At 36.9% G+C, this 72,089-nt stretch overlaps 6 protein-coding genes and 1 long non-coding RNA gene across 9 annotated transcripts; 6 read left to right on the top strand and 1 right to left on the bottom strand.

Annotated features, from left to right (window-relative positions):
- The first annotated feature begins 12,222 nt into the window (after positions 1 to 12,222).
- Positions 12,223 to 13,081, top strand: LOC109149080. The gene is made up of 3 exons (XM_019296727.1): positions 12,223 to 12,288; positions 12,403 to 12,759; positions 12,977 to 13,081. The coding sequence occupies exons 2-3, from the start codon at positions 12,445 to 12,447 to the stop codon at positions 13,079 to 13,081; spliced, it is 420 nt and encodes a 139-aa protein (XP_019152272.1). The 5' UTR covers positions 12,223 to 12,288; positions 12,403 to 12,444.
- A 13,018-nt stretch (positions 13,082 to 26,099) lies between these two features.
- On the top strand, positions 26,100 to 27,231 carry LOC109149079. The gene is made up of 2 exons (XM_019296725.1): positions 26,100 to 26,429; positions 27,118 to 27,231. The coding sequence occupies exons 1-2, from the start codon at positions 26,100 to 26,102 to the stop codon at positions 27,157 to 27,159; spliced, it is 372 nt and encodes a 123-aa protein (XP_019152270.1). The 3' UTR covers positions 27,160 to 27,231.
- Positions 27,232 to 27,793: 562 nt separating this feature from the next.
- On the top strand, positions 27,794 to 29,740 carry LOC109149085 (small subunit processome component 20 homolog). Its single transcript, XM_019296733.1, has 3 exons — positions 27,794 to 28,001; positions 28,222 to 28,387; positions 29,366 to 29,740. Exons 1-3 carry the CDS (start codon positions 27,939 to 27,941, stop codon positions 29,620 to 29,622), a joined length of 486 nt encoding a protein of 161 aa, XP_019152278.1. The 5' UTR covers positions 27,794 to 27,938; the 3' UTR covers positions 29,623 to 29,740.
- A 4,030-nt stretch (positions 29,741 to 33,770) lies between these two features.
- LOC109149078 lies at positions 33,771 to 36,407 on the top strand. The gene is made up of 5 exons (XM_019296724.1): positions 33,771 to 34,010; positions 34,094 to 34,877; positions 34,979 to 35,719; positions 35,814 to 35,932; positions 36,039 to 36,407. The coding sequence occupies exons 1-5, from the start codon at positions 33,771 to 33,773 to the stop codon at positions 36,405 to 36,407; spliced, it is 2,253 nt and encodes a 750-aa protein (XP_019152269.1).
- A 15,402-nt stretch (positions 36,408 to 51,809) lies between these two features.
- On the bottom strand, positions 51,810 to 54,634 carry LOC109149082. 3 transcript variants are annotated; one of them, XR_002048915.1, is made up of 6 exons: positions 54,343 to 54,627; positions 54,100 to 54,260; positions 53,762 to 53,859; positions 52,804 to 52,904; positions 52,154 to 52,297; positions 51,810 to 52,046 (listed from the first exon to the last, which is right to left on the bottom strand). It is a non-coding gene; the product is annotated as an uncharacterized LOC109149082 (long non-coding RNA). The 3 variants fall into 3 exon arrangements; XR_002048914.1 differs by having other exon boundaries at positions 54,100 to 54,634; XR_002048916.1 differs by lacking the exon at positions 53,762 to 53,859 and having other exon boundaries at positions 54,100 to 54,634.
- Positions 54,635 to 58,923: 4,289 nt separating this feature from the next.
- LOC109149076 (cysteine-rich receptor-like protein kinase 25) lies at positions 58,924 to 59,736 on the top strand. The gene has a single exon (XM_019296723.1). It carries the CDS (start codon positions 58,924 to 58,926, stop codon positions 59,734 to 59,736), a length of 813 nt encoding a protein of 270 aa, XP_019152268.1.
- Positions 59,737 to 60,628: 892 nt separating this feature from the next.
- On the top strand, positions 60,629 to 64,254 carry LOC109149069 (peroxidase 5-like). Its single transcript, XM_019296712.1, has 4 exons — positions 60,629 to 60,909; positions 61,003 to 61,194; positions 62,642 to 62,807; positions 63,569 to 64,254. Exons 1-4 carry the CDS (start codon positions 60,688 to 60,690, stop codon positions 63,979 to 63,981), a joined length of 993 nt encoding a protein of 330 aa, XP_019152257.1. The 5' UTR covers positions 60,629 to 60,687; the 3' UTR covers positions 63,982 to 64,254.
- The last annotated feature ends 7,835 nt before the right edge of the window (positions 64,255 to 72,089 follow it).

Raw genomic sequence — 72,089 nt, 5'->3', positions numbered from 1 at the left:
TTGATGTTGGTTTTCAATAATGGATTTGGTGTGGTTTTGTTTATTGGATTTGTGTTTCTATTCTGTTTATTAATTTTATATTTCCCGTTTTTTAGATAGGATGGTCGTGGTACTCTTTTATTCCGTTTTCATTTATTCAGTAACCACTTCCATCTTACACAGTATAGTATCTTGTGGATGCACAAAGTAACTGGAATTTTGTGCATGTTTGCACAGATCTTTCCTTCGAGGTTGCACAACAATTTATTTGCCTTTGTAATTCGGTTTCGCGTCTTGTCTTGTACCCCCCTTTGATGTACCCTATTATTTCAACTCGGGGGTGTCATGCGGACATGCATGTTATTAACGCTACAATGTTAAGTTGACTTTTTACCAGCGCTAAGACGTCCCCCTACTGGGATGCATGTTGTGTTTCTGTGTGGGTGTACATCATATTAACGTGTCAAAATCTATTTAGTGGACTACGGGTTATTTGTTTTGGACATACGGTGGTATTATTTCATTCTTTTTCCTCACATTATGATGCCACATCCCACTTGCACAGTTCCGGTCATTGTGGTTGCACACGGTCACTGGAATTTTATGCACGGTTGCACGTATGCTCCCATCAATGTTGCATACTATTTCATCTGCACTATACCCGTTTGTGTTTTATTTTGATTCCCCGATTTGTTAACTTCACCCTATCGCATAGTCTAGGGTAGGGACTTTGGCATTAAATCTGGGTTTGTGCTCTGTCTTGCACGTTCGGTTCCTTCGCTTTAACCGATCATTGTGACTAAGGGTGGTCATGCCAACATGCATTTCAATACAACTTTAAACTTAAGTTGGTTTATTACAGTTGTGCCTATCACCCCTACCGTTGTTCATTTTCTTTTTCTATGTGGGTGCACACTACCTTCACGTGTCTTAATGTTTTTAGCGGTCTACGGGTTTTTTTTTTGTTGCCATTTTGCAGTGCATTACTTTAGTAACCGCCGATGCACACACCTGTTCATCCGGATATAACGTAATTGCACAAAGGTGTAATCCACTGAAGCACGAATTAATAAGTGTGCATTTACAGCGGAATAACTTTTTAAATAAAAACCATGCATCTACATTTCGCACAACTTTACCCAAAAAAAGTTGTCCCTTGCCGAAAAATTATTACAAGTGTTAAACCTTTCATTGGTGTCCTTAGTCATGGGTTTTAAAGTCGTCAAAAAAATGCACAATCACACATTTTACTTGCTTAGCGGAATTGCGTGAACACTCCCTTGCCGTACAGTGGTGAGCTTTGGAAGCTTTTGTTGTGTTGCTCATTGCATTCGCTGAGCAGGATTTTCTTCATGTACTTCGCTCGGTATTCTTCTATTGTGGCTTTGTCTCCCTTGGTCAGCCCACATTCCCAACTCTTCGCTTTCTGCCCAATGAAGGATTCCATGTGCCTCATTGTATATACTCCACTATCTGGGTTTTCTGTTGCATCCCTCCAAGGCATTTGCATTCTCTTTGGTTCCATTTCCAGTATTTCAGCCGCCCTTTTATGGTCCTTGTTATCGTCTAGGAAGCACCCGAGCATGTCCTTCTGGTTTCATACATAGACATGGTTAGTAACTTTTATCATATCACCGGTTAGCAACACATTTATATCTATATTGCACCTAAAGAGCAGTAACAGATGCACAGTTCCTATGAATAGAAGTTCTTGCCTCGTAACAGTTGCACAGTTCCTATGATTACAGCAGTAACAGATGCACATTTATATCTATATTCAACACGCATATGATTAGAAGTTCTTACCAAAATATCCGGGATTTTCCCATACACTTCCTCTTTTTTCCCAGCAGAAGAGTTGTCAATGATTTGCATTGTCCTTCCCTTTAGATCGGCGGCGATGACATAGTAGTGAGAATTGTTACATATTGGGAATATGAACTGCATTGCGCATTGAATTCGATTTGGTTAGCAAGAACATTTTTAAAACATGAACACATACATTTGTTACTTCTTAGACTCTTAAGTCGTATGTTAACTTACCATGTCAATCTCTGTCCACTTCTTGTATGGGCTGAAAGTCATCTCGCTTTTCATTTTCCTTTTAAATAGTTTGAGCTGTTGTGCTCGTGTCCCTGTCCATCCCACCACTGTTTCCATCTGTGCATGCATACATAGTCATATTTAGTCAAATACAGTCTTCATATTATTGGAGTATTTCAAGTATTCCTTTTTTTTTTTAATAAAATAGAATTTGCATACCGTTAGTTTGGTTGATGCAAAGAATCGTGCCGAATCAAGGATTTGTTTTGCCCGTTCTTTGTCATTTAGTACGCATGCCCAGCTGTCTATAACTGTCGTGTTTACTTCTTTGCCCGTGTCTAGTGTCAGCATGTCAGATCTTAATGCTCGTTGGTTGTTGAAGTGGAAGAGTTCCTCGTCCCTGCGTGGTTGCAAATCAGGTGATGTGTAATATTATTTTTCATTAGGTGTTGAATTATAATGTGATCTTTCTTACTTGTCAGCATTTGCATTCTCGATTATCCACTTCTTCATCTCACTTGGGGTGGGGGAGTACCATTTTGTGAGCTCTCTTCGTGCTATGCGATCATGCTCTGACGGTGTGCCTGGGTTTTGTGGTAAGTTGGTCGTCTTGCCTTCATTACGTTGCACTTTCATTGGTGCCCTTTCTATGGTCCCTCCTTGGTCTCCTTTGTCCTTTCCATTCGGGTTAATCAGTTGCTGCAAAATGTGTGTTTTAAAATTAATCTAGCTCCCATGTTTTTGGTCATTGTTTGCCCACTGTGTGATTAAACTTTTCGAGACTAGTTTATTTATTTTCACAAATGTAGCTAACTTTTAGACGTCTAATAGCCATACCATGTACATCCGTCTTATATGGTAACATTGCAATTCAGTTTACCACATTGCTGCACAATCAGTCCCCAAACACTTCACATTCTAACTACCCAAACATTTCACAGATGCACAATTATCAACTTTTTAGTTCAAACTCATTTTCAAATATTTCACACATCCACTTCCCAAACCTTTACCTATTTTTAAATCACGCAACATTGGCATTTTGTTTCCCAATATCATGCACATTATTTTAGTTTAAATTATTTTCCATAACGAAGCTTATATCGATTTAGCACGCGACATACCTCCGGAGGTGTGACGAATGAGTCTTCTGGTTGGTTTGGCGTGGGGTGCTTATCATTGCCGTGTATTGATGCGTTCCTGGTTTCTCTTCCTTCATCTTCCGTCTGCATCGCTTCCTCGCACTGCATTTTCGAACATTAAAATCACACTGCCAATCTGATATTGTTCAAAATAATATATTTGTGGTGCATTTTACATTTGTCCTATTTATGAATATTCCTTTTTTAACTTACAGCATCATCTTCAATCACGGGGTCCTGATTTGGTTCACTCACCACCAGTACAGTGTGCATCTCCTGGGTTAATCCTAGACTGAATGATGGCATTTCATATGCTGCCTCGGTGTCTCCCATATGCATGTTTATCTCATTTTGTACTTCTGTCTCCGTGTCGCCTAAATCAGCTTCGCCACCCTCCTCACCGTTACTTTTTGATGCACTGCTCACTGGCTCTTCGGCACCTTGTGTTTCGGGGTGTGCTTGTTTGTGCTTGCATTTTTCTCTCGCTGCCACATATCGTTGTCCTACTCTTAACAGCAACTTTCCCGCCTCCACTAACTTCTCGAACGTCGTATGACTCAGTGTGCACTTTCCAGCTTCATCCGCAAGTTTAGTGAGTTCTTGCACTTTAGTTATAACCTGGTTTGCATCATCTACAAACCGTACCTCCATGGCCTGCCATTTCGTGGTCCAGATTGTAAGTGCTAACACAATCAACTAGCTGGTTTTTAACCAATTATAGCTCCTTATTAAATTAACCTTATAAGTTTTTACCTTTACTGCATCTTCGGCTTCATTTTCTTGGTTTTCGACTCTGTTGTGATCGTTCAATTGCGCGTATTCTTCTCCGTTTGTCTCAAACACTCCTAAACCAAACCCCCCCTTCTTAATCTCCGCAAACTCACGCTCGTTTAACAGTTTTGCAGTCCACCCTATGAATGATGGTCTGTTTCGCTCTACATATCGGCATGGGCTCACAACTTTGTCCACGTACAACATCTGCATTTTCATTTCTCATGACAACATTTGTTATTATCATAATCATATACTCAATACACAGATTACCATTCAACCTCACGCCAAAACTAAAATTAATTACACACAGAATGCTAAGCTTACCGTTATGAATAGCAATGGTCCAGTAAATTTTTTGTGCTGCTTTGTCACCCATTTGTTGTGGCATTCAACTAGCTCGTCTATCAGATACTTGCACCAATTCAGTTCCCTTATCTTGCTCACATCTTTGAGCTCGTGCATTATTGATTGATTTGCATACCCATTTTGTTGGATGCAGATTAGGACGCTTGCTACTAGGACTGTGAAGTACCTCTCGAACCAAATTCCACCATCTTTTTTCTCTTTTAACAACAACCCTATCATGTAAGGGGTTATTGTGTGGTCCCCCTTTTCGTATTCTGCTCTCCATGCATCGAGCTCGGCATATTTCGCATTCCGGCCCCTCTTTTTAATCTCCCGGGGTCCTCGTGGAAATCCAAGAACTGCCTCCACATCCTCTTCTGTTATCTTTAGCAACCGGCCATTTCCTAAATTTAACGTCTTTGAACTCCCGTCAAAGTTCTTCATCAACCAATGCCCCATTCGCAGAGGCGTGTCTTCGACCTTCAGTTTCAACAAATCTCCAAAGCCTAGTGCCCTAACTGCAGTCCTTTGCAGCGATCCAAATTTTTTCATCGGTTCAACGAGGTGTTTTGCCATAGCCCGGGTCTCGAATTTTGGAAATCATGCCTCCTCTTCCGGTAGTAGTTCGTATTCTGAGCAATCATTGGTATTCGGTCTCCTTTTGGTGGGCTTACGAAGTCGTCATCTAGGTTGGGATCACTCACAATACTTGGCTGCACCTTTGATATTTTTGCCTTCTTCCCTGCACACATATTCACCAACAAGGAACAAACATAAATGGCATAGCTCAGTATGCAACAAAATGCCACATGCCACACTTCATACTTTATTTATATTAGGTTGCAGTTAAGGGGTCCCATTTTTTTTTTTTTTTCCTTTCTAAGTGAAGACACTTTGGTAAAGACAAACTTTAGTCAATCATTTATTGCCTTATACCCTATTTGTTTTTTTCCCCATCTGTTCCTGTTTGGTCCCCCGATTCACTTTTTCCTAATTTTGCAGCCAATCATGTATTCATGCAATGTGTTTTTAATTCCTTTTCCTGCACAACATTATCCATTCTTATTATTGTCTACACTGCACATATGCACACACTTACAGAATCAGACATCAAAACTGCAACATTATCCATTACTCACATTATTTAATTTATACAATGCTTAATTTTATACACCCTACCATCACAGTTTCAAAAACAGTCATAAAACTATGCTTAATAAACTACAAACATGGATTTTTCATTTGTGCATTACAGTATATCAGCCCAGTGCTTCTTCATCAATGGGTAACTAAACAGTCATGTTTTTTCCCACTGTTGCTTATCAGTGCTAAACATTAAATAAGAAAAATTAAAAAAAAAAAACAAAAAAACAAATACAAACAGTCAGAACATACATCGTCAGTTTTTTTCACCCCTTACATCACTGTGTCATAACAACTACATTTGTATGCACAACTAGCAAAAATTATTCCACTTTTTTTTGTGCTTTATACCATATGAACACCGTGGTTCTTCATTAACGGGCAACTAAACACAGCAAAATTTTTTCCAGTCTTGCTAATCTTTCTTAAAAAATTAAAAAAGAAATAAAAAAATATCACACATCCAGAACACCCATCGTAAAACTCACGGTTCAGATGGTTCTTCCCGAAATAAGCCCACTAATACCCCCATACCTATGTAGAATTCTCCTCAAACTCGCCGGTTTTCTCCGATTCCGGCAGAATCGCTGCCGTCATCAACTTCAAACACTCTGTTTTTTTTCCCAAATCCAACCCACCATTTTTCTGTTTTGTAACCCCTAATCAACTAACACATACATGCAATTCCATTTTGCACTCAATCGCGCATAAAAAATAAAGACTGATTATTAAAAAAAAAAAAAAACACTTACGCAGTCTGATCGAAGCTTCGATTGACGCACACCGGTTGCTCCGCCTGGGTGTTCCGTCAGCCATTGGTACGGTGTTGAAGTCGCCGGTAGGAGTTGGTCGTGGGTGCTGCCGTTTCGTCTGCTACAAGCTTCTCGAATGTGCATATCCGACAACTCTCCTTCCTATTTGCACTCTACAACCCTACGCGTTAAGACCCGTAAACTAAGGGGCTTTCCATCCAAGTATTGCACAATTAATAGTCGTTTTACTTCTTTACCCCCAACTTAATTAGACATTAACTTTTTACACCCAACTTCATTACCCATTAAGTTATTAAGCCGTGTTAGGGGCGTTTGATTTCCATCTGGTCAGCACGTTTGGGCCGTTAGATTCTCTAATCTAATGGTGGTATTTTAACCTTAGACCTCACCTTAGACATAAACCTCACTAGAACGCCACCCTATATTACTATGTAGTATATATGTATATATATAATACAATGTTGCAAAAATCACGCCTAGGCGCCATTGCGCCGCCGCGAAGAAGGCCGAAATCGGCCATCTCCGCGGCCGGCCGGCTAGGCGGCCGCCTAGACCGCCTAGCCGGCTGAACCGGCGCTTTTAATTTATTTATTTTTGAAAATGTCGGAAAACTTTCGGAAGGCATAACTTTTGACTCGGTTGTCCGATTTGGACAATTTTTTTTTTTCAAATCGCGTAGTTTTTCGAGATCTATACACCGCAAACAGCCAAAGGCGGTTTGGTCCACTAATTTCTCAAAAAAATGCTTCTTTAGCTCTTAATTTTAGTTTTTTTAATGTATTTAAATGGTTTAAACAATATTTTGAACACTTTTACAACCACTTTCGTAAATAGTTTCTAAGAAATAACTATGGAAAACTTATGTTTTATTACTAAATTTTAAAAATTTTTAATTTTTAATTTTATTTTTAATTAAAAAAATAAAAAAATAAAAAATTAAATAAAAATTAAAAAAAAAATCGGCGCCTAGGGGGCGCCTAGCGTGTTTTGCAACATTGATATAATATTAATATTTTTAATAATATAACTTTTTTTTTAATTTTTAAATACGAAAAAATTTAATATTATTTGTAGATTTTACTTATAATTTTGAACATTGAATTCCAAAAAAAAAAAAAAAAAAGGCACAAGTGTCAGGGCATGATTATGTGGCATTAAAATAATTAAAAATTGTGGCTAATTAAAATTTGCTCCCAGTCAGTAAATAATTAAAATTGTTATTAATAAATGTTCATCATCCATCTTCATTAAAATTGCCCAAAACTCCCCGGACCGGCTCGAGGGGCCCACCAACTCGCATGGCGCAAATTATGCTCTGCAACCGAATGCACCATGCGCATGGTGCATTCGATGCAAAACGACGTCGTTTTGGTTAAAAAAACGCGTGTCCCAATTAAAAACGAAATCAGGTTTGATTTCCGGCAATAGCATTTTTATGTATCTATAAATTCATAACTATATATCCATAAATTCATAACTATATATCCACAAATTCATAACTATATATCCACAGTGAATGAATGAAGTAAATATCTACAATGAATGAACTAAATATCCATAAATTCATAACTATATATCCAGAAATTCATAACTATATATCCACAATAATGTTATTGCCGAGAATCGAACCTGATTTTTTTTTTAAGTGTGACGCGTATTTTTAGTCAAAACGATGTCGTTTTGCATCGTATGCACCATGCGCATGGTGCATTCGGTTGCACAGCATAACTATTGGCGGGCTTTGGTTGCATGAATCCTAAGTTGCGGGATTGGTGGACCGACTCGCAAAAGCTCGCAAAAAATTAGGCTCAAAATATTTTGCATATGCATCCCCTGGAAAATGACTTCCCCCCAAAAAAGGGAAGTCATTTTCCCCCAAAACATACATATTTTCCTTTGACTAATGCATCATTCTCCATTGACCTCATTTTCCCCCCTTTTGCCAAACACTGAAAACTCGGAAAACATTTTCCGGGTTTCCAAACGCACCCTTAATTGCAAAATATGAAATTTTTCACAATTTAGTGAGAAAGATTTACATATCCAAGATATATAGGAAAAAATTTGGTTGTGACGATCAAATTATCCTCTCTAATAACTTTATCTTCCTTATAAATTGCAATTTAATGTGTATTGGAGGATTAAATTAATGTCCAACACAAAAATTAAAATAAGTAAATACTTAATATAATTTTTAAATATTAAGTAATTAATATAAAACAAAATTAATTATTTTCAATATAAACAAAATTAAAATAACAAAATCTTTACTACTATTTTCAATAGTAGTAAAGATTAATATTGTTCTTCCAAAAGGTTGAAGCCCAAACCGAAACAAGTTAGCCCGCAAGGCCAACCAATTTCCGGACGACATTCGTGCCCCTAGGTGCCGGCGCGCACGAGCTTGAATCAAGCCATTTTTCATCTCGTCTAGTTGGAATTTGATTTGCACCCCCCCCCCCCCCACCCCCCGCGCGAGAGAGCCTCTATGCTATACAATTCTACAAGCTTCAAAAGAGCTCTTGTATATAAGGGGGGAAAATCTTCATTCCAAAGCAATGTGGGACAAAAGCTCACTTTTTCCCTTCATTTTCCAACTCAAATGGGTCTACTTTGAGAATAGTATCTCATTCACCCATTATCACTACGAAGAACCCGAATCCACTTTGACCCGACCCAAATCGGAAGTGGACCCCACTGATAATTGTATCACAAAATAACCATGTGATTCGAGAAAAATCATCAACAAACGTAACAAAATATTTAAAACCGAGTTTAGAGGTCACAGAACACGGACCCCAAATATCAGAATGCACTAACTCAAAAGGAACAGACGCTCGTTTGTAAACCCTAGGACTCAAAGGCACACGATGGTTCTTGGACAACTGACACGACTCACAATGTAAAGAAGACAAACGTGAAAACTGCGGACGCAATTTCTTCAACAAGGGTAGGGAAGGATGCCCCAGACGACAATGAGCTTCTATTGGAGTGACAACACCCGAACAAGCAACGGGCTCCCGCCTCGTGGCGTCAAGAACGTAGAGGCCCCCAGACTCGCGCCCCTTACCAATAACCCTCTTCGTCAAAAGATCCTGAAACAGATAATAATCAGGGAAGAACGTAACAGAACAGTTTAAAGTACGGGTAAGTTGGCTGACCGAAATTAAGTTGAATGAAAAATTAGGTAGATGCAAGACAGAAGACAAGGGGAGCGAAGGGATGGGCGCAATGGTACCGGACCCAAGAACATGGGAGGCAGAACCATCTGCTAAGGTGACAGGGGAACTATGTGGGCGAGAAGAAAGCGTGGAAAACAAACTAGAGTTACCTGTCATATGATCCGTGGCACCCGAGTCTATAACCCACTTGGAGGAGGATGAGAGAAGGCACGTAGTTGCATTACCTGAGTCAACAATAGCAGTGACTGAAGAGGATGAACGCTTTAAAGATTCTTGATACTGAGAGAACTTGGCAAACTCGTCGGCAGATACAGTGATCAACTTGGAAGATGCCTCAGGTGTGGATGCAGCATTAGCAGTCGGATTTCCTCGCTCCCTCAACCACCTCCTACAGTCCCGTTTTATGTGGCCAGGCTTATGGCAATAGTGACACACAATACCACCAGAAGTGTATCCCTGGGAATTTTTTCCATTCCCACTGCGAGGATGACGGCCAACGAGAGCATTGTTGGATGGGATGGTAGCCTCAGGCACACTTGGTTGCGATTGCACCGACCGACTCAGACGTGGAAAAACATTAGCAAGAGAAGGGATGACAGAGCTACTAAGAATTGTATACCTCGCCGTGTCAAACTCAGAAGGGAGACCTGCCAAAAAACTCAGAACAGCCAATTGTTCACGTTGGTTTTGCTGCTCTTTAATGTCAGCAGTGAATGGCATAAGCTGATTAAGTGCCTCATAAGTCTTCTTAAATTCCATAAAGTATGTAGGGAGAGACAAATCATGTTTTTCAACACGGAAAAAGGACTTACAAACATCATAAACACGAGTAATATTCCCTTTCCCAGCGTATAAGTATTCCAAATACTCCATCAACTCTTTAACAGAGGCACAGTGACTAATGAACCCAACAATACCCTCATCAATGGAATTACGAATTTGTAGGAACAAACGGGCATCATCCCGTACCCAAGTAGAATCTTGGTCAGCCAAAGGTTTAGACAAGTGGTCACTTTTATCCAAACTAGTAAGATAAAGCTTAATGACATGAATCCATTCCAAGTAATTAGAGTCATTAAGCTTACAATCCGTGATTTTAGAATTAACAGGAACTATATCAGTGACAACCACAGACGTATTCCTAGCCATACCCACAAATTTAGGACCGCAAACAGAGCAGAAAACACACAAAATAAAAACGGAGCCGAAGGGTAACGAAACAACCTGACCGTAGAATCGAAAAGACCGACGCAAAACTGGTCCAAATTGAGCCCGGAACCGAGATCCCCGAACTCAGGCGACCCTGGGAAGACCGGCTGGAAAATTTTCTGGTCGCCGGAGAGCCCTCACGCGCCGGCGCATGGCGGCGGCGGCGGCGGCTGTCGGTGGCGCGTGAGGGTCACGCGCAGGTCGGCTCGGCCTGAAAATTTCCAGGCAAGGTCGCCGGACGACGGCGAGTGGCGGTGGACCGGCGGTGAGGACAGGAGACGCCGGAATTTTTTTTTTTTTTTATCGCCCTAGCTCTGTTACCATGTTAAAGCAGTGAGAAGTTACCTCTGTAGCTCTCTCTCATTCTGTGTGTCTATAGAGCTAGTCAACTACTCCTTAAATATAAGAAGAGTCTGAACTGATATGGTAAGCAAATATTCAGTTCTCTAAAATATGGGATACTCAATCACAGAGAATATTCTCCCAATATTCTATAACAATAGGGAAGTCTTAATTTACAGTGTTTGGTATTTCTATCACAAATATTCAAAGAGAATGACACTTCGTGTGACAGTATTATGTAGGTGAGGAGTGCGATTACGTGACATTAGCTGCTTTGCTGATTTGTTCACCTGCCTTTAGTTTTATCAATTGTTATTAATGAACTGCTTTCAGATTAATATCCCTATTTTATCTTTCACATCTAAAACTTTAGAATTTTAGATAGCCAAGTTCACCAATAACTGATTTAAAAGATACTGTTTGATTGCTTCTAGAATGCGCCTCATTGCACTTCAATATTTCAATGACAATGATGGTTATTGAGCTAGGAAATTTAAGGTGTTAAAGATGAACTAATTGATATCTTGGTTTCTGTGCAGACACAATCATCTATGAAGCAGTCGAAGGAGTTGAGATCTTTGTGCTTGAGGATCATTTCATTTATTCTTAATAAATATGAAAATCATGATTTTAGTTCCAAATTTTGGGATTCCTTTTTTAAGTCAGTGAAACCATTAATTTCTGGTTTCAAGCAGGAAGGTGCCAGTAGTGAGAAACCAAGCTCATTATTTTCTTGCTTTCTTGCAATGAGTAGAAGCTATAAACTTGTACCATTGTTGTATAGAGAGAAGAACCTTGTTCCTGATATTTTTTCTATGATCCAAAGCTATTGTTTGTTGTGTTCTTAAGTTCATTGAGAACCTTTTGACTCTATAAAGATGTTACTGCTTCCTCACCTTGATGTTCTTGTGTCCAGTTTGCATAATCTTTTTGTGAATGATGGGCCAATAAAAAGGTATGGATTATACATTATAGGAACTATTTTTAGATGACTGCCTCTCCTGATATATGATTTTCTTGGTGCTTTATGTTTACCTTGGTTGAGTGATTCTATGTGTGTGTGTTTTGGGTAGGCATAATTAGTTAATATTGGTGTATATATTTCCCCCAAACTTGTTTGTGTATGTAATGCACACATATACAGGTAACCATGATATAACACTGACAGGATATATCAATTTGGTATACCCTTTTTAGTATAAAAATTTGAATTTTCCTCATCCCACTCTTGGAAAAGGAGGAAAACGAACAATAGAATCATGATTACCTAGATGATGCAAGTACCTTGATGTCCGGGGTTCTGTTTGTGATGTTCTTGATGCTCTTGCCAGAAATGATTCATCATTACTTAATTTGGTACATTTCCGCCTTGGAATTTCCTATTGGTGTTATTTTGAGTACATGTTCTTTGACCCACCTGAGGATGTTAATTCTTTTGTGTACCTAACCCCCTTTAATCACCTCATGCAGGCAAAACTTCTTCGTGAACTGAATGCAACCTCTGCTTCAGAGATGGGTGATCTTGATTATGATACTATTATTTCTGCTTATGGAAAGTTGAATGTAGTTTTCTTCCATAATGTTGAAGAAGAACATGCATTAATTATTTTGTCAAATTCTATACGTGACATGTCATCTGAAGATTTGATTCTCAGGCAGAGTGCATTTAGATTGTTGTCATCATTTGTTGAATATTCTGGTCAAATTCTTGAACAAGAAATGAAACCTGAACAAGGGTGTTCTGGATCCTGGGTTATGTACATAATAAACAACTTTCTCTTAAAGCACATGGGAAATGCAATGAGAAAAGAAGGCGCAGCTCAAAAGGTATTTGTTTTGTAGTTTTAGCTATAACTTTTTAGTCTTCCATTTTTTTTTTTTTTTTTCTCCCAATTGTGCATCTTATTTCTTATTCATGAGTACTTGCAGTGGTTAGAACTTGATGCTTGCTTTTAAGGGAGTAATATTTAATACCTGCTAGTTAAGTGGGTGTCCCTATTATCAGGAGTAATGTTGTTTCTAATATTTTTGTGCTGGTTGTCAGCTATGGATTGGTCTACTGCGTGAAATGGTTTTGAAGCTTCACAAGATGGTGGAATTCAAAACATATCTCGTTTTGGCAATGTTGTCAGATGTTTCCGTGAGATGACTCTGAAACAAGACAAACAAAAAGTGTTAATGCGGCTTATCTGCACCATTCTAGACCAATTCCATTTTTCAGAAGCCAATTTTGTTCATGAAATTGAAGGTTCTATGGAGCATATGTCAGATCCAGACACTAGTAAAAAAATATCTGCAGTGTCAAGCACCTTTACTAGCAATGGTGACCTGTCTAAGATTCAGATTTGTCTCAAGAAAGACGTGCTTCCTAAGGTACAGAAATTTTTGATGTCTGATTCTCAAAATGTCAATGTAACTATCAGTTTAGTTTAGTTGCCCTCAAGGTGCTGAAGTTACTTCCTGGTGACATCATGGAATTGCAACTTCCAAGCATTATACATCGTATTTCTAACTTCCTTAAGAATCGTTTAGAAAGTGTCCGAGATGAAGCTAGATCTGCCTTGGCAGCTTGCTTAAAAGAGCTTGGATTGGAATACTTGCAATTTATCATCAAAGTCTTGCGAGGCACTTTGGAAAGAGGTTTTGAATTGCATGTTCTGGGATACACATTGAATTTTATATTGACAAAATTTCTTCAAAATCCCACTAGTCTAAATTTGGATTATTGTCTAGAAGATCTTCTTTCTGTTGCTGAAAGTGATATACTTGGCGATGTGTCAGAAGAGAAAGAGGTAGAGAAGATTGCTTCAAAAATGAAGGAGACTAAAAAGCAGAAGTCCTATGAGACCCTCAAGTTGATTGCCCAAAACATCACATTCAAAACCCATGCCTTAAAGCTTCTTTTGCCTGTTACTGTGCATCTACAGAAGCAGCTGACTCCAAAAGTGAAAACAAAATTGGAGAACATGTTGAATCATATATCTTCTGGTATACAATGCAATCCATCTGTGAATCAGAAAGAGCTCTTTGTGTTTGCATATGGTCTCATCAAGGATGGCTTAAAGGATTGTAACTTCATGTATTTCATATCTTTCAATAAAATGGAGACACCTATTTATACAAGACTACATGTACTAACTAAGGAAAATAAATCACTAAGAATATACTTAGAATCCCTAAGATTACTCAAATATAATCCTATCAGAATATACACAGAATCCTTAAGATTAGCTGAATATAATCCTATCAGAATAATGTCTAACACTCCCCCTCAAGTTGGAGCATAGATATTGATTATGCCCAACTTGTTACACAAATAATTTACTCGAGGCCCATTCATGGCTTTTGTAAAAAGATCTCCTAATTGTTATCCTGTTTTCACAAACCCTGTAGAGATTAAGCCTCGTTGTATCTTTTCACAAATGAAATGACAATCAACTTCAATATGCTTGGTTCGTTCATGGAAGACAGGATTGGCTGCAATATGGAGAGCTGCCTGATTGTCACACCATAGCTTCGCAGGGATAGGAGCCTTGAGTCCTATCTCATCCAGAATGTGATATATCCACAAGATTTCACAGGTTGCTTGTGCCATTGCTCTATACTCTGACTCTGCACTTGATCGTGAGACAACACTCTGCTTCTTGCTTCTCCACGAGATCAAGTTCCCACCGAAGAAGACACAAAATCCGGTTGTAGATCTCCGATTCTCCTTAGACCCTGCATAGTCTACATCTGCAAAACACTCAACCTTCATATGTCCATGGTTTTGATACACAATTCCACGCCCTGGAGCCCCTTTCAAGTAGTTCAAGATTTGTTCAACAGCTCTCCAATGATCAACAGTTGGTGATGCCATAAACTGAGTTACAACACTAACCGAGTAAGCGATATCAGGACGGGTTACAATAAGATAGTTTAGCTTACCAACCAATCTCCTATATCTTTCTGGATCATCAAATGGCTCCCCCTCTGGTGTCAACTGTGAATTTGGGATCATTGGAGTATTGCACGGCTTAGCTCCCAGTTTCCCCATTTCTGTCAATAGATCAAGTACATATTTTCTTTGGGAGAGAAATATACCTTTCTTACTCTGTATTACCTCGACACCTAGAAAATACTTTAATGTACCAAGATCTTTAGTCTGAAATTGACCATGAAGAAAGGTCTTAAGAGATGCAATACCAGCCGTGTCACTACCGGTGATGACAATGTCATCCACATAGACAACTAATAAGATAATACCTGTTTTAGAATGCTTATAAAAAACAGAGTGATCAGACTTCCCTTTCACCATGCCAAACCTTTCAATTGCTTGACTGAATTTTCCAAACCAAGCACGAGGGCTTTTGTAAGAAATTCTGAATAGTTCTACTACTCAATTGAAAGATACAAGCCCTAATTTATACAAAGAAGAAGATTGATTATAGGGAAGAAAATCCTATAATCAGGGAAAGTAAATAAAAGGATCACTAAACTAGGAAAGAATAAAATCATATCACTAATTACAGATCCTAAGAATATATGCATATCAATCTAATATTTTCACATATCAATTCTAATATTTCCACACTCCCCCTCAAGCTGAGCTGTATATATTATACAAGCCCAGCTTGGAATTGAATTCTTCAAAGCTCCTTCTAGGTAGAGCCTTCGTAAGGATGTCGGCAATTTGTTTCTTTGTAGGAATGTAGTTGAGTTCAATGATCCTCGAATTCACCTTCTCATAAATGAAGTGCCTGCCTATTTCAATGTGCTTTGTTCTATCGTGATGAACTGGGTTCTTAGCAATGCTGATGGCAGCTTGACTATCACTGTACATTTTGAAAGATGTAGGAGCTTCAATTTTCAACTCATTCAACAACCTTTTAATCCACATCCCCTCACATATACCTAATGCCAGTGCACGGTATTCTGATTCTGCACTACTCCGAGAGACAACTGACTGTTTTTTGCTGCGCCAGGTGACTAGATTTCCCCATACATAGGTACAGTAACCACTAATCGATCGTCTATCAGTCAACTCTCCAGCCCAACTAGAATCCGTGTAGACTTCTAGGTCTCGGTTGTCATGTTTTCTGAAGTGCAAACCAAGACCTGTTGTCATTTTGAGATACCTTAGAATATGATAAACAGCTTCTAAATGCTCCTCATTAGGGTTATGCATATGTTGACTTACAACACTAACAAAGAATGCAATATCAGGTCTGGTGTGGGAGAGATAAATTAGTTTTCCCACTAATCTTTGATAACTCCCCCTCTCTACTGGAATTGGTTCCCCACTCCGATTTGTTTTTAAGTTAGGGTCCATTGGAGTATCTGCTGGTTTACTTCCAAGCATTCCAGTTTCGTTTAGAAGATCTAGGATGTACTTTCGTTGAGATATAACAATCCATTCCTTAGATCGAGCTACCTCCATCCCAAGAAAGTATTTGAGAAATCCTAGATCTTTGATCTCAAATTCTGATGCAAGAAACTTCTTGAGGTTTGAAATCTCACCTGAATCATCTCCAGTTAGGATTATGTCATCCACACAGACAATGAGAATTGCTAGCTTTCCTGTTGAAGAGATTTTAACAAACAGGGTATGATCAGCTTGACACTGAGTGTATCCAAATTTTACAATTGACTTTGCAAACCTATCAAACCATGCCCGAGGTGATTGTTTCAAGCCATAGAGAGATTTTTGTAGTTTGCATACCAGTCGTCCATTGGAGTTCTTTTTCAAACCTGGTGGAATTTCCATATAAACTTCTTCTTCCAATTCTCCATTTAAGAATGCATTTTTTACATCCAGCTGATATAAAGGCCAATCACAATTCACAGCAAGTGATAACAGAACTCTTACTGTATTGAGTTTGGCAACAGGAGCAAAGGTCTCTTGATAGTCAACACCATATGATTGAGTGAACCCCTTGGCAACCAACCGAGCCTTGAATCTGTTGATACTCCCATCTGAATTATACTTGACAGTGAAAATCCACTTACATCCAACTGCATGTTTTCCTTGAGGTAACTCAACAAGACGCCATGTACCATTCTTCTCAAGAGCATTTATTTCCTCATTGACAGCAACCTTCCATTTGGGATCTCTTAGTGCCTCATAGATGTTTGTGGGAATCTGGACAAGATCAAGAGAGGCAACAAAGGCTCGATACATAGGAGTTAATTTCCCATAAGCAACATACCTTTCTATTGGGTGACTAGTGCATGTTCTAACACCCTTTCGTTGAGCAATAGGCAAATCAAGATCATCAATAGCAGTAGATACCAACTCATGGGTCATATAGAGTCCTTACCTTCATGATTTTCAAGGTCAAGTAAGCTCGAATATGTGTTTGAACAGTCCTGGCTTTGCATGTTAGCCTCTATATTTTGAAGTTTTCTCCTTCTATAAACACGGAGTTCTGGTGCTTGAGGAGGTGAATTTGGTAGAGTGTTTTCTGAGGATGGATGGTTGTTTATTAGAGGCGAAGATGGGTTGATTGTAGGAAGAGAGGATGACGGGTGATTGACCATGTTTTCTGGAGTCACATCTGATGAAAGAGGTAATAGAGAACTGGATGATGTAGGTGATAAATCAGGTTGAGTTGGAGTAGGTTGATGCTGGTCTGGTAGGACATTAGGTGAGGGAAAGGTAGCCTGATTATCTTGAAGTGTTTCCCAAAGTTGATATTCACTCAAATGCTCCCCCTGAATACCAGATTTGGGAAAGAATGATTGGTGTTCAAAAAAAGTGACATCCAAAGTATGATAAACTCTTTTTGTGACTGGAGAGTAACATTTGTACCCCTTTTGAGTATTAGAATACCCAATGAAGATGCATCAGTGTGATTTGGGGTCAAGTTTTGTTCTTTTGTGATCATAGATATGGACAAAAGCAGTACAACCAAAAATTTTGAGTGGCAATTCCGAGGAAAAAACTGAGAGGTGAGGGAATGCTTGTAATAACAAGGATCGTGGTTTCTTGAACTTTAAGACACTACTAGGCATACGATTTATGAGGTAAGTGGCAGTAAGTACAGCTTCCCCCCCAAAAGTGTTTAGGCACATGATTTGAAAACATGATGGACCGAGAAACTTCAAGGAGGTGCCTATTTTTTCTCTCAGCTACTCCATTTTGCTGAGGGGTGTTGACACAGGAACTAATATGGACAATTCCCTGATCTAACAAGTATGGACCAAGAATTGAGTTGTAGTATTCTGTCCCATTATCAGTTTTCAAAACTTTAACTTTTTGTTTGAACTGATTTTGAATCATAGAATGAAAAGCTTTAAAAATTAATGCAGTTTCTGATTTTTCTTTCATGAGGAAAGTCCATGTGGTCCTAGTGTGGTCATCAATGAAGGATACAAACCATCTAGAACCATTAACATTTTTCACCCTTGAAGGCCCCCAAATGTCACTATGTATCAACGAAAAAGGTTGAGAAGGTTTGTAAGGACTGCTTGAATAAATGCTTCGAGTATGTTTTGCAAGTTGACACACTTCGCAATGAAAAAGCTTGGGTTTTTTATTGATAAATAAACTAGGAAACAGTTTTTCAAGATAAACAAAATTTGGATGTCCAAGGCGAAAATGCCACAACATAACTAGACTCTCATTGGAAACAGAAACAGAATTGAAACCATAATTTGACTTGGGGAAATGTTTATTTTCAGGAGTGTTTTTGAGAATATAGAGACCACCGCAAATTTCAGCACTGCCAATCACCTTCTCCGAGCCCACAACCTGAAATTCACAAAGCTTAGGATAGAATTTAGTTACACAATTCATGTCTCTAGTGAGTTTACTGATGGAAAGAAGGTTACAACTTAATTTAGGAACAAAGAGAACAGATGAAAGAAAAAGTTCATCAGTTAATTTGATAGATCCTGTTCCTATCACGTTAGAGAGGGATCCATCAGCAATTCTGATCATGGTGGGATTGGTACAAGGTTTAAATGTATGAAAAACTTTTAAATCACCTGACATATGGTCGGATGCCCCGGAATCCACAATCCAAGGACTTGTGTTATTGGAATTTGCAGCAAATGCGTGAGAAGTGGTACCTTGATGACTCATCATACTAACATGTGCTTCAGCGGAAGGTGGGATTGACTGTTGTGCAACAGATATCTGCCCAAAAAGCTTTTGCAGCGCCTCAAGCTGAATTTTTGAGAAAGGACTGACTTCATTGGGTGATGTTTAAGAGGTTGCAGCCACATTAGCACGTGTTTGATCAGTACGGGGTTTAGGTTTCCAATCAGCAGGCTTACCGTGAATTTTCCAGCAAGTCTCACGATAATGTCCAGCCTTTTTGCAGTGCTCACACCATGGTCTGCCCCCTTTTCGAGGCCTACTATCTTGAGAGGAAGTATGAGTGAGCATTGCGGAGATTTCTGAGTGTGAAGTTGTGTCAGCCATCATCAATTTTTGTCGGCTTTCCTCCCTTCTAACTTCAGCAAAAACTTCACGAATGGGAGGAAAAGGTCGGACACTCATGATTCTCCCCTGACCTGATCTAGGTTCTTGTTTAAACCTAATAAAAATCTGAAGGTTCTCTTTTGCTCAACAATATTTTTGTAAAGTGCAGAATCATCAGGACACTTCCAAGAGTATACTTCAAACATATCAAGGTGTTGTCAGTACCTTGTTATGGTGTTGTAGTATTGTGTGACGTTGGAGTCCCTTTGCTTTAACTCAAATAGCTTGGTTTCAGTTTCAAACAGTTCTGAAGTGTTTTCAAAACTGGAATATGCGTCACGTGCTCCATCCCAAATTTCTTTGGCTGTACGATAGAGGAGAAAATTTTCTCTAATCTCAGAAAGCATGGAGTTGATTAACCAGGACATTACCATATGGTTTTCAGATTTCCACTGGCGATAGCTAGCATCAGTTTCCTTAGGCTTCACGGTTTCACCAATGAGGTATTCGTCTTTCCCTCTGCCAGAGACATACATGAGAACTGACTGGGACCATTGAAGGTAGTTGTGGCCGTTGAGCTTATGAGAGGTGATTGGGAGAGGAGAACTATCAAGGACTTGAGGAAGGTTAGGATGATTTGTGACAGTTGAGTGAGAAGGATGTGATGACCCATCTAAAGGTGAGGAATCAACTGGAAGGGTTTCAATAGGTTTAGACATAGTTGCTGGAGAGATTTGGTGAGGGAGGATAGAGAAGAGCTAGGGGTTTAGAGTCAGGCTCTGATACCATGTAAGAAATTCTGAATAGTTCTACTACTCAATTGAAAGATACAAGCCCTAATTTATACAAAGAAGAAGATTGATTATAGGGAAGAGAATCCTATAATCAGGGAAAGTAAATAAAAGGATCACTAAACTAGGAAAGAATAAAATCATATCACTAATTACAGATCCTAAGAATATATGCATATCAATCTAATATTTTCACATATCAATTCTAATATTTCCACAGCTTTGTCTTAGGCCATATAGAGATTTGCGAAGGCGACAAACTTTACCATACTCCCCCTGAGCAACAAACCCAGGTGGTTGCTCCATGTAAACTTCTTCGTGGAGATCACCATGTAGAAAGGCATTCTTAATGTCCAGTTGGTGTAGAGGCCAATCATGCGTAGCAGCCATAGAGATGAGAAATCTAACAGAAGTCAATTTTGCAACAAGGGAAAAAGTGTCAGAGTAATCAATACCATAGGTTTGAGCATACCCTTTTGCAACAAGACGTGCCTTCAATCGAGCCACTGACCCATCAGGATTAACCTTCACCACAAACACCCATTTGCACCCAATGGCCTTCTTACCTATAGGTAAATCCACCAAGTCCCATGTACCATTGAAATCCAAGGCATTCATTTCCTCAATCATAGCATTACGCCAACCCGAATGAGACAGAGCTTGTTTGACAGTTTTAGGAGTTTGTATAGAATCAAGGGAGGCAATAAAAGAGCAGGAAATAGGGGTTAAGTGAGTATAAGAAACAAACGATGAAACAGGATAAGTACATGACCTTTTACCTTTACGAAGGGCTATGGGCAAGTCAACTTGATCAGACGACGAAGAGACCGGCTCAGGACATGAATCGGGCATATTGTCTGGGTTGGGGTCAACGATATTTGAAACAGACCGTTGTTTACGAGAATATACCTGAGTGATTGGTGGTCGGAAAGGTGGAACAGATGTGGAAGTAGTGGTAACCGTATAGATGAGAACATCATCATCCTGCACATGGCTTACGGATTCTGAAGAGGATGAGAAGGGAAAATCTTCATGAAATGTGACATCAATAGACACTAGATATCTTCCCGTTGACGGACAATAACACCGATACCCTTTTTGGACAAGAGAATATCCCAAAAAAATGCATTTTAGAGACTTTGGATCTAACTTTGTGATATGAGGCCTAACATCTCTCACAAAGCAAGTACATCCAAAAGTTTTCGGTGGAATAGGATACACAATTTTTTGAGGATAAAGACACTGATAGGGTGTTGCACCATGCAAGACTGAAGATGGCATACGGTTGATCAAAAAACATGCAGTAGAAACTGCATCCGCGCAAAAGTGTTTAGGAACCTGCATTTGGAACAGGAGAGCCCGAGCAGTTTCTAGTAAGTGCCTATTTTTCCTTTCAGCAACCCCATTCTGAGATGGGGTGTCAACACAAGATGATTGATGTAAAATACCATGTTCAAGCATATAAGAAGAAAAGGTTTCAGAAAAATACTCTTTAGCATTGTCACTTCTTAATACACGAACAGGTATATTAAATTGTGTTTGTATCTCAGCACAAAAAACACGGAAATGAGAAAACAATTCAGAACGACTTCTCATGAAAAAAGTGAGGTAGTCTTCTCCCAGGAGCTTAGCCTTGTGTGAATAACCTTTTTTTTAGTGCCAACAAAGTATAACCAGGTCATGCGAGAGTAGTCATCAACAAAAGTAACAAAATATTGAAATCCAGATTTAGACATAACACGACATGGACCCCAAACATCTGAATGCACTAACTCAAATGGAGCATTTGCTCGTTTATTGACTCTAGGACTCAAACTAACTCGATGATGTTTAGCAAACTGACAAGACTCACAATTTAAAGAAGACACCTTACTAAATTGCGGACACATCTTTTTCAACAACGGTAAAGAAGGGTGTCCTAAACGACAATGAACTTCAAAAGGTGTACCCATCCCAAAGCAGGCAACAGTTCTTGGAGTGTTAGAATCAAGAACATAGAGGCCACCAGACTCATGTCCTCTACCAATAATCTGCTTCGTCGTAAGATCCTGGAACAGGCAATGAGTAGGAAAGAAAGTTATAGAACAATTAAGAGCATTAGTGATTTGACTATTTTTTTTTTTAAAAGACAAATTAAAAGACAAGTTGGGAAGGCTCAAGACAGAGGACAACGAGAGTTTAGGAGTTGGATTAGCAGTGCCTATCCCAAGCACCCTAGAGGTGGATCCATCCGCTAGAGTGACCTGGGGAGAGGAAGAAGAGGATTGAAAGGTAGAGAGGAGACTAGAGTTACCTGTCATATGATCCGTGGCACCCGAATCAATAACCCATTTGGAAGCGGAAGAGACAAGGCAAGTGTTGGGATTACCTGAGGTGGCAGCAGCTACAACTGAGGCAGATTATGAGGATTCTTGGTACCTTAGGAACTTAGCATAATCATCTGCAGAGAGTACAACTATTGTCTCATCTTTTCTCACTATTAGCTTCGGAAGACACCACATTAGCATACCGATTTCCCTGATTTCTAGTCTGAAGCTTTCGGCAATCCTTCTTCATGTGCCCCGGTCTGTGACAATAGTGACAAATGATTGTATTAGACTGCTGTCCATGAGAATCCCTACTGTGATATGATGACTTCACAGGCTCCTCCTTTGACTTCTGGCTGACAAGGACGCTACTTGACTGAAGGGGATGGTAGGTCTCTGCGCGTAAGACTCTAGAGAATACATCAGATAGCGATTTGAGTTCTGCTCTAGACAATATCTGTGATTTGGCTGGTTCTAGCCGAGGATGAAGGCCAGCCAAAAAACTCATGATGGCCATTTGTTCTCGCTGTTTCTGCTGCTCTTTTATATCCAACGTGAATGGCATTAACTCATTAAGCGCCTCATAAGTTTTTTTGAACTCCATAAAGTAGGTCTGCAGAGGTTTGTCAAGCATTTCGGCCCGATAAAAAGTCTTACAAACATCATAGATTCGAATAATGTCGCCCTTACCCGAATACAAAAAATTAAGGTAGTCTAAAAGCTCTTTTACAGTTTCACAGTGACTGACAAAACCAAATATCTCAGATTCAATTGAATTCCGTATTTGAAGAAATAACTTAGCATCATCACGCAACCAAGTTTGTTTAGTTTTGTCATCCTCAGGTGGATTTTCAGTCATATGACCATCTTTGTCAATACTACGCGTATATATTTTAATGGTTCGTTTCCAATCCAAATGATTTGAGCCATTTAGTTTGTGTTCTGTGATTCTTGCATTTATTGGAAGAATATCAGACACAACAAGAGACCGATTTTCAGTAATTATGCTAGACAACCCAAACCACCCAAACCAAACAAACAGAGGCAATTCTCCAAACCCACACAAAATAGGTAGCAGGCAGTCACAAACCAAACAACCAGCAATGCTTCAAACCCACACAAACCAAACAGCTAGCACAACACTGTCGACCAAAAGAGAAGACAGAAAAATATTACCGGGACCTTCAATGCCAAAACCGAGCTTAGAGCAGTGTTGTGGAAGGCCAGACGACCTTGGGAAGGGAAACTGAAGCAGATTCCAGCAGCGGAAGAAGACTCACGCGCAGAAGAAGAGAACGGGAGAAAAAAAAAATTTGTTTTTTTTTTTTTTTTTCTTACAGAGGTTCTGATACCATGTAACTTCATGTATTTCATATCTTTCAATAAAATGGAGACACCTATTTATACAAGACTACATGTACTAACTAAGGAAAATAAATCACTAAGAATATACTTAGAATCCCTAAGATTAGTCAAATATAATCCTATCAGAATATACACAGAATCCTTAAGATTAGCTGAATATAATCCTATCAGAATAATGTCTAACAAGGATGAACATTTTGGCCATGAAGACACACTCATCTCAGATGAAGGCAAACAAAATAAAGATGAAGTGAGGGCTGAAAACACTAATTCAAATAGATTGATCAGTGTTGATCGGCAATATTCTTATCTGATTACAGAATTTGCTGTTGGGATACTGCAGAACTACCTAAGGAACATGGAGCTAGACAAAGAGGATGAGAAGTTGTTGTTAAGGAATATATATTTGATATATAGAATCTCTATATATTAGGCAGTTTAGGGTTTTAGGTATGTAGGACATATGGAAACTTGTTTCCTATTCGTAGTTTTCTAGTACCTATTTATAGGGCTTTGTATTTTCTATTCCTATGAGAGTTTGATATAATATATGACAGCACATTAGAAACTCTCTCTCTTCATTTTCGTAACATGGTATCTGAGCCTTTACGATAATTTTTTCTTCCGCTTTGTTGTCGTCACGTTTTGACTAGCGCGTGAGCCTCACGTGCCGCCGGCACGTGAGGCTCCTCCAACGATTAAAAAAATGTTTTGGTCAACTTGTTCCTGAGTCGCCTAATTCTGTTTGTCTTGGTTCTGGACTTAGTTTGGACCATTGACTTTTGTTCTACGGTCAGTTTGTCTCGTTTTGGTGCTGTCTTGTTTTGTGTTTTAGTGCTGTCTTGTTTTGTGTTTTAGTGCTGTCTCGTTTTGTGTTTTGGTGTTGTCTTGTTTTTGTCCTATCTTGTTTTGGTGCTGCCTCGGTTTGGTGTTATCTCTCCTTCGTTTTGGTGTTGTCTCCTTTTTTATGCTCGTTGATCGGAGCATGCTTCCCTTTTGTTAGTCAAGATACTTCCCTTTTGCTAGTAAAGAATTTGTGTCCTCCAGTTTGGAGTTTGTCTTCTTTACTTTGTGTGTCCAAGCTTGTTCGGTCCACTTTTGGTTCACCCGGAGTTGCGGTATTGGTGGAGTCCAAGCTTCTGGTTCAGGGGAAGGTTCAATCCCAAGCTTGTTCGGTCCACCATGTTGAGTTCACCCAACTGTCCGTAGGTATTGGTGGCGTTCACAGCTTTTGTTTCAAGGGGAGTATCCAATTTCAAGCTTGTTCGGCCACTTTGTGTTCACTCATTGTTCGTGGGATTCGTGGCGTTCGAAGCTTTCGTTGGAGGGGGAGTATGAGTATCCAATCTCAAGCTTGTTCGGTCTTCGGTCAAAAGAGTGTCCTAAATGGACTTGAGTTATTAGTTATTTAGTTATTTTGGGTTATCACTCATTTGTGTAACAAGTTGGGCATTATTAAAATAAATGCTCCAACTTGAGGGGGGGGGGGGGGGGGGGGGGGGGGGGGGGGTGTTAAGGAATATATATTTGATATATAGAATCTCTATATATTAGGCAGTTTAGGGTTTTAGGTATGTAGGACATATGGAAACTTGTTTCCTATTCATAATTTTCTAGTACCTATTTATAGGGCTTTGTATTTTCTATTCCTATGAGAGTTTGATATAATATATGACAGCACATTAGAAACTCTCTCTCTCTTCATTTTTGTAACAGTTGTTATCAATGTTAGACCCTTTTGTCAGGCTATTAGGTGATTGTTTGAGTTCAAAATATGAAAATATCATATTTGCAGCGCTAAAATCCCTATATTCAATAGTCAGGCTACCTTTGCCAACCCTTGAAAATGAAGCTAACTGGATAAAGAATTCACTGTTGGATATTGCCCAAGGTTCAGTAAATGCCAGTACTCCACTGATGGAATCATGTATTAAATTATTAACAGTGCTTCTGCAAAATACCAAAATGACACTTTCTGAAGCACAACTTCAATCACTTATCCAATTCCCATTTTTTGTTGATCTTGAAAGAAATCCCTCATTTGTGGCTCTCTCTCTTCTGAAAGCTATAATAAAGAAAAAGTTGGTGGCTCCTGAAATCGATGATGTCGTCAAGGGTGTTGCAGAGTTGATGGTGACCAGTCAAGTTGAATCAATTCGCAGGAAGTGCAGTAAGATTTTTCTACAGTTCTTAGATTGCTATCCAATTTCGGTGAAACGCTTTCAGCAACATCTTGATTCCTTACTTGCAAATCTGAGGCAAGAATCATGACTTACACTTACTACTTTCAAGTTTTGCATGTTTCTCTCTACCAATTGGTTGCTTAATGTGAGCTTAATTCTTAACAGATATGAACATTCAACTGGTAGAGAAGCTGTTCTTGAAATGCTTCGTGCTATCATAGTGAAAATTCCAGACAGAATACAAGAGCAGTCTCAGACTATTTTTATGCATTTGGTAATATGCTTGGCTAATGACCAAGATAACAAAGTCAGGTCTATGGCTGGTGTTGCCATAAAGCTACTTGCAGAGAACATGAAGAAATTTGGGTCACTTACGTCTGTTATTGAATATAGTTTTTCTTGGTATAGGGGTGAGAAACAGCATTTATGGAGTTCTGCAGCACAGGTAAAGACATGTAGCTCTGCCCTTTCTTTTAGCATTTTGTGCATAAGTGTTCTATAGATATTGCATCTTTTTGTTGTATTTGTATTCTGATCATAGTTCCCATTATTGTTTACACCATGTCCTTGCTGTGTTGTCTTTATTATAACTTAATAACAATAAAGCTCTCAATGTTGTACCTGAGGAGTTCAACACCAGGCCAGTTTCATCTATATGAAAATCAGATTCATTTTCACTGCTGTCGCATAGTATTCTCATCTTTTTTTTCCCCCCCTCTATCAGAGCATCAATGACAAATTTGATGTATGGGAAACATGTGCTGTTTAATATGGAATTGAACTTGGCCTGGTTTCGTGTCACCTTATTGTCTTGTGATAACTGACAATTGGTAGTTTAGTATTATGTATTGTCGAACTAAGTTCTTTGAATTTCACGTTAGTGTGCTGTTTCTCCTGGTTCAGTTCTGTAGTATGCTATGCATTTCACTTGATGGTGCATATTGCTATTTCCTGTGATTGAGAGATTTCAGTTGAGTTGTTTTAAACTTTTAATTTTATCACATCACAATTAAAAAAGACCCAAAAGAAAATGGAAATCCTCTCGGATTTGTGATAGAGGTGTCTCCACCTTTTGTTTCCTTTTATGCCATAGGTATTTGCTTATTGCAAGCCTTCATTATTTTGCTTTTCAGGTTTTGGGATTATTGGTGGAAGTGATGGGTAACAGTTTTTAGGAGTATGTTTCTGATGTTTTATCTGTTACGAAAAAAATCTTGCAATCTGCTTGTACTGCTCTTGCGAATAGACAACTGGGCTTATCTGATGAAGTAGTTCCCCTCTGGAAGGAAGTATACTATTCATTAGTTTTATAATAAAACTTTTATTAGAGAAGATTGATCATCAATTTACTGCATTATGCTTCACAAAGGAGCTTCAGGTATCAAAGTGCTCTTTCCTTTTACCTGTTGATACAGCTAGCAGTGAAAAGGGACATGCTGGTGTGAACTTAACTTTTGACTAGTTTATCATGAGTTATTTGTTTCAAATTGAATGACTGCCTTAAATAGTACTTATTCGCAAACATGAAAAGATCTAATAAAGTTTATTACTCCAAATTTTATGTTGTATGTTTTTAAGCCACACGATTGTGTACAACTTTGTTTGTATGCATGTTTACACATATGTATTGAGTGGAATGCCATTTGTTCTTCGATATATATACTTGTCAATCAACACTTGAAATAACTTAGCTGCCAGCATTCGATTTTATTTTAGGTTTTATTAGAGGTGTTAGCAATTTTATTCTAGGTTTTTTAAAGGCTTCATTAGGCTCCTCTCAGCTGTCAACCCATGTACATGGCAGTGGTCATTCTGCCTTTGGCCCTGAGGAGCAAACCGCTTCCTGAAAGCTTTTAGTTTGCTTGATCCAAAGAAGGGAAGAAGCATCTTTACAGCTTTCAGCTCTTATTACAGTGCTCAGGGCAATGAACAGCAAACCGAGCACCAAGGCTCTATGATCGTCTCCTGTCTGCTTAAGAGAATGGGGAAGATTCCTATTCAGATGGAGGCACTGCAGGTTGGTAAAATATGTAACATTAAGAATTATGCAACTAACTCTGCTACTGAACAATATACTTTTCTCTTTATTTATCTGGGAAAATAACTTTCATTACTTTTCGTGGTTTTAGTAGTGTCTAAAAATGATTTATTACTATTCTTTTCTTTATCCCCATCCAATTATTTAAGTTTCTTATCGATCAATGATCATACACTTATCTAGTTATTAATATGTGCAGACAAGAATCGTCTTCAACTGTTTCAAATCAATGTCTATCAAACTTCTTGATCAATCGAGTGCATTATCAAAGTCTGAAGATGAGGTTGATTGCCAGAGCTATGCTTATCAAATCCTGCTGCCTCTATACAAAGTTTGTGAAGGACAAGCTGGGAAAGTAATTTCAGGTGAATCTTCTATACTTGACTCTCTGTGGGGGTGGTTGGATACTTGTTCAAGTTTTGGTTTCTAGCAAAATTGGGTTCGGGATGTTTTTCCTCTGGAGAAGCTAAGGCTGAAAACCCCCATCAAAATTCAAAACTATGATAAATTAAATAACCGCTGAATAAATGAACCAGGCCTTATTTTTAGTGACGAGAATACCCCCATCAAAACTATGATAAACAACTTTTTGCACATCTCATTCTTACTATTATAAAGCCCGGCCCCTAGGTGGTTCAAATCAATTGACACTTGTACCTTCCTCTACTCCACTTCTGTGTTCAGTTAATACTATGCTCTCAGCCATCAAAGATCCTCTATCCCCTGGTCTCTGTCACATACGTCATTGTTGAAGGGATCGCATTGTGTGCCCCAACAAACCCCTTCCCCAAACATAGCCTCACCGCTTCTTGAATCATTATTCCATAGATCATAGTCTACACAATTGTGTGAATCATAAATAAAAAGTACAAAGTACATTTTTAATATACTAAAAATACATTATTTTAATATTGAAAGTACATTATTTTGTATACTGTTACATAATTTACATTCAATACACAAATAATACTTTTAACATATTAAAAATGTATCTTTGATTCATGGTGCACACAGCTGTATGGACCATGGTCCACAGAAAAATTTGCCCCAATTTTCTTACCCTAGACTCTCCTCTAATCTCCCCCACCAATTGCTAATTAATTTGCTGTGCTGGGCCTCCAGCACAAGTTCTGAAGATTCAGAATTCCAGAACTGAACTACATGTAAAACTAACTTTCATTTGCATTATTGATTCTTGAATGATTATTAGAGATTTGCTGGCCTGGCAGTGGTTGATGAATATCATATTTCTTTCTAATATTGTTTTGAGTTTCTCCCCTTAGCTTGAATATATTATATCATACATAGTGAGTGATGCAATTCCACTTTATTATACTCTTCAGATGATGTGAAGCAATTAGCACAGGAAGTTTGTGAAAGCATACGAGATGTGTTGGGAATGCAGAGTTTTGTTCAAGTTTACAGCCAAATAAGGAAAAACCTGAAAGCAAAGAGAGATAGAAGGAAACAGGAAGAAAAGCTCATGGCTGTTATAAATCCAATGCGAAATGCTAAGAGGAAGTTGAGAATTGCAGCTAAGCATCAAGCTAATAAGAAGAGGAAAATAATGTCAATGAAGATGACGAGATGGATGCAATAGACTATATCAGACTAGACTAGTCTAGTCTAGTCGCCATTTTTGTTGTATATATATAGGTTTAGGATCAGGTGCACATGTCACTTCCCGAGCGAAAATGCGGTATGTGCACTTGAAGGCTCAAAACCATGCACTTGAAGGTTCAAAATCATGCACTTGAAGGTAAAAAATGTGCACTTGAAGACCAAAAAAATTGCATTCGAAGGCAAATAGATGTGCAATTGATGCAATTTATGGTAAAAAGGGAGGTTATTCAATGAAGTGTTATTAAACCAATTACCCATACAAATCGTTTGTAAATCTCACAAATTTCATTAGAAATTTAGTTATATGTTATTGAAAAGAATGCACAAGATATCACAATTACATCTTAGAATTTGTGCACTTGAAGGCAAAGAAACATGCACTTGAAGGCATAAAATTGTGCACTTAAGGTAAAAAATCTGCACCGAAAAAAAGAGTCCACTTGAATGCTAAGTTTTTTTGTTTTTTTGTTTTTTTTTTTTTTTTGTTTGTTTTTTACACAATAGTAAGACTCAAATACACTTTTAGGCATTAAATTGTGCACTTGAAAGCATAAAGAGGATCACTAGAAGGTAAAATTCGAAAGAAATTAATTATGCACTCTTAGAAAGGAAAACATGCACTTGAAGGCCAAAAGATTTGCACTCAAAGGTATAAAGATGTACACTCAAAATAGAAACTAAGTATTGAAATAAAAATGATGCACTCGATGAAGAAAAAGTATGCACTTGAAGAAAGAAAAATGTGCACTCGAAGAAGGACAAAGGTGCACTCGGATACAAAACACAAGCTGACTATTTACTCAAAATTATAAATATGCCACCGCGCATTTTTTTTTTAAATTAAAATTCAATTTGAGCTGTTGATTTGGATTGCATTGACGGCTAGAAACTGTGCGCATTTTTTATTCATTGTCAATTCATACAGACAGGCACACCATGTTTAGTTAAAATTGAGGTATGTATATAACCATGTTTGATTGAGGATTATCTTTTATGTTATTCCTTTCATTCCATTTTGTGTTTGATTCGGTTAACGAACAAGACTTAACTGAAATTAATTTTTATTTAATTTTTTATAATATTAAGTTTAGTGTGTGTGTGTGTGTGTGTCTATATATATATATATATATATATATATATATATATATATATATATATATATATATATATATATATATATATATATACAGAATTAAGTTTCAGTCCGGTTGAGTGTCTCCCGTGCGGTTGTGCGGGTGATTAATGTGCGTGAGTCTTGTGCTTAAGGTGCGTGAGGTTTGTGCTTAATGTGCGTGAGTGTGTACTGAGTTTTGTGCTTAATGTGCGTGAGTTTTGTACTTAAGGTACATGAGTCTTGTGCTTAAGGTGCGTGAGTTTTGTGCTTAATGTGCATGAGTGTGTACTTAACGTGAGTTGTTGTTGAAACTTTAAGGTGCATGAGTTTTGTGCTTAAGATGCGTGAATCTTGTGCTTAAGGTGCGTGAGTTTTGTACTTAATGTGTGTGAGTGTGTTCTTAATGTGAGTTGTTGTTGAAACTTATGGTGCGTGTATTTTTCTGCTTTAGGTGCGTGAGTTTTGTGCTTAATGTGCGTGAGGTTTGTGCTTAAGGTGCGTGAGTTTTGTGCTTAAGGTGCATGGGTTTGTGTTCTTAAGGTGTTTTAATTTGTTTGTGTGCTTAATATGCGTGTGTTGTGTACTTAACGTGCGTCAGTTTAATGCTTAATGTACGTCCACCCGCACAACCGCACGGGAAACACTCCTTGCACCTGATCCATTCCAATTATTCTCACTTGATAAATTTAATGACAAGAAAATACGTTTGCATGTACATTTATCTGTATTACATGATGAAATGTGAGAAGTCATTTCAAGTGGTCCTACTGAAATTCTTAAGGTGAACATGGCATCACTCCTAACTTCGGATGCACCATCTTACATTCCAAAGCCTAAGCCGGAATAGACGCTTGACAATAGGATACGAAATAACTTGGACAACATTGCCATCCAAGGATATTTTGTTCAAAGTTGTTGATGATACCATATTTGTAACACCCCCGATTTCCATACCAATTTAAACCTTAAACATGCAGATAATTCTAACCATAAAAGTATATACAGCGGAAGACTTCAGCATGAAATAGATGGAAAACGTAGAGTGTTATGCCACGCTCACACAACGGTGAACGCACAGGCGTAAACATCTGCAACATAATCTATCAATCCCAAAAGCAAAGTCAACAACATAAAGTCTAGAGTCTAATCAAAGGCACGCAGGCCCAAACCATCACAAGGGAAAGGGGTCTACACTAACTGCCTCTAGACGGCGCTCTCATCTACTCAGCACCTGAAAGAACACGAATATATATGGGACAACGCCCGGTCAGCGAATGATGCTGGTAACCCACCAATACATTTGAAATATCATATGTAGATAGTTTATATATATAAAATCATTTGCGAAACGAGATATAATATATATCAATTTCAAAGCCAAGATAGAAGTCAAACACAAGACTCTTTGCACTCACAATAAAGATAAGGGAACACATCCCAATACAACAAGAAGCAATAACGACTCACGAGGACGGCTCAGGGCATAAACTACCATCACATAGTAGATTAACACCCGACATGCATATCACAAGAGAATAAGGACACAACCGTTGGCAACACATGCCTTTGTGACAACACATGTCACAAATAGAGAAATACACAACAACGACTACACAAGCCTTCGTGACATCACCCATCACGAATTGAGATGCCTTTCTTTTGCCCGGTTCCAACCTTATGGCTACCCCCAACCTTATCTCTAGTTCCAACCATTACCTCCAAGACCCCTGTACAACCAAGTCCAACATTTTCCCTCCTGGGATCGTCGTCCCCCACCAATGACCACCAACAAGACCACCGTTTCATAGTACACGAGGGTACCGATCAGTGTTGCCAAAATCGCGCCTAGGCGCCGATTAATCGGCGCCTAGGCCCTAGGCGGCATTGCGCCGCCGCGAAGAAGGCCGTAATCGGCCATCTCCGCGGCCGGCCGGCTAGGCGGTGCCTAGACCGCCTAGCCGGCCGAACCCCGGTTTATTATTATTATTATTATTATTATTTTGGGTTAATCGCCAAAACGACGTCGTTTTGGCGATTAACCCAAAAAAAAAAAAAAAACGCGATTCAAATCGCGATTCTGAAGACCAGAAAGGCAGAAACGGAGAAACCCTTGCAGTCCGGCCTCCGCAGTCCGCACACCGCTCCCGCCTCACACCGCTCCCGCCTCCACCGGCCGCCTCCGCCTACCGCCGCACGCCGCCACACAGCCTCCCACAGTCCGCACTCCATGTAAGCCTATTTTGGTATTCACTATTCACTGAAATTTGCTTGTATGTTTTGTATGTGCAATTTGAATGTGTTGAATAATTGAATAGGATGGCATCTTTTGTATAATTAACAGTGTTGCAAAAATCGCGCCTAGGCGCCGATTAATCGGCGCCTAGGCGCTAGGCGGCATTGCGCCGCCGCGAAGAAGGCCGTAATCGGCTATCTCCGCGGCCGGCCGAACCCCGGTTTATTTTTTTTTATTTTTTTTTTTTTGGGTTAATCGCCAAAACGACGTCGTTTTGGCGATTAACCCAAAAAAAAAAACGCGATTCAAATCGCGATTCTGAAGACCAGAAAGGCAGAAACGGAGAAACCCTTGCAGTCCGGCCTCCGCAGTCCGCACATCGCTCCCGCCTCCACCGGCCGCCTCCGCCTACCGCCGACGCCGCCACACAGCCTCCCACAGTCCGCACTCCAGGTAAGCCTATTTTGGTATTCACTATTCACTGAAATTTGCTTGTATGTTTTGTATGTGCAATTTGAATGTGTTGAATAATTGAATAGGATGGCATCTTTTGTATAATTAATATTTAGTTATATATTTAATTATTTATATAATTAATAATTTTCAGTTGCTATATTGCTAATTTGCTATTCAATTGCTATATGCCTATATTGCTATTCAATTGCTAATTTGGTATTCAATTGCTATATGCCTATATTACTATATTAGTATATTGTTAATTTGTTATTCAATTTGCTAAGTATTAACTATTAAGTATTATACTATTATTAATTAGGAAATGGAATTGGGAAGTGAAGATATTTCTCAACCACCAAATCAAACTCAAAGTGTTGGATCTTCTCAACCATCTACAACGTCAACTATAATAAAAAGAAAGTCCAATGATGTAGGTTGGGACTATGGGGTACTTAATGATCCTACTAAGTCATTGGACAAGATTAAATGTCTATTGTGCAAGAAAGTAATGTCTGGTGGGGTTTATCGGATCAAAGAGCATATTGCCGGTATTTCAGGGAATGTTAGCAAATGCCCCATAGCTTCAAAAGAAGATCAAATAAAATGTAGAGATGCTCTCATTATGGCGAAGAACAAAAAAAAAAGAACAAGAGAGCTGAAGAACTTAATATAAGAGCGGAGGTAAACATTGGTTCACATGAGAGTTTGAGTAATACGCCTACAAATAGTATTGATGTTGATGAGTTGCAAGAGTCTGAACAAATGAGGCCACCTCGTCCAATTGGCCCTATGGATAAGTTTGCTAACCAAATCAATCCTGAAATTTCTTTGAGTTCAAGAAGGGGCCCGGCGCAACAACGTATAATTGAGGCATTTGACAAGGAGATGGTGAACCGAGTGAAAGAGTACATATGTAGATGGGCGTATGAAGCAGCTGTTCCATTTCATGTTCTTGAGAAAGATAGCTTCAAGTTGATGATTGAAGCTGCTGGTCAATTAGGTCCGGGAGCGCAGACACCAAATAGATATGAACTGAGTGAAACATATTTGAAAAAAGAGGTTGATCGCGTCAAGGACAGTTTGAAGGAACATGAGGCATTATGGAAACAAAATGGCTGCTCAATTATGACTGACGCATGGACAGATAGGAAGAGAAGAAGCGTCATGAACTTGTGTGTAAATTCAAGATTAGGCACTGTTTTTCTATCTTTTAAAGAATGTTCAAGTGAGGCACACACAAGTCAGTTTATATTTGAATATGTGGAGCATGGGATTAAAGAAGTTGGAGAGAACAATGTTGTACAAATTGTCATAGATAATGCCGCAAACAACATGGGAGCGGCTAAATTGTTGAAGGAGAAGAGGCCACGACTATTTTGGACATGTTGTGCAACTCATTCCATTAATTTAATGCTTGAAAGCATTGCAGGTATCTTTAAATCTTTAAATCTTTATTCTTTAATCTTTATTCTTTAACTTTAAATCTTGTAATAGTTCATACTTCATACTTCATACTTGAATCCTTTGCAGGTTTACCCCGGTTCAAAAAAGTTCTTGATCAAGCAAAGAGCTTAACTATCTTTATCTATGCACACCACAAAACATTGGCAATGATGAGAACCTATACAAAGAAATGTGACATAATTAGGCCAGGTGTGACTAGGTTTGCTTCTGCATTTCTAACTTTGCAGAGTTTACTTGCTAAGAAAATTGAATTAAAGGCTATGTTTAGTAGCAATGAATGGGAGGAATGTAAGTTTGCCAACACAATTAAAGGGAAAGCTTCCTACGCTACTGTCACGAATACTTCATTTTGGCAAGGGGTTACATTATGCTTGAATGTTTTTGCACCGTTGGTGAAGGTGCTTCGTATTGTTGATCAAGATAAAAAACCTTCAATGGGATTTGTTTATGGTGAGCTTATGCAAGCCAAAGAGGACATTAAGAAGGCATTGAATGAAGTGGTAAGAAACTATGAGCCTATTATTAAGATAGTTGAAGAAAAGATGAGCAATAGGCTAGATTCTCCTCTTCATTTGATGGCTTTCATGTTGAATCCTTATTATCATTTTAAGGATCCTCGACTTCATTTGAATGTTAATGTTTCTCTTGGATGTATTGAGTTTCTTGAAACATATTACCATGACGATTTAGAAATGCAAAACAAGGTATTGAATGATGAATTTCCCATTTACAAGAGGAAAGATGGTGTATTTGGGAAGACACTTGCGGTCAAAGGATGTGAGACAAATAATGAGCGATATGATCTGGGTAAATGAGTTACATACTAGTTTTGAATTTTAAATTAAAATTTTATATATTTTGATTTTTTATACTTAATATTGTTTATACAATTTTGATGTAGCAATGTGGTGGTCAACTTATGGTGGGACAACTCTAAACTTGCAAACAATTGCGATAAAAATTCTATCTCTTACTTCAAGTTCATCGGGTTGTGAAAGGAATTGGAGTACATTTGAAGGGGTTAGTTAAATACTTAAATCTTTACTTAGTTATTTACTTCTTTTCTATTTTAGTATTCTATTTTTGATGAAATGATATATTTGACATTTGTTTTGCATATTTGTAGATACATACAAAGAAAAGAAATAAGTTGGAATCTAATCGCCTAAACAATCTAGTCTTTGTGCAATTCAATGCAAACTTGATGAACAAAAGGAAAAAAGAGCAAAATGTTGAAATATTACTTAGTAGTGATGCAACCTTCGCACAAGATTGGATTGTTGAGGATGAAGTTGAGGTTGTTGGTGAAGATGAAGTGGCTACTAATGAGGAAGGTGATGACGCATTAAGACCACGACGGAGTTCTAGATTGAGGGAGCTTGAAGAAGATAACTTTGAATCCGAAAGTGAAGAAGAAGAAGTGGTGGTTGAGTTTGAAGATGATGAAAATCAAGTGATAGATGGGCAAGTGGAAGAACAACACCTTGAAAGTTGAATACTTGCATTTGAATATTTGATATGTTGTTAGTGTTTAATTGTCATGTACTTTGTGTCTTTGTTTGAAATTTGATGACTTGAACTCTTGAAGTATGAATGTATGAACTATGGTCTATGAACTATTTTAAATTTGATGACTTGAAGTATGAATGTATGAACTATGAACTTATGAAGTGTGTAGTATGAAACTATGAATGTATGATTGTATGATTTGTATCAAATTATTCAAATATCAATGATTCAATATTTCAATGTATGAATGTATGAGTTGTGGAATGTGGAGTTGTGGACTAATAGTCTAATGGAGTAATAGGAGTATAGGAGTATAGGAAATTAGGAGTATAGGAATATGGAATATGGATTAAATGAATAAAAATAATTAACTTATTTAACTATACTACTATAGACTATATTACATTAGTACATTAGTAGTTTAGTACTATACTACATTACTACATTAGTATATTACTATACATTATAATGTTATATAATTAATAATTTACACTTTTAAATAGTTTTAACTTTTAAGTTTTAAGTTTTAACCATTTTAGATATATAGGTATTAAAATTTTACAATTTTTAATTTAAAAAAAAAAAAAAAAAATCGGTGGTGCCTAGGGGGCGCCTAGCGTGTTTTGCAACCTTGGTACCGATCACACACACGGCAACACATGCCACCCAAGAAATACGTGAACCCCATCACTCAGGTCACAAACTCCATAATCGCGTCATGGCCACCACGAGGACCACACAACACCACAACAGGAATCAATCAACGGGTCACAACAAAGGTATGAAACCATACTCAATCAAGGAATGGATCACAATCCGAAAACAACGATGATTAACACAAGTCATCATCCACAATAGGAAAGAACAAACCACACACGCTAGCATTTAAACACAGAACTAGCATGCTTATCAAACGGGTAAACTAAACATCGTTCCGAAGAACACACAAGACTCATCATGGTTCAATGAATCACAAGGTTGAACACTTAGCCCCGGTTCAAGACAGCAAAACCTACATGGAATCCTACCATATAGTTCTAGACATACGAAACATCAAGAAGACGCTCAAATAGTTCCACAAAAGAACATCGGGAAGCCAAAAGACCAAATACCGTGTCAAAAGAATCACGGGGAACAAATCCCCGCCCAAGTCCACTTTGTACCCCGCGGGTGGGCCCACGGGTGGGCCCACGGGTGGACCTCCACCCGTGGTACCGCCCGCGGGTACCACACCCACAAACCACCTGTACCCCGCGGGTGGGGCGGCGGGTGGACGCCTACCCGCCGTTCCGCCCGCGGGTACACACCTGCACCACAAATAATCCCTTCGGGGATTTTCAACTCCAAGCTCAAATTCAAGTCCAAAACAAGCCAAATCTCACCAAATACAACAAAATGACTTGAATCAAAGGAATAGCCAAGCAATGGCATACATGAACCCTAATAACAAGCTCTAGATATGCATTTTCACAAGACAATGCATCAACACTCACATTTCATAGCAAAATCACATGTAGAATCCAAGAAATCATCATATAGGTAAGCAAAATAGATTTTGTAGAGCATGGGTTACCTCTTGTAGACAAAAACCTTCACTTAACACTTCACAAAGCTCCTAATAAGGTTCACCTTCCACACCCACTTCAAGAACACACCAAAAGATCATAAAGATTCTATCTTTAAGGAAAGACACCTTAGAAAACACTAAAAACACAAGATAAACATAGATCTTACCCTCCTAGATGCTCAAAGGTAGGAAAGGTGGAATCTTGAAGACAAACTTTGAAGATTTGGTAAAGCTCCAACTTGACTGGAAGAAAAGCTATCTAACTTTTAGAGAGAAGGAGGAGCTCAAGTTTAGAAATTGTAAGGGAAAGAATGGAGGGTGTCTTCTAGGTTAGCTTGCATTACTAACATAAGGTGGAATGTCTTTATTACCCTTACTAAAATGAAGAGGTGTAAGGGAACAAGGGAACTACTCACAAAGCTTTAGGTACAACACTTGACTTTGGGGTTGACTAGTCAATTACTAGTCCCCGACTATTGAATTTTCAGGAATTTAAGAAATTAAATTATCAATCGGATTAGGATTAATTACTTAACTAATCCCTTAATTGAATTTGGATTACAGGGTGTCACAATATTTCCAAAAATACCAAAATGCAACACCGCAAAAGAAATATGAGAAACACTCATCAAAATCGGAGAAGGCGACGAACAAGAGAAAGACAACAAGCTAACTATCGCCATGGAGAAGTTTGAGGATTTCAAAATGCATTCAAATGAAAATATAACCAACATGGAAGCAAGATTGATCAAAATCCTAGGAGAAATTAATGATTTGGGAAGAATCATTACTCAAAAGGAAATATGTCTCAAAGTACTATGTGGGCTACCATCAAGTTGGGACATGAAAGTCACTACAATGAGAGATCATAGAGATCTCAGAACTCTCTCCACGGATAAGATTTTTAGTGATCTTAAAGCTTACGAATTTGAAATGAAGGCAAAAACAAAAGATAAACGTGAAGAAAGAACTGGTGGAAAAAATAGCTTAAAATGACATGTAAAGTGGCTATTTTGTGGTACAATTATCAGTGGGGTCCACTTCCGAATTGAGTCGGATCAAAGTGGATTCGGGTTCTTTGTAGTGAGACGAAGAGATTGATATATTGTACGCTCAAAACGGATAATGGATGAATGAGATATTGATTCTCAAAGTAGACCCATTAAGTTGGAAAAATGAAGGGAAAAAGTGAAGCTTTTGTCCCACATTGGTTTGGGAAGAGGATTTGCCCCACTATTTATATAAGAGCTCTTTTAAGGTTTATTGAATTGTATAGCATAGAGGTTCTCTCTTACGCACTTGAATTCCATCACCTTTATATGAGAGAGGGTAGAGCAGATTTTTACGACATAGAAAATCATATTTTCAAACTCTCTTCTTAGCCTAATTGTGTTCACTCTCTTCTTAGCCTAATTGTGTTCGCCCCGTTGTTCTAGTTCGCCGGATTCCTTGTTTGGGTGCTCAAACAATGAATCGTAGTAGTTTTATCCTGGGAAGCCTAGGCTACAACACTCCTAGCACTTGTGGGAGGTAGCAAATAAGATTTTTTAAAGAACTGGGAAGCCTAGGCTACAACACTCCTACCACTTGTGAGATGTAGCAAATAAGGTTTTTTTAAGGACAGAGTGATCGCTTGACTCATGCTAAAAACCTACACCAAACACGAGCCTATCTCTTCATCTTTCCTTCTCCTCTCATGTGACAACCCAAAATTTAATTTTATAAATCCAATTTTAAGAAATTCCAAAATAGCCATTTTCACTCCATTAAAAATATTTGCGATAAATTGGTGTTTGAATAAATTATTTTGAGTACATTTTAAATTAATTCAACACCAAAACTTATTTTAATTCCAAAATCCTAAATTTTCGGGTACTTTGGGACCAAGTTTTAAACTGAGAAACCAATCTGAGTGAGACCGGGAGGAATCTGAACCAAGTGTTTATTTAGAAATCATCTTTGGAAAAATTCATTTTGACCCCAAACTATTTAAAATCACCTTTTTAGACCTTGGTCCATGTTGCAAGGTGGACCAAAAGCCTTTTCTCCCTTGCCTGATCTTTGTAGAACAACCACCAAATTACCATTTTGCCCTCCAACAATCATTGTCAAGTTTCCTAGGGTTTTAGGTGTATATAATCTTCTGTACCCTTTGTTCTTCTCCGGATCTCTTTCATTTGCTCATTTCTACTATCCAAGTCTGCCAAGGAAACAAGAAACACAGTATTAAGGTGGTGAAGGAAGTGCTAGCTAAGTAGAGAAGAAGAAGGAATCCCAACAAGAAGGAGAACAAGAAGAGGTATAACCCATGGATTCCCAAATCTAGTATTTTTGCCCTAAAATATGTGATTTATTTGTGCAAGTGAGTTTATACTTATGTATTGAGTGTTTAAAGTAATGAAATACATGTTCTTTGTTGTCATCTTGCTATGTGATTTTGGAGAAGTGTTCATCTGTTAAAGTGTTAATAGGATAGAAGTAGCAAATAACCTTTCTGGGTAGCTAACGGACTATAGTAACGGATCTTGACAAAATCTATCATCATAATTTGTAGTGGCTTATTGGTAAGCGTACTCTGCTAGTGATTAAGTGGGAGAGCTCGAGATTGATCCCTATTGTTAGCATTGTGTGTTTAAGCTTTAGGGTCCGTTTGGAAACCAGGAAAATGACTTCTGGAAAATGTTTTCTGGAAAATGAGTCATTTTCCGGAAAACATTTTCCTTTCCGGTGTTTGGTTGCATTCTGGAAAACTGTTTTTGTGTGTTTGGTTCATTTTCTGGAAAATGAGTAGAATTGTATAATTAAACATTTTAATTATTTTATTTAGAATATTACAACATGTATAATAATATAATATTAATTTTAAATATAATAAAAAATAGCTAAGTTTTTCAACAAAAAAAAAAAAAACTAATAATATATCAAAAATATTATGGTGGTGGTGGTGGTGTAGTGGTGGTGGTGTTATTCGTTATATAATAATAATAATAATAATAATAATAATAATAATAATAATAATAATAATAATAATAATAATAATTGGTGGTGGTAGTATGACGATGGTGTGGTGGTGGTGGTGGTGGCGGCGACGGTGGTATGGTGGTGGCGGCGGCGGCGGTGGTATGGTGGTAGTGGTGGCGGCGACGGTGGTTGCGGTGGTATGGTGGTGGTAGTGGTGGTGGTGGTTGCGGTGGTATAGTGGTGGTGGTGGCGGTGGCGGCGGTGGTGTGGTGGTGGTGGCGGTGGTACGGTGGTGGTGGCGGTGGCGGCGGTGGTGTGGTAGTGGTGGCGGTGGTATGGTGGTGGTGGCGGCGGCGGTGGTATGATGGTAGTAGTGGCGGCGACGGTGGTTGCGGTGGTATGGTGGTGGTGGCGGCGGCGGTGGTTGCAGTGGTATGGTAGTGGTGGTGGCGGTGGTGGCGGTGGCGGTGGTGTGGTGGTGGCGGCGGTGGTATGGTGGTGGTGGCGGCGGCGGTGGTATGACGGTAGTGGTGGCGGCGACGGTGGTTGCGGTGGTATGGTGGTGGTGGCGGCGGCGGTGGGTGCGATGGTATGGTGGTGGAGGGGGCGGTGGTATGGTGGTGATGGCGGCGACGGTGGTTGCGGTGGTATGGTGGTAGTGGCGGCGACGGTAGTGGTGGCGACGGTGGTTGCGGTGGTATGGTGGTAGTGGCGGCGACGGTAGTGGTGGCGACGGTGGTTGCGGTGGTATGGTGGTAGTGGTGGCGGCGGCGGTGGTGTGATGGTGGTGGTGTGACAACGGTGGTATGGTGGTGGTGGTGGCGGTGGTATGGTGGAGATGGCGGCGACGGTGGTATGTTGGTAGTGGTGGTGGTGGTGGTATGGTGTTGATGATGTTGGTGTAAAAGTTGGAAAATGACTTCCCCCAAAAAAAAGGGGAAGTCATTTTCCATAAAATTGCCTTCCACCCCATTTTCCTTTGACCAGTCATTTTCCAATGTAACCAAACACCAAAACCCCGGAAAATGACTTCCAGAAGTCATTTTCCGGGTTTCCAAACACACCCTAAATTGAATTGATATGTGATGCTTTGGAAAATAGTTTAAAGTGGGATTTGAACCCTTAACTTCTTAATTACTAATTAGAATCCCTTCAACTTGACCTACTCCAACCTTTGAGAAATTATCTTGGAGTATATATTATATTATTTGGGCTTGAAGGGTTATTTAAATTTAAAAGTATTTTTTTTTATAAAAAATCATAAATATGTTTGAGAAGGGTTTAAACTACCAAAAGCTATGATTTGCCAAGAAAGCTCTATTTCAAGAATCATATATATGAGTATATATGTTTTGGGGAAACTTTATACTTGATTTTGAGAATATATACTTATATAATTATGTATGAGGTGTATATTTGATTATTAAGAGATTTGAAGCTTATTCTATTTTTTTCCCTAAAATTTCTTAGCTATTAACATCGTATATTTTGGGAAATACTATGTATCCCTAGAAAGGTTTAACCTAAGAGCTTTTGATATATAAAGTGTATAACCCCATGGTCCGTGAGTTTTTCCTGTGCAGTGGCCGGGCCCTTGTGGCTCAGCTACGTGTCGTTTCGGACCAGGTGTCACGGGCCCTTGTGGCTCGGTACCTCGGGGGCGTCTTGACGCACGTTTTGATTTTGATTTCGTTGAATTTGGTTTAGAAATGAGCATGTTATGGTGAATTTTGTGATGAAATTGCTTCACAGTAGTATGATTTGTGTTCTCTGCCTTGAGAATTGCTTTGTGTTTTTCCCCTGATGCTATTTGTGTAATAAATAGAGAAGTATGATCACTTTGTGAATAAGAATTATTAGAAAAGCATGACTATAATGTGTTGTATGTTCAATGGAATTTGAAGCCTAATTTGATGATAGAAATGTGCAGAGCATGTCTTTTTGCAACTAGAATGATTGTTTGATCTTGAGAGTTCAATGTGATATATATATATATATATATATATATTTGAAGCATGTTGTACAGTAAATTGCATTTCAAGTATATCATATTTCAAAAGTGCATAAATGGCCAACGTGAGCCTATGTATTATTTTCAACACTCATGAGCATGTGGAAAGTCTTTAACTTGTTGCATTGAGAAGTTGTTGAGATGTGACATGCATAAGTTTGGTGCATGATATATATATATATATATATATATATATATATATATATATATATATATACATATATGAGGTTTTGGAGGACCCGTTGGGACTATGTCTTTTCGGAGTAAAAGAGAAAGTAACGGATATCGCGATCCGACAGATTTATCGTGTAACATGGTGTATTCCCACGTTACGAGGTTGGAGACTGCCTGCCAGGCTTGGAATCCTGGTTAGGGGGTGTGCACACTAAAAGTACGATACCTGATTCCACAGAGAAAGCAAGAAAGAAAGAAAGAACCAAGAGAGTGGTTCTGTGGGCGAGTTGAGTATATGACCGGCTAGATTGCCGAGCCGGTTAGGTCCATTCACGATTTGTGAAGACCTACCTCCCCACGATTTAGAGGTTCCGTAGTTATGGATGTGACGGATGCACGAGATTGCACCGTACGCTAGGGCTTTGCTGCGGCGGAGTACCTGCCTCGCACAAGAAGAGAAATGAGAAGTATGAGAAAGTTTGAGCAAGCAAGATATCGAGTCAAGAGACTAAAGAGAATGAAAGCGAGTCATCGTGACTCTAAGAAACCTCCACAGAAAAGTATTCTATTTTACAAACGAGTGTATGAGTATACTTATAGTATTACACGAGATTGCATAATGAGAATGTTTGCACGAGATTGCATTTGAGTATAGTATTGCACTAGATTGCATATGAGAATGATTAACCGAGATTGTATGTTGAGCATGATTTTCTAACGGGTGCTTTTCTACTTGTCTATGTGTGCTAACGGGTGCTTTTCTACTTGTCTATGTGTTGTTTTGTAAAACCCCTTTCAGGTGGGCCCAACATTTGAGAGAAGATCGAGTTAGACTAGCTTAGTAGATCTAGTAGTCTAAACTCTTAGTATTGTCATAATGTTTATTTTGATGGATTTGTAGACTTTAATGTTTATGTTTGATGTTAGACTTCAGGGTGTTTTTCCCCTTACGACATTTAATGAAGTAATATGAATGTTAGTTTGGTTTATTGTTTTAGTTCTATCCTTAGCCTGTGTAATCACCATGGAGTGGTGGTTGTGGCGGTGACATTCCCACTAGTTTACTGATTAAGTTGTTTATCCGCTGCTTAGTTTATATTAATTGTTGTTTTAGAATTGTAATTAAGTTTAAGAAAAGTGGGGTGTTACATCTCCTACATAAAATAATAATCCTTATTTTGTAGGATTATTATTGGGTTCTACCAACGAGATATCCAACAATCTTAAAACCTTATTTTCCCTTATTTCCCATTGGTTGTTTTTTGTCTCTAATTTCCTAGAAGAAATGGAGATCCCTGTTTTGCCAATTCATGGGGAGGAAAATCTTGTTGCGGACAACAGCGGTGCGAATGACAACAATGTTGCGAATTCCCAAGCACCACCGGTGAATGTTGGTTCACAAGACGGTGGGAGCACCGAGGGATACAATCCCATGACTCGGGTACCTTTAGTACCGAGCGGATCGGTTGAAAAGCCGGAGAAGTTCACCGGTGTCAGATCGAACTTCAAGAGGTGGCAGCAAAATACGCTGTTCTACCTAGCAACTCTCGGCTTGGCAAGGTTCTTGACCAAGAAAGTTCCCGAGATGAAGGAACAAGATGCTCAATCCATGATGGTAGTTGTCATTTGGAATGATTCAGACTTCCTATACCGAAACTACATCCTGAATAGAGTGAGTGATGCGCTATATGATGTATATTGAAAGATAAGCACATCAAAAGCGTTGCGGGAAGCCTTGGATCATAAATAACGAAGCGAGGATGCTGGCTCAAAGAAATTTGTGATTGGCCGATTCGTCGACTTCAAAATGGTTGATTCCAAGACCGTGCTAAGTCAGGTAGAAGATTTGTAATTAATATTCGACGAGATCCGTGATGAGGGCATGGTGCTGAGTGTAGCCTTCCAAGTGGGATTTGTGATCCACTTGTTGCCTCCAGGTTGAAAGGACTTCAAGAACTACCTTAAGCATAAGCGAAAGGAGATGAACCTGGAGGACCTGATCCAACGACTCAGAATTGAGGAAGGGAACATGACGAATGATGAGAGAGCTCCTGTCATTAGTGGCACCAAGGACAACGTTGTGGAACACGGTAAAAGCTCTAAGAGGAACAAGAAGGACAAGCGAAAGCTAGGTCCGAAAGGTGGCGTTACCAAGAACAAGTTTCTTGGTGAATGCTACAATTGTGGTAAGTCTGGCCACAGAGCGTCTGAATGCAAGGTTCCAAGGAAGAAGAACAAGAGTTCTGAAGCCAAAGTTGTTGGAGAGAGCAGTCAGAAGGAGGTCGAGATTAGCCTTTCGGTTATGGTGACCGAGGTGAACCTCGTGGGCTCTAACCCACGTGAGTGGTTCATCGATATCGATGCAACCATGCATTTATGTTGCAACCAAGAGATGTTCAACACCTTTGAGACCGTTAAGGGTGAAAAGGTGTCGATGGAAAACTCTGCTCAGTTTGCTATGGAAGGCATGTGCAAGGTGGTTCTGAAGATGACTTCCGTAAAGGAACTAACGTTGAACAACGTGCTATATGTTCCGGAGTTGAGGAAGAATCTTGTGTATGGCTCGCTGCTGAACAAGCATGGGTTCCGCATGTGTTCGAGTCAGACAAAGTAGTTTTGTCCAAGTTAGGGATGTTTGTTGGTAAATGATATGTAACTGATGGGCTTTTTAAGCTCAGTGTAATTCCTGTTATCAATCAAAGCAAAGTTAATTTTGTTTACTTGCTCGAGTCTTCCAATCTGTGGCATGGTAGACTAGGTCATGTTAATTTTAATTACGTAGATTAATTAGCATGCACCATGTTCCTAACTTTCAAATTAACACAAATAACAAGTGTAAAATTTGTGTTGAGGCAAAACTAACAAAAGTACCTTTCAAATCGGTTGAAAGGAAAACTGAACAACTGGATTTAATCCATAGTGATTTGTGTGATGAAGCACTAATGACGCACAAACACTGTTTTGAAGCTTTGGACAAAACCATGAGGGATCTATTAAGGTTCGAAATACTGGGTAGTGCTGAAAAGACTTTTGGTGGAAAGACAATAGTTTTGGGCGGCAATTTTAGACATATCCTACCTATTATTCCGAAAGCAACAAGACCAGTAGTTGTCGGAGCAACTATTAATTCTTCATACTTGTGGACAAATTGCAAGGTATTAAGGCTCACAAAGAACTTGAGACTACGGACCTTAGCTTTAGAGGAAGATAGACAGACGGTTGATTGGTTTTCAAAATGGATTACAGACATCGGAGATGGGATTACATGGGTTGTAAACGACGGTTCATTTGAGATCGATATTCCGACACTGTTTTTGTTGAAGTATGGGCACGATCGCATAGCAACTATAATGGAAAGCATCCTCCCAAGCTCGAGATATGACATGCTTGATGAGTCACAGCTAGAAGGCCGAGCGATCCTCTCACTGACTTTAGATGTCGTTGATCAAATTAATCAGTACATATGTGATATGAATACTGTAGAAGGACAAACATATTTAAGTTGTGACTCTTTGTGTAAGGCAGAATCAGACAATGAAAATCTATCAGAAGTACACACTCCTGAATTTTTAAATAGTTCGAGATTGTCGGGTCTTCCTAATCCTTCATTGACATTAAAGGTCGGTGCACCTGTTATGTTATTGCGGAACATAGTCCACTCTCTTGGTATTTTTAACGGGACGCGGCTCATCATCACAAGATTGGCAGATCACATTGTCGAAGCAAGAATAGTTAATGAGACACATGAAGGAACCAAAGTTCTTATCTCCCAATTTTCTCTCACTCCTTCTCATACGAGATTGCCCTTCAAGTTCTAACATAAACAATTCCCTTTGATGCTTGCATATGCCATGACTATCAACAAAAGCCAAGGCCAAACACTAACTCACGTTGGGTTATTGCTAAAAATAATCGGTCTTTAATCACGGACAATTGTACGTGACTTTCTCCCGAGTCACCCATCATGATGGCCTGAAGGTGTTAGCTCTAGACGAGGATGGAAAAGATTGTGTTGCGACTACCAATTTCATCTACAAAGATGTTTTCAATAATGTGTAAATACAATCGTTGATATTATGTTTTTTTTTTTCAAAATGACAAAATTGTTATATATCTAGACAAAAATATATCCTCTATGCAAATCAATTAGGATAACAATTGATTACTATAACTAAGTTGCTAGAGAACGAGCACATTTGTCTAATTTATAAAAATCTTAAACAATGATATATAAAATCTTTAAGTTATAACACTGCATGCGTACATCTACACATTAACTATTAATTTGAACAATTATTTTCTCAAATTCAAGCAACGATATCATCAACAAACATAAACGATCCAGACTATATCTTCAATTGCACTATATAATATTTGATGTTATAATATAAATAATTGTATAATGACCCAAATATTTTTAATATATTATAACAAATAAATTCCGTGCATCGCACGGGTGAAAATACTAGTTATTAATAAAATATTTTCCTGTTGAGAGTCTAACCATTTATGCCTTTGGGCATTAAACATTCTTCCTATGATTGGTGGTTGACATTTTACATGCATTTGTCCTTAGGTTATTTCAATATTTTTGTTATGTTTTATATTTATAATTTTAAATTTGTGTATTTTGTTTAAATTATAAAATTGCATGGTTTTACATTACTTTGAATATGTATTTGTATTATTTGTTTATTCACACTATGTTCACATGTAAAATTATAGTTTAAAAATGAATATTACAAAAAATAATTATTAATTGAGAATAAAAATGGCACGAAATTTAGGTAAATCGAAATAGGAAATGAATATTAACAATTGACTGAAAATTAATAATGATTCCAAACTGACTCAAATAAAAAAAACGGTCAGATCGCCCAAACAATAGTATATGTAAATTGGTAAAGTATTTTGTTATTAATAATTTACTGGAAATATTTTAAAAAGAATATGTTATTAATAATTAACTAATTGACTAATTGATATGTATTTAAAAAGAATAGTTGACTGAGAATAAATATTGCACGTAAATTAGGTCAATTGAAAGATGAAGTGAATATTAATAATTGACTGAAATTAAAAATTATCTCAAATTAACCAAAATGAAAAATGAAATGGCAGATCGTCCAAACAATACTATATGTAAATTGGAAAAGGAATCTATTATTTATATTTGACGGAAAATATTTAAAAAATAATATGTTATTAATAATTAACTAATTGATATGTATTGAAAAAAATAATTGGTTGTGAATATAAATGACACAGAAATTAGGCCAATTGACAAAGGAAATAAATATTAATAATTGTCTGAAAATTAAAAAAGATCTCCATATTAACTATTTTGAAAAGAAAATGGATTAATTATAGTATAAGTAAATTGGAAAATTTATTTATTATTAATAATTGACTGGAAATATTAAAAATAAATCCGTTATTAATAATTAACTAATTAATATGTATTAAAAAGAATAATTTATTGAGAATAAAAATGGCCACAGAAATTAGGCAAATTGAAAAATAAAATGAATATTAATACTTTATTAAAAATGATCACAAATTGATTCAAATGAAAAAGGAAATGGCCAGACAGTCCAAACAATAATATAGATCAATTGAAAAATGAATCTGTTATTAATAATTGACTGAAAATATTAACAAAAAATAATCTGTTATTTATAATTAATTAATTGATATGTAGTAACAAAATGATAATTGACTGAGATAAAAAATAAATATTAATAATTGGTTGAAAATTAAAAATGATCCCCAATTAAACTATTTCGAACAAAAAATAGATTAACTATATTATAGTTATTATATGGGGTACATATGGATTTGAACTCATTGATTTTCAGAGGAAATAGTCATTCAATGGGCAAACTATTTTGAGAATACTTTGCACAGAGAAGATTATTACTACGTTATTGCATGACTATGTTAATTATATGGTAATAAAAAAAAGAAATGAATATTAATAATTGACTGAAAATTTAAAATGATTCCAATTAACTATTCCGAAAAGGAAACAGATTAACAATAGTATAGGTCAATTGGAAAAATAATCTATTATTAATAATTGACTGAAAATATTAAAAAATATGTTATTAATAATTAACTAATTGATATGTATTAGAAAATAATTAACTATGATTAAAAATGGCACATAAACTAAGCCAATTGAAAAATGAAATGAATATTACTATTTGACTCAAAACTCTAAATGATCCCTGATTAACTATTTCAAAAAGAAAACGGATTAACTATAATATATGTATTATATGGGATACATATGAATTCGAGCTCATTGATTTCCCAGAGAAAATAGTAATGCAATGGGCAATGGGAATTGTATGTGACTTTTCCCAAATCACCCATCCTGAAGGCCTGAAGGTGTTAGCTTTAGACGATGATGGACAAGATTCTATTGCTACTACCAATGTCATTTACAAAGAGCTTTTCAATAATGTGTAGTTCCAACCAGTGATATTATGTTTTCTTTTTATGCAAGGATGGCAAAATTGGTATATATCTACACAGAAATTATATCTTCCATACAAATAAATTAGGATAGCAAATGGTTTATATAACTGAGTTGCCAGACAAAACAAATTTGCCACTTAATACAAATCATAAACACTGATATATAAAATCTCTAAATTTTTAGCATCGGATGCGTACATCTACACATTGGTTATTAATTGGGCAATTATTTGCTCGAATTCAAGCAATGATAACATTAGAAAATACAGTCGATACAACTCAATTCTTTAATTACACTATATAATATTCGATGTATAATTTATATAATTGTATATTGATCCAAATATTTTTAAAATATTATAACAGATCCATTCCGTGCATCGCACGGGTGAAAATACTAGTATATATATATATATATATATATATATATATATATATAGAATTAGGTTCTGGTGCGGTTAGAGTGCGCATGTGCGGTTTAATCTGGACCATTCATCTCGCTTAAATCAACGTCCAGAATTGTCAAAATTTAAAAAAAAAAAAATGTGGCGACAATTTTGTAATTTTTGCATGTAGGTCAAAATTAAGGTGAGCGGATCTGTGATTAATGTGCGTGAGGTTTGTGCTTAATGTGCGTGAGGTTGTGCTTAATGTGTGTGGGGTTTGTACATAATGTGCGTGAGGTTGTGCTTAATGTCAATAGTTGTTGAAACTTAAAATCTGTGAGTTAATATATTAAAGTGCGTGGGGTTTGTGCTTAATGTGCGTGAGGTTGTGCTTAATGTGTGTGGGGTTTGTACTTAATGTGCGTGAGGTTGTGCTTAATGTCAATAGTTGTTGAAACTTAAAATCTGTGAGTTAATATTTAAAGTGCGTGGGGTTTGTGCTTAATGTGCGTGAGGCTGTGTTTAATGTGTGTGGGATTTGTACTTAATGTGCGTGAGGTTGTGCAGACGCTATCATTTGTGTAGACGCTACTCATTTGTGTAGACGCTGTGTAGGCGCTATCTTCTTCCCGACACGCATTTTTTTTTTAATTTTTATTAATTTGAGTCATTGATCTAAATTTGATCAACAGCTCAGATCTAACCGCACAACCGCACGGGAAGCTATACCCGCACCTGAACCCTTCCCTATATATATATATATATATATATATATATATATATATATATAGAAGAGCGCTCATATGCGGCGGTGCGGTCAAATTCCAGAATACACCAACAGTGTTAACAATATGCACCAACAGTGTAATAAAAACACACCCCAATGAAATGTAATAAAACATCACAAAATACACCACAGACTCAAAAAAACACACCATATAACTCACCACCCCCAATGGTGTATTTCCGAACAGTGTATGGTGCTTTTACTCACACCTAATGGTGTGTGTTTGGTGATGCAGGGCTCTGTTTACTCTGTTTTGTGTGGTGTATTTCCTAACGTTGATGGTGCATATTTGGTGAACTATTGGTGTTGCCGCACCGTAAGAAATAACCGCACCGTAAGACACTGCCGCACCTGAACCCGCCTATATATATATATATATATATATATATATATATATATATATATATATATATATATTTGCACACTTTATTATTTACGTATTTAATTTTAACATAAATATAATTTTCTTACTTTTATAACTATTCTATGATGTCAAGTGTTGTGTAGTATAAAACTATGGGTTGGTTTTGACCTCCACCATCCTATTGAGTTGGGGTGTTGGGCTCTTAGAGCGATGAATTTTGTCTTTTGTATGTAAAATATATATTTGATTTGACATAAATAATGTCAAATTAATGTTGTGTCAATATGTTCAATGTAACATTAAGGCATCAAAAAACATTTAAACAAAGAACATCGTTATTAATCAAAATAGTTTCACTAGTACAAAATGAGTCATTCGCGTCTTTACTATTAGACAATACGCGTCTTTACTAGTAAAGACGCGTATGACGCAGACACTGAAAGTTGGCAACTTTACGTGTCTTTGCTTGGAAGCCGCGTAAAACGGGACTATACGCGTCTTTACTAGTATAGTAAAGACGCGTATAGTGTTTAACAAAAATAAAAAAAATAACAATAGGAATCTTTAAGACGCCTGTTATATTTTCTAAAAATAATATTCATTAGTTTCAAAAGAAAATTCTATTATCCAATCAAAAATCATTAAACACAAAATATAATAAATAGGTGAATAATAAACACTTAATCACAATGAAACTATCAGAAGCACTTGGTGTTTAACAAAAATTTTATCCTTTTAAGCTTATGTTTGAGAGATAAATGTGCTCTACACATGGTATTAGAAAATTAATGAACCAACCTTCCCCACATAGTCATTAGCTTCTCCTACAAGACGGATGTTCTTTCCAGGTGTCAAAAAACAACCAAATGACTGCCCACCACTCCCTATGAATCTGCATGAGTAGCAACAAATCTTCTAAGTTTTACAAGGATATAGAAAAACAAAATGTTTCTCAATGTATGCAAGAATCACAACAATTATATATAAGATTGGAATTACGTTATGTTAAGCTACCCAGCAAAACCAGTGTCACCGTATTTCTTCGCAATAACACCAGCTATGCGGTCCACAAGTGGCACGGTCAATATTATAAATTTGAATTGTTTTGTTCACCACCTTTTCATTCTCAATTGCATCAGATAACTGCAAAGAATTATATATATTGCAACAAAAAAAAAAATTGAATTATTGTGCATACTGACCAAATATTACAAAATAGTATACTCTAGTAATTGGATTAAAAAAGAAAATTCTCCTTAAATAGAGTCCCATGCTGTTTTTGGATTGAAATATGTGGTTGGCTTGTAAAGGTTTTGAAAATTTTGATTGTTGAAGGATGGAGAGTGTTAGAATATGGGTTGGTTAATTTTGTCATTAGGAAGAAATTTCAATTCATTCAAGATATGGTGTGTGTGTGTGTGTTTTCTTTTTTGTTTTTCATAAATGGTGTTTAAGCACAGCAAAATTACCCTAACAAAGTGGTGACACAATTCTGGGTGTGACTTCTAAGCCGAACCCCAAAGTATTCTACTTAGAAATTTCAATTCATTTAAAAATGGCTGAAGGTAAGGAATAAGGATGCTATATGCAGATTAATTCCAAGAAAGGTAAACTATGGACTACTTGATGAAATGGTCCGTAATGTTTACCTCTGGGTCAGACAGTAGAACTTCATCAAGAACAGGACCATTGCTATGAACCCCTCCTGGTTCCTTATCATTGTACTACTCTGTTTGGGCATACCAACATTCTAAAACATAATATAAGAAAATTGTTATCTATGCAACTACTAATGATATATCAAGGGTACTGTTGATGAAAAGAAAAACAAAAGAGACAAAAAAGTTGTGACATTCCAACGGAGGGAGAAATGACCAAACAAAGATGGGCACAAATCAGCTTCCACACTAGAAATTGTCTTGTCTAAGAGGGTGGAAAAGAACCAGGGCTCAAAGTGTTAGAGAAGAATTTGAATGAGTCAATGTCCACTCCTACTACTTCCCTTTCCAGCATCCCACTTCTTCTTTGCAGGACAACCAAATCAGCAAGTTCAACATAGTTTTAAGCTATCTACTGATATCCTCTAGTCTAGCCACATTAGTAGATAAAGTATAATACTTGCACTCTTTAACCTTTTATATGAAACATCAGAACTCATAATTGTGTTAGCATAAACAAAATTAAGTAGACTACATAAAACAGAATATATTTGATAAATCTTTTAAGTCCAATTAGAAACATCAGGATTCAACATAATTTCTGTAAGTAAAAATAAAATTAAAAATAGCAGAAATAATGATAATACCAATACTACTAATTATAATAATGATGATGGTTAAACAGTAATTTGCATGCTTAATTTCAATATACCACAGTTCTAATGTATAATTCTAATTGATCTAGAGAGTAATTCATTTACTAATACAATATAAATTCATCTTTTTTTTTTCAAGAAAGAAGAAGAAGATTAAATGACATAGAACTACCAGTATCCATACCATTTAGACATTACAATTACAAACAAAATATTAAACACCACCACACTGAAATTAAAAACTGAAGCAGCAAATATTAATGTCTTAGAATATAATGAAGAATTAGCCTCACTTGGATGATGAACCGCCTGCGGGCGTGGCACCCACCCCAACCCCCAATATTTCATAGTATTTTGTGTCCTTTACCATGGGCTTTAAGTGCTAGCAGTTCTACAAACAAATCCAATTGTGTGTAAGATCTCAATTACGTTTATTTAGATCTATAACATGCTCTAAAGATATGGATTTGAAGATGCTCGTATGAAATGAGAAACTCACTGCGATTGAACATGGGTTGATTCAATTAATTAGTTAGGACTGATTCCACATTTCTACACCATAATTACATAATCCGGAAATGCTAGTAAGTTCAGAAGAAATAGTGATGGAATGACATTAAGAGCTTGTAACCTGCTTCGGGGAGAGAGTGCAATTGTGATTGAAGTCATCGATGAAAGCCAAAGACGAATCCTGCTGCTGACCAGCCGCTCCTTCATCGTCTTCCACATCCATTCCCACCAGCATCTTCATCTTCATTAGCATACTCTCCTATGGTAATTCCACTCTCGGAACTGCAAAAGAGGCAGGCAGCACCAAGAAAACCAGTAGTATAAAAGACTATGGTGAGAAAAATAAGAAATAAAGATCAAGAACCTGGTCAGAGAAGTAGATCTTGCAATTTCAGTGCCGCTGTGGAAGGAGGACGACCAAGACCCAAATCGTAGATCTAGACCGAGACACAAGCACAAGCGTTCGAGTCTACTGGATCTGTCGCAGGGGAGGGCGGGGGAGAGGCGGAAGTCGGCATTCGAGTCTGCTGCGTCGTCGCACCACGAAGGCGGCTTGGTCCGTTGGTTGCTTGGAGCAGGCGAGGCACGGAGGCGGCGGAGGTTAGGGATTTGGATTTTGGAGAGAAGGGTGCGGCGGAGAGAGATAGAAAAGGAGGAAACCTAGGTTTTGGGGGAGAGAATTTTATTTTTATGGTTTTAGTTTTTTATTTACTTTTTACAAAAAAAAAAAAAATACGCGTAGGAATACGCGTCTTTACCTTGCTGGTAAAGACGCGTGTCGTCATTGAATTGGTAATAAGAGTCTTGACTATATAAGTAAAGACCCGTGAAGTTTGTAATATATTTACAACTATGCCACCGCGATTTTTTTTCCTTACTTTAGAAGTTTTTACTTGTAATTAAAAAGAGCAAATACCAATTTTGGTCCTACGAGTATTAGCAAAATGACGATTTTAGTCCACATGTTTAATTCCTACCAATTTTCATCCACGACTATTGTTTTAGTACCAATTTTAATCCACATCTATTATTTTAATACCAAAATTCATCACGTCGGTCACCTATCTATTTAAGACATCACGAAATCTAAAAATTGTAAGGCCATTTTCGTCCTCTTCAACTTAAGATTTCAATTTGAGCATAAATAAATGAATTTAAGCCCTAAGATCGATCCCAATTCGCAGTTCTCCTCCTCATCCTACCTTAATTTGAGGAGAAAAACTGTGAATTGGGATAAATTTTAGGACTTAAATCTCTTTATTCATGCTCAAATAGGGATCCTAATTTGAAAAGCACAAAACTACCCTTAATAATTTTATATTTCGGCATGTCTTAAACGAAGGGTGACCGTCATGATGAATTTTGGCATTAAAATAATAGTTGTGGATGAAAATTGGTACTAAAACAATAGTCATGGATGAAAATTGGTAGGAATTAATCATGTGGACCAAAACTGTCATTTTGTTAATACTCGTGGGACCAAAATTGGTATTTGCTCTAATTAAAAAAGTGTATTGTTTCATTTTTTTGGTCAATTCTCTACTAGTGTTTGATTGCAAAACACATAAATAAAAATAAAATATTTAATAGTTATGAAAAACTACAATATAATATTTACTTATAATTTCTCATATTTTGATTAAGCATTTTTTTTAATCAACAAATCACAAAACAAATTTAACATTTTTGCAAGAATCTTCTTGTAAATAATTTGACATCAAACATATATATTTTATAACAATTTAATATCAACAATTACTCATATTTATATAAATCTAAGCTACCAGGACTATGTGGTCTAATGGTATCCGGGTTGGACTTCCATTTGGAAGGTTGTGAGTTCAAGTCTCAGTGGAGGCGTTATTGGCTCTTTGTGTTTCAGTAGGTTGAGAAAGTATATGAACACATACTACAATGTAATAGAGCTAGTAACATTCAAAAAAAATATATATATATAGATCTAAGCTGTTACATCATGTTTTCTAAAAAAATAACAATCTAACATACACGATATATTTTTAAATTTCCAACAATCTAAGTTGGAATCAAGATGCTTATATTTTGGGAGTAATTAAGTATAAATAAATATAAAATATCAAAGAGAATAAAGTAATAAATAACAACAACCTAACTCAAATTCATATATTTTGGAGCAAGTAAGTATAAATAAATATAAAATCTCAAACAATAATGAATTGAAATAAATAGCTAGCAAGAACCTAACTCAAATTCATATATTTGGGAGCAAGTAATAAGTATAAATAAATATGAAATCTCAAAGAATTAAGTAACAAATAATAAGAACGTAACCTAACTGAAATTCATCATATATTTGGAAATTGGAAGCAAGTCAACTATAAGGAAAATCTAAATTCAAAATTCAAAATTCAAAATTCATTCATATAAGCACGTAAGCTGTAAGTTAAAGCAAAATCAAAATTCATATCGGCAATTTAATTAATAGTCTTAAATATGTAATATCAAAATTTAATATTAGTAGTTACATATTTGGAAGCAAGTTGTAACATAAAAAAAGGTAAGTTGTAATATAAAATTTTCGAATGTCAAATTCAAAAAATAACTAACTAAAAAATATTTTTAAAAATTTCAAGGATACGGGGTAAGGGACATCTTTCCCTCCGTCAGCCACTAACTATAGACGGGAATGAATCATTATTGTGTGGACCGTACATAAGTGTGTGAATTATGATTCAAAAACATATAAAGTATATTATTTTAATTCATAAAATATATTATTTTATCTCAAAATGTTCATTATTTTAACACGTGTGCGGAATAAGTTTTTTTTTTTTTTTTTTTTTTTTTTTAACATCAAAATGATGTTGTTTTAAACCATAGTCCACACAGCTGTGTGAATTACGCTCCATACAATAATTTGCCGATGGAAATAGCCAAATAGGTTGTTTCATTTGATGGGTTACGTTTGGCCATCCTGCTTGTGTTTTTTTTAAACCTTATCTAGCCAACAAACTTTCTCAAACCAGAAATAAATCAAACTTTGCATAGTCAGAATTTTATACTTGTTGAATCAAATGCTACAAGCAGCATGTTATTTTCCTGGACTATACATAGTTTAGGATCAAGCACTTACCACCAGGGACGGAGCAACTTGCATATATAGTATAATACTTATTTTGGTATCTTCCCTTCTTAAATTATTTGGCCCCTCCTAATTAATTTTGCAGATCACAATATCAATTCTTATCTTCTTCAATGAGTAACCTGGTGATTTTTTCATTTATCTTTAATTTGAAATTTTAGATCTTTTGATGAATTACTGGTATTGTATATTTTCATTTCTTTTCAAGTAATATTCTTTGAATAACTGCATTAATGGCGGTTTCGGTCTTCCAAGTCAAAGAAGATGGTGATTACATAAACAAGGAATTACATATATAAGATAGATATTAATTTGAAACAAAGAATTAATTAAAATTAACATAAACATATTTTCAAAAAAAAAAAAAAATTAACATAAACATAGGGTGATTATGTATATAACATGAGCATGCACAGTATTAAAAAAGAAAATATTAATTTGCTACTCAGTTTTAGTAGATTTAATAATGTATATTGAAATATATTAAATGAATATTAATATATTTAATTATTCACTCTTATCTTACATATAATAAAGCTATATGGTTGGAAAATAATTAATGTTACAATTAATTACCAACATTATTATTATTACTAGCTCTAAATATAAAATAGTCACAACATCTTTTACTATAATAAAAAAAAAAAAAAAAAAAAAAAAAAAAAAGCACAACATTTGAAAAATAAAATAGCTACTTTTTTACTCTCATAACAAAGGATTACATTTATTGAATTAATGGAGTTATTAAATGTTATGATATTAGAATTAAGGATTTCGATTCCCGATTAATAGAAAATATGAAACGATGCAATATTAATTAAATTTCTGGCTTTACAATGAAAGTCTATTTGATATGCTTTTGTTATTTATGGTGGTTCTTAGGATTACAATATTAATTAAATTTTTGATGAAAACCTATTCGATATCTGAAACAATGCAATTAATGCAAGCCTCTACATATAATTTTTCTCCCTCTCAAATGCTTCAAAGAAATGGCAGAAGCGAGAAGGGATGAAGAAAGCAAATGTTGCAGGCCGTAGGTCAATTATTGGGACTTTAGAATAAAAAAAAATCATTTAAGCCATAAATAAAAATTTAAATATATATAAATGTATATATCGTATGGGTCTTTAATATTTTTCTGGATGTCTAAACTTAGGACTTTTAAAAGAAAAAAAATACATTTGAATTATCTCCACAAAAAGTGGTCTTGGACTTATAAAATGACATTTGAGTTTATGGAATAACATGTGCATATAAAATATATTATATAATCATATAAAAAATGTGTTCAATTAGAGTTTAAATTTACTCATACAAAATTTGAAATTTGCTTTCTAAATGTAATTATCTTAGTTATTATTCGTATTGTGAAAATTATAATATAGATGAAATACAATTAAGAATAAATCAATGTAATTATGTACATAATTAGAGATTATATTAACCATACAAAATTTTAATTATAATTTTGTATTCTATAAAAATAATAAATACTTGATCAATGAAGCTCAAAAATATTATTATATTAAACAATTTAAAATATTTTTATTTTTTCTATTTTTTTATTTTTATTTATAATAACATAATTTTTTCCCGTGCATCGCGCGGGTGAATTACTAGTATCATAATATAATAGGGTGAATAAACGATTTGGTCCCTCACTTATTCGCGACTTGTCAATGTTGTCCCTGAATCACGTATTCATCAAATTAGTCCCCGAAAATAATTGTCTTTCGTCAAATAAGTCCCTCAAGCCGTTTTCCGTCATGTCTCCGGCTAGACCTCCGATTTGCCCTGGGCATTTTCGTCATTTCCATTCAGATGCTTTCTGTGGGCTACACCCTCTGCATCTTCTTCTTCCTGCTCACTCTGTTCGCCGGAGTTTCCTCCCAACCTCTCTCTTATTACTGTCCCAACACCACAACTTATACTCCTAACAGCACATATCAAGCCAATCTTAATTCTCTTCTCTCCACCCTTTCTTCCAATGGCACCCGCGAAAATGGTTTCTACAGTTTCACCGCCGGCGGTGGACGCGACAACTCCAGGGACACCGCGTACGGCCTGTTCATGTGCCGGGGTGATGTCTCCACCTCCGACTGCGGGGCCTGTGTAAGAAATGCCATCAGAGAGATACTGCAGCTATGCCCCAACGAAAGGGCTGCTGTTGTCTGGTACGATTTCTGTATGTTGCGTTACTCCAACAGCTCTATGTTCGGGAGAGCCGACCAGTCGCCCTTGTTGAATTTGTATAATACACAGAACGATTCTCAGCCGGCTAGGTTCATGGATGCTGTCGGAAACACGTTGAATCAGATGGCCACTCGAGCCGCCGGCGGTCGATCCGGCAAGAAATTTGCGACTCAAGAAGCTAACTTCACTGCGTTTGAGAGAATATACAGTCTTGGGCAGTGCACGCCGGATCTTTCTGAATTGGATTGTCAGAGTTGCCTGGGAGCTGCAATCCAACGACTGCCCGGTTGTTGTTATTCGGCACTGGGTGCGAGAACTCTCTTCCCGAGCTGTAATGATAGAGATGAATATACTAAGCGAATGGAAATGACGAAAATGCCCAGAGCAAATCGGAGGTCTAGCCGGAGACATGACGGAAAACGGCTTGAGGGACTTATTTGACGAAAAACAATTATTTTCGGGGACTAAATTGATGAATACGTGATTCAGGGACAACATTGACAAGTCGCGAATAAGTGAGGGACCAAATCGTTGATTTTAATAATTGGCCACCTACATCATCTAATCCTGGCTACTTACCACTATACCAAAAATTATATCTAGTAAAGAAACATAATTTTATTTCCTTAATTATAGAACGTCATCACATTTTCCAGAGGTAAGCTATGGTGTTAACCTTGACTTCTTACAGACCTGCGTCTAACAACCCCTTAATCACATGATGTTGGACTTGCCTCTTACCGGTCTCTGCCCAACATATAATTGCTAGGCAGGGCAACTTCTTCCCTCTCTCTTTTAGGTAATTAATATAATAAGAATTGAACAAGCTAAGACATCTTCTCTCGTTTTCAAACCGCAGGCAGCAAAGCTATCAATCAGTAACTACTACCTTTGTATTCTCATGCAAGAAAGTCAACAATAATGTACATGATTTATGGATCTAGCTCCAATCACTTTTTAGCTGCCAAATAATTATAAAATTCCTTCACCTTAGAATCCGGCCTGTAACAACATAATTATTGATCATATCTATCGTATACAAATAATACAACAAACCTTAGCTAAGCGCCTCGAACCCACCTCAACTTTTTGCTCACTTAACTATACAAACAAATGGTACGATATACTATTCTGCATGAGAGACCATTTGTACGTTACAGCTATTTGCCTCATCAGACACCACTAACAAGACGTTTACGTATGAAGGAGAGATATACATAGGAGCTGAGGGGCCACTCTAAACCATATCCATTTTTTAATAATGTACGAATTGAATTGAGTGATATGATCAATATATATAGTTAGTAGAATAGCTAACACTCAAGCTCGTACTATATATACTTTGAGTATACTTGGAGAAATTATAGCTAAGAAAAAACTAACAAATCAGAGATGAGTTCATCAAGAATAAGAATGCTAAGTTGTTATAGTACCTTAGCCCTGCTTACATGTCAGTTGATTGTGTTAAAAGCTGAGTTGCAAGTTGGGTTTTACAGTGGGTCGTGTGGGAGGGCTGAGTTGATTGTTAAAGATGAGGTCCAAAAAGCGTTTGTTTGCGATAGAGGAGTGGCGGCCGGGCTTGTGAGGATGCATTTCCATGACTGCTTTGTCAGGGTACGTATAGTGTGTCACTAATTATTGAAAGAAATTATTGTTAGTTTGGAGTTATAGAATATATGTATATATATGTTGCATTATGGGTGGCAGGGGTGCGATGGGTCAGTGCTTATAGATTCCACTGCATCAAACACAGCGGAGAAGGATTCTCCAGCGAATAATCCAAGCTTGAGAGGATTTGAGGTGATTGACAGTGCAAAAGCTAGGCTGGAATCTTTGTGTAAAGGAGTTGTGTCGTGTGCTGATATTTTGGCTTTTGCAGCCAGGGATAGTGTAGAGATGGTAAGTAAGACTTACGTACTACCTATACATTCATATATAAACCAATCTCAATCTTATTTTTAGAAAAATGGGACGGGTCAAATCAAATTTTTTAAAGACAGATGCATGCAGTGACATTTTCATAACTTTCACCAACTTTATTATACAAACTTCAAAACTAAAACCTACAATTCTAAGACTTTTCTAGTTCCACATTTAGTATTAACATTTTGCACATTTAGTATTAACATTTTGCATATATATATATATATATATATATATATATATATATTTGAAAACCAACATTTTGCATATTTAGTATTAAAAAGAATGCAATTGCAAAAATGCGAAAGTGCATTGCACTTAGAGTTTCAATTTTAGAATTTATGACCGAGTTTATGGTTTTAGTTGGTTTAGTGGTTCACCTTTTACTACTTAAGATCTAACAATTACGCTTTAAATTTAAAATTTTACTTTTTTTTGTTGATTTTATAAAATTTATCAGGTGTACATATTTAATTGTTAAAGATTGCATATTGAAGTGTTCAACTTTGGATAGTGAAGTTGATGATAATTACGAAAATGTTACCGCATTTTTTTAAATTTGATCAAATCCGTCGAATTTTTACAGACTTAAGACTGAGATAGGTTCTTATTTCTCTCCTATAATACTATTTTTCAATGGATCCTTAGCCTATATATATATATATATATATATATATATATATATATATATATATATATATATATATATATATATATATATATATATATATATATATGGTTGCGTTCACATGAGGACAGCAATATATAAAGGACTATGTAGACAGATAATGGGCACACGGCAAATTAGTATCATGCACACAATTTAATACACAATGGCACACTAGCATACATGTAAACATTAGGTTTCGAACACAGTCTCTATTAATTAACAAACCTATACACATGACATACAAATTATGGCACACGACTACATCCGGCCATGCACACGACAGACAGACTAATGTCACACGACTACATCTGTGCTCACAGTCCTCTATAATTTAGTTGTCCTCATTTGAATATGTTCGGTTCAGGTAAGAATCAGGGTGTGAACCTGTGAACTCTTATGCACCACAAAGATGTGAGATTAGACGATCGAAATCTGAGAAATGGTGCATCTAATTTAGTTGTGCATTGGTGCAATGATGTATATTTAACTGGTCAAAATTATTATAAACCACAAGATCGAACAAGTGGTGCACAATGGTACACAGAGTCACATTTTAATAGAGATTCTCACTTTAACCTCTCTCTCTCCCTCCCTCTATATATATATATATATATATATATATATATATATATATATATATATATATATATATATATGTATGTATGTATGTATGTATGTATGTATGTATGTATGTATGTATGTATGTATGTATTTATTTATTTGAGTATTATGCTTGCAATTGGAAAACTGCAGACGGGAGGATTTGGCTATGATGTTCCGGCAGGAAGAAGAGATGGGCGTGTTTCTTTAGCTTCTGAGATACCTAATAATTTGCCACCACCTTCATTTAACGTGCCACAGCTTACTAACCTCTTTTCTAACAAGGGATTCACACAAGAAGAAATGGTTACACTCTCGGGTAAGCCAGCCAAAAAAAAATAATAAAGTTTCATGTATGTTAGTTTTATATGATGGCGTAAAGAGCCAAATCGATTAATTGGTAGTTAGGAGATTATTAGGTGGAGGTAATCGGTGAAAAACTAAGTTCTATACCTTGCCTTTCGAAAATATGAAGGCGGTACGGTGTATAAAAAAATAAAATTATACCTTCGCTACTAGTTATAACTTTTGGCTTAGTGGACCTAATAAGTGGTATCAGAGTCAGGTCATGGTTTAAGTCCTTTACTACTAACTATAGCTTTTAGCGTAGTGGTCTTAACAACTGGTATCAAAACCAAGTCATGGGTTTAAGTCCCTCACTACTAACTTAAACTTTTGGCGTTGAACCACTCTTTTTCGATCCATATCAGCATTTCATATAGAAGTGATTATCTCAGCAATAGTGTCCCTGCCCATCATAGAACTATAATTATTGCAACAAAAAAATTGGATACAATAATCAACGTGTTTTTTTTACTTATTTGTCTATGAATTCTATTTTTTCAAGGAAGATATATATATATATATATATATATATATATATATATATATATATATACACGTGAGACACATTCTACTCTATTTTGAATCTATTCCTTTCAAATACTCCACTAGAAACATATCAGAGCCAGGTCATACGTTCAAGTCCTTCGCTACTAGCTATAGTCTTTGACATATTGATAACCGCTTCATCCAAACAATTTATATGCTCGACATATCTAATCTAACACTAACTGACAGGCGCGCACACCATCGGGCGTTCTCATTGCACGTCTTTCAATAACCGGCTTTACAGTTTCAACTCAACCACGGTGCAAGACCCGAGCCTAGATCCCCAATATGCAGCTCAACTAAAACAACGGTGTCCGCAAGGCAATAGCAACGCAAACCTAGTGGTGCCAATGGACCCTTTCTCTCCAGCCATCACCGATGTTAGCTACTATACCAACATATTGGCCAACCGAGGCCTGTTCACTTCAGACCAAACTTTGCTTACAGATCCATCCACGGCTAACGAAGTCAGACAAAATGCTGGGAGCCCTATTTCCTGGGGGCTTAAATTTGCCGCTGCAATGGTGAAGATGGGCCAAATCAGTGTCTTGACAGGTAACGCGGGAGAGATTCGAGCTAATTGTAGAGTGGTTAATAGCTGATGAAGATCGATCCAATGATCGTGCATGAGATCACAGATGGTGTTGCTACGATTGACTACTGATGATAATCAAATTCGATTTCATGTAACACAAGAAACATATATAATTTAATTGTGTGGAGTTGGTTGTGGATTGAATAAGACAGCAAACAATGTAATGTCTCAAATTTTAAAATAGGAATCTTTAATATTTCTGAGTCTTGTGTCACAATTATTTGGAAAAGAGGATTGTCAAATCAATTCAAAATTATGGGAATATTTGGAAATTTTAGCTTAATTTTTTTTTTTTTTAAATTTGCCCCATGATTCATTCAAAGTGGTGACACTATGAGTGTTAAAATTTTCCAATTTTGTGCAAATTTCCAAGTTTCAAATTTCTAAGCATCCACATATAGAGTGTTTTTTTAAGACATTAAAATGGATACAAAACATGTGAAGGAGCTGGATTACAAAGATTTGGAAGTTAAGGTGGTCCTTAATAAGGTGATATCAAAATTAACAGAGATCAACACTCAACATGATGGTAAGAAAAAGAACCAGAAGTTTATTCATATCAATGGTGAAAAGATGTTCTGGGAAACTCTACAGAGAATACAATCAGAATTGAAGCTAATATATACAAGCTAATACATGGCAGTAACCGCTCATAACAAACATATATGTAAAAAGACTAGGTAACCCTTATTCATGAGTTGTCCCTTACTTTGGTCCCCTGGGACATACAAGTTCTGGAGTCACAACTTAGACATAAACTGACTAAACTGAAAAAAGGTAATGGTTTGGTGAAACCATCTCTTATTTGATTAGCAGATGCAACAGACAGGAGTTTGATGAAGCCTTGTTGAACCATTTGCCTACCAATATGACAATCAATCTCTATATGCTTTGTCCTTTCATGAAACACAGAATTCTCATCAATGGCAATAGCTGAGTTGTTATCACAAAAGACAACATCATGCTTTGAAAGAGTGATCTGTAAATCATGCAACAAATAGCTAACCCACTGCATTTCACATACTGTTACTGCTAATGCCCGATACTCCGCCTCAGAGGAAGATCTGGAAACAGTAGGTTGCTTCTTTGCTTTCCATGAAATTAGAGAATCCCCGAGAAAAATACAAAAGCGGTCTGAGATGGATTTTTTGGTTTCTAAACAAGCTGCCCAATCAGAGTCAACAAAAGCTTGCAAATGAAGTTCTGAAGTTGATGAATAAAAAAAGACCCTTCCCTGGTGCTCCTTTAAGGTACATGAGAACTCTGTGAGCTGCCACTAAATGCCTCTCCGTAAGATGATCTATAAACTGACTCAACTGTTGGACTGCATAGGCTATATCGGGCCTTGTAGTAGTTAGGTAAAGAAGCCTACCTACGAGCCTTTTGTATACACCAACATCTTCAAGAAGAGGGCCATCATTGTGAACCAGTTTATGTCCTGTTACCATGGGAGTATTAACAGGCTTGGATTCAAGAAAACCACATTCTTGTAGAATGTCTAGAGTATACTTCTCCTGACACAGATTAAGTCAAGCAAGAGTCCTCACAACCTCTATTCCCAAAAAATAGCTAAGCTCACCAAGATCCTTAATCTTGAAGGTAGAGTCCATGAAATCTTTTATAACAACTATCACGGTTGCAGTAGGCGCTAGGCGCTAGTCGGGCGTCCGGACAGCGCCTAGCGCCTAGGCGGTCTAGGCGGGTGCCAAAAAACAGTGGTAGATTTGCAGTTTGACAATTTTAATCAGGTTGTTTTCAACATTTAATCAAATAACACATCCAAATAAATGAATTAATGATAATTCATAAGTCATAACATCAAAACAATGGTTTAAAAAAAAAAAACATTAAAACAATATTAAAAATTAAAAATACTCAAATATGAAATACTCAAATACTTCAATTATCCAAAGATTCAAAGTATCAAACTAGTCTACGAGTGATATATATGTCATATATATATATATATATATATATATATATATATATATATATATATATATATATATATATATATATATATATATATATATATATATATGCACACACATATATATATAATAAAAAAATAGGCCGAGCCGATCGAGTTAACTCGACCGAAATGGACGAGTTAACTCGACTAACTTAGACGCTAGGCGGCCAAATCGGCCGAATTAGGCGCTAGGCGGACGCCTAGGTGGCCGATAACCTAGGCGGGCGCCTAGGGGGGAAATCGCCACGGTCTAGAGGGGCCTAGCGCCTAGGCGGGCGCCTAGACCGATTTTTACAACCCTGACAACTATTGAATCATAATCATTCCCAGCAACAATAATGTCATCGACATAAACAAGTAAAGCAATAAATGAACTGTCATTATCCCTAATAAACAAGGATGGATCAGCATGTGCTTGTGTGAAACCAATGGACAACAGAGCAGCTGCTGTGAGTTTTGCATTCCACTGTCTACTGGCCTGTTTAAGTCCATATAAGGACTTCACTAACCTGAAAACTTTGGTTGGGCTTTTCACTGTGAAATCCAAGAGGCAAAATCATATATCGCAAATTATGTCGTGCAACCGAATGCACCATGCGCATGGTGCATACGATGCAAAACGACATCGTTTTGGTTAAAAAACGCGCGTCCCACTTAAAAAAGAAATCAGGTTCGATTCCCGGCAATAGCATTTTTATATATCCATAAATTCATAACTATATATCCACAGTGAATGAATGAAGTAAAAATCCACAATGAATGAACTAAATATCCACAATGAATGCACTAAATATCCACAATGATTGAACTAAATATCCACAATGAATGAACTAAATATCCATAAATTCATAACTATATATCCAGAAATTCATAACTATATATCCATAAATTCATAACTATATATCTACAATGAATGAACTAAATATCCACAATGAATGAACTAAATATCCATAAATTCATAACTATATATCCAGAAATTCATAACTATATATCCACAATAATGCTATTGCCGAGAATCGAACATGAATTTTTTTTTTTAAGTGGGACGCGCGTTTTTAGTCAAAACGACGTCGTTTTGCATCGTATGCACCATGTGCATGGTGCATTCGGTTGCACAGCATAACTATTGATCATATATACCTCCTCATCTAAATCCCCATGGAGGAAGGCATTATTGATGTCCAATTGTTGAATATACCAACATTTAGTCATAACCATTGTTAGGAAGGTTCTGATAGTTGCCATTCTGGCCACTAGTGAGAATGTTTCTATATAATCCACAGAGTGAATTCCATTTTTGGTCCTACTGTTATAGGTGTCATTCCAATTTTAGTCCACCATAATTATTTTTGCCACATTGCGTCCACTACTATTAAAAGTGTTCCAATTTTAGTCCACGAAAAATCTTAAAGTGGACTAAAATTGGAACACTTTTAATAATAGTGGACGCAATGTGACAAAAATAATTATGGTGGACTAAAATTGGAAAAGCCCCTATAGCAATAGGACCAAAAATGGAATTCACTCTAATCCACACCTAACTGCTAAGTGTAACCGTTGGCTACCAATCTGGCTTTATACATCTCTGTAGACCCATCTGCCTTATGCTTAATTTTGTATACCCATTTGCAACCAATGAGAGTTTTTTCATGAGGAAGATCAGTAAGTTTCCAAGTATTATTTTCCTGAAGAGCTTGAATTTCAGCTTGAATAGCCTGCTTCCAACAGTCATATATAACAGCTTCATTGTAGGTTTTTGGCTCAGAAATAGAAGAGATACCAACTGTGAACAATCTGTGTGCTGGAGTTAATGAATCATAAGAGAGAACTGCTTCCAAAGGGTGTGGGGATGATCTATCATGCAACACTGAGTCACAAAAGTAATCTTGCAGCCTACTTGGAGCATTTTTAGGCCTTGTAGATCTCCTGAGTAGAACTTCATGATTATCATAGGGAGGATCAACTGGCAGTTCACTGTTGATTAGTAGACTTTGGTTTGATATAGGATTGGACTGAGCAAGTGGGGAACTTATTGGAATAAAATCTGGATCTCCTGTACTCATGTTAAAATCATGGTCATCTGAAAAAGATAGCACTGGTAATGAGGGATCAAAAAAATTATCTGAGATTTTTGTGACATCATTGGACTTGAAATGAAAATCTTGCTCATAAAATTGTACATCTCTATATACAAAGGTTGAACCTCTTTGAACATCATATAGAGTGTATCCTTTAACATTGGCAGGATAACCAATGCAAACACATTTTCTTCCCCTTGCTTCCATTTTGTGCCATGACTAAGATAAAGTAGAGGCATAACATAAGCATCCAAAAACTTTTAGGTTAGTATAATCCACAGGTTTTCCATATAGCCTTTCAAAAGGAGTTGCCCAATCAATGACTTGAGAAGGTATGCTGCATGTAGGACATAATGACCCCAGAATTGCAAAGGAATATTTGCTTGGAATCTCAGTGCCCTTGCAACATTTAATATATGTTGGTGTTTTCTTTGTGCCACAACATTCTGGTGCGGAGTATTAACACATGACCATTGATGTAGAATACCCTTCTCTGCATAAAACTCGATGCATATTGAACTCATGACCATTATCACTCTTTATGGTCTCGATTTTAGTAGAAATTAAAACTTAGTGGACACATAACTACAAAATGCCTTGATCAAGGATCTAACTTCTGACTTTTGTATCATTAAATGGATCCAAGTAAACCTATTATAATCATCTACTACTGTTAAAGAATAATGTTGTCCCTGTAGTGAGCCAACTGGAAAGGGCCCCCAAATATCAACATGTACTAGCTCAAAACTGCTTGTTGTAAAAGACACACTAACATGAAATGATGATATTTTGTGTTTGGCAAAATGACAGGCATCACAAACAAGAGTTTTATTACAATAATTAGAATAATTATGCTAACTTTATTAAATCGATTTTCGTAACATTTTATCCGACTACAAGTGAGGTTAGATATTGAAAGTGTTTGGTTCTTGGACGGGTGTCGAGGTCTACCATCACTTCATCGTGGTCTTGAGTATATCGATAATAATGAGCCTTTTAAAACTTCACAAGATCACTGGTTATGAAAAGCTTTAAGAAATGGACCTGTTTGAAGAGCTTTTCTTTGGATAGCAAGAGTGAAAAATAACCAGCACCTTCTTCAATGGTGAAGAGAGGTATTTATAAGTGGAAAAATCCATCCATTGGAGGGAGATAGAAAATTTCAAACCTAATAACCAGTGAGTATTAACCAGTGGGCATTGAACATTTAATGCACTTGTACTGTGTAGCCGTTGGAGCTAAAAACATTATGGCTTTTGTCATTGTTCTCTGACAAGATGGTACAAGTCTTTTAATGCTCCTTGTCTTTTGTGAAGATCATTCCTAGGACACTTTTTGTCCGAATGATTTGCCCATCTAAGTCATAGACAACATTCTCATTGCTTCACTTGAATGAACGTTGTCTTTTACAAGTCTCTCTTTGACTTGTTGGTCGAAAGATAGACTTTATCTTTCGTCCTTTCTCCTTTAACGAAAGGTCATTTTTGTCAAAAGAAGTCTATCCGAGACTTGCTTAATCCATCTTTCGCCTGGAAGCATCTTTTGATTATCTTGTCGTCTTCAAGTCTTCATGTAGACCTATTGTGCTAGTCTCGAGCAAGATTTGTACACCTCATGGGTCTGTTACACGAGACTTATCTAAGGAAAGAAAAATAGGGGTCTACAATCCTAGACAGTTTGGTATCATCAAAATCTAATTACACTTGTTCCTAACAATATGCTACCTCTAGAAGACGTAAGAAACCACTACAGGTCTACTGGTGATTGGGTTCAGGAGGAATTTGGTATTCAGAATAATGTTTTTGACTATTTTGATTCCATATTCATCCAAGATGATTTTTTTTTTTTTTTTTTTTTTTTACATTTGGTACAATGCAACCGAAGGTGACTGCAGCGCATAACGCCACACTGCTCAAGCCACTTGAAACTGATGAAGTCAGAACAACTCTTTTCTCAATGTTTCCTAATAAAGCTCTCCCACCGGATGGAATGAATTTGAGATTTTACTAACAATTTTGGGACGTGGTAGGTGCTAATGTGTCGAGTTTTGTTCTTCGCTGTCTTAGCTTAATGATAATTCTTTCCCGTAGGCCTTAAATCATGTGACCATTGTTCTTATTCTTAAAAAGGACCATATTGAGTCAGTGACCGATCTCAAATCAATTGCATTATGCAATGTGGTCTATAAAATTCTAGCTAAGGTTGTTGCTAATAAGATGAAGATGATTCTTCAAGATATCATCTCCATCAACCAAAGTGCCTTTGTTCCTGAACGTTTCATTACCGATAATATTTTGGTAGCAACTGAAGCAGTTGTTATATCATAGACTGCAGTGCACATGCACCACGGTAAAAAACGGCGCCATTTCTTTTAGTAAAGAAACGGCCCGCCGTTACCGTTAACAGAGTCCGCATGTTTGATGTATTAAACACCAACTGACACCACAGTACATCTAAATCGACAATGTCTCACGTATTATTTTTTTATTATCAAATGAAACTGCAGTTATATCAAAATGATACTGTAGTACAGTTGTGGTGAAATGAAACTGCAGTGTATATAAAATGAAACTGAATAACATTTCACATATTTGAGTGTATATTGTACAATGAAGCTGTAATTATATCAAAATATCATGTAGTTGTGTTTTAATAAAACTATAGTGTATATAAGATAAAATTAAATAACATTTTCACATATTTGAGTCTATAAATATCGAATGAAACTGTAGTTATATCGAAATGAAACTGTAGTTGTGTTGAACCGGAACTGCAGTGTTTACAAAATGAAACTGAATAACAGGGTTACTTTTTGCAGAAGGGTGCAGAACGGCGGAAAACAAATGTCGTTTCTTTTCATTTAACAAAACGACGTCGTTTTGATGTGCGGTGCATAATCGATTATGCACCGCGGTGCACAATATAATTTGCCCAACTGAAGTTGGTCATTTCCTTAGACGTAAACATAGTGGGTTAACGAGTTAAGCAACATTGAAGCTGGACATGGCCTATGATCGAATGGAGTGGGCTTTTTTATGGGGCATGCTCTCGGCTCTTGGGTTTGACTCCAAATGGGTCGAGATATTGATGTTGTGCGTCCAAACTGTCAAATAGAATACAACATATAGGTTAAGGCAAATTATTGTGCGGACATGGTCCACACAATGTTATGTGGACCATAATAAAAAGTACATTTTTAATATATTAAATGTACATTATTTTTGTACTGAATGTACATTATACAATATAATGTACACTCAGAACAAAAATAATGTACATCCCCTGAATACAATGTACATTATTTTTGTATTGAATGTGCATTATTTTTGTACTGAATGTACATTATTTTACGATAGACAAAATATGGTCCACACAACTTGTGTAGACCATGGCCATACAATAATGATTGATAGGTTAATGATACACTTATTGGTAGGGCTGTGCATCGGGCGGGTTCGGTTTTCGGGAATGGGAATCCGTTTGGTTTTCGGATTACAGCTATTAAATCCTATCCGTGTAATTTCTAAGTGTAAACTTTTCGGATATATAAATCTCGGATATCGGACGGTTTGCATCGGATTACGGACTAAATCAGATATGAAATAAAAATTCATAAAAACTACAAATTAACTATTGAATAAGTAAATCAACACTAAATAAGTTGTAACTTGTTAACTTCTAAGTAGTTAACAATTTACAACTTCAAAATAACAAGTTCACAAATCACAACTACAAAATAACTTACTAACTAGTTACAAGTTAATGAAGCTAAGTAGCTAACAACTTTACAGCTTACAAGTTACAATTCAAAAACAGTTTATAGATTCAAATTCTCAAAAAATAAGATGTTAAGTGTTAAGGCACCATTCAAAAACCAAATGCAGCAACAGCCAACAGCAACTCAGCAAACCAGCAACTCAGGCACTTAGCATTCCTCATCTTCCTGCTTGAGGTGCAAATTTAAATAGCAAATAAAAAATGAAAAAAAAATGAAAAGAATAACATTTTAACATTATTTGCTCAAAAATCCAAAATAGGCTCAGATTGCTGTTGTTTCATATCATT

This window comes from Ipomoea nil, unplaced genomic scaffold, assembly GCF_001879475.1.
Source record: "Ipomoea nil cultivar Tokyo-kokei standard unplaced genomic scaffold, Asagao_1.1 scaffold2151, whole genome shotgun sequence".
Classification (NCBI taxonomy): Eukaryota; Viridiplantae; Streptophyta; class Magnoliopsida; order Solanales; family Convolvulaceae; genus Ipomoea; species Ipomoea nil.
This window is presented reverse-complemented; position numbering and strand designations above follow the sequence as displayed.

Coding starts and splice junctions, on each gene's coding strand:
- LOC109149080 (XM_019296727.1), top strand. CDS start 12,445: ATGGGTGATCTTGATTATGATACTATTATTTCTGCTTATGGAAAGTTG. Junction 12,760..12,976: donor AAGAAGGCGCAGCTCAAAAG/GTATTTGTTTTG, acceptor GCTGGTTGTCAG/CTATGGATTGGTCTACTGCG.
- LOC109149079 (XM_019296725.1), top strand. CDS start 26,100: ATGTTTCTCTCTACCAATTGGTTGCTTAATGTGAGCTTAATTCTTAAC. Junction 26,430..27,117: donor TATGGAGTTCTGCAGCACAG/GTAAAGACATGT, acceptor TTTGCTTTTCAG/GTTTTGGGATTATTGGTGGA.
- LOC109149085 (XM_019296733.1), top strand. CDS start 27,939: ATGATCGTCTCCTGTCTGCTTAAGAGAATGGGGAAGATTCCTATTCAG. Junction 28,002..28,221: donor TTCAGATGGAGGCACTGCAG/GTTGGTAAAATA, acceptor TAATATGTGCAG/ACAAGAATCGTCTTCAACTG. Junction 28,388..29,365: donor AGCTGGGAAAGTAATTTCAG/GTGAATCTTCTA, acceptor TATACTCTTCAG/ATGATGTGAAGCAATTAGCA.
- LOC109149078 (XM_019296724.1), top strand. CDS start 33,771: ATGGAATTGGGAAGTGAAGATATTTCTCAACCACCAAATCAAACTCAA. Junction 34,011..34,093: donor TTGCCGGTATTTCAGGGAAT/GTTAGCAAATGC, acceptor CAAAAAAAAAAG/AACAAGAGAGCTGAAGAACT. Junction 34,878..34,978: donor AATGCTTGAAAGCATTGCAG/GTATCTTTAAAT, acceptor AATCCTTTGCAG/GTTTACCCCGGTTCAAAAAA.
- LOC109149076 (XM_019296723.1), top strand. CDS start 58,924: ATGCTTTCTGTGGGCTACACCCTCTGCATCTTCTTCTTCCTGCTCACT.
- LOC109149069 (XM_019296712.1), top strand. CDS start 60,688: ATGAGTTCATCAAGAATAAGAATGCTAAGTTGTTATAGTACCTTAGCC. Junction 60,910..61,002: donor TCCATGACTGCTTTGTCAGG/GTACGTATAGTG, acceptor TATGGGTGGCAG/GGGTGCGATGGGTCAGTGCT. Junction 61,195..62,641: donor CCAGGGATAGTGTAGAGATG/GTAAGTAAGACT, acceptor GGAAAACTGCAG/ACGGGAGGATTTGGCTATGA.